Source organism: Bubalus bubalis, chromosome 20 (genome assembly GCF_019923935.1).
Source record: "Bubalus bubalis isolate 160015118507 breed Murrah chromosome 20, NDDB_SH_1, whole genome shotgun sequence".
Classification (NCBI taxonomy): domain Eukaryota; kingdom Metazoa; phylum Chordata; class Mammalia; order Artiodactyla; family Bovidae; genus Bubalus; species Bubalus bubalis.
In genome coordinates, this window is record NC_059176.1 from 61,587,122 (window position 1) to 61,645,766 (window position 58,645).

The window sequence follows — 58,645 nt, forward strand, 5'->3', positions numbered from 1 at the left end:
TTTCACAAGCAGGGTGGGGAAATGCCTCTGACCTCTCTCAGAATCACCACTAGCAGCTGTGAAATTTCAGGTGAGTCATCTGGTGTTTTGCAAATAAGTGTCGGTATCCCAAAGATACCTGCCTATAACTCCACCTCTGGTCTGTATATGCAAATCATTTCCACGTGCATTTGATGAGAACATGGATTTTTCCAGTCAACGCTTAAAGTGTGTTACTTCTCTGAAAATCATTGAGCAATAGATGTAAAGCTCAAGGGTATTGGCAATGAATGTGAGGCATTAATTGGCAGTCTTAAAAGTTCTACTTGGAAAAGTTCATTACTTCTAACGGCTTTTTTACAAAATAATTTGTTTCAAGGTTAGAATAGATGGTTGTCATATTGGTGGACGTGGTTCATCAGGCTTCACCTCTAGGATGTTCAAATCAGCCACTGCCTGATGGCAGAATCTGCCTGGATATGATATTATGAAAAAAAAAAAAAGTCTCATCAATAAGATTTCCTTCAATCAAATGTTCTTACACTGCGATCCACTGTGTCCAATTTCAAAGAATTTCTGACTCAGAATCAACATTTGTGATAATCAATCCATTTTATTAACAGTAATCGAAATGCCTCTTATGCCAGCCTACATTTGATGAATAAAAGAAAAGGATTATTTCTACTCTGATAGTTAGAATAGTGAACCCAAGCAACTGAGATGCCTTCACTGCCATCCCCACCTCCAAATAATCTATGATGGTGTGACTTGGACATGAAATCAAGCTGTAAGTTAGCATCACTATGTCTTCAAAAAGCAGCATCCTGTGTGGCTCAGGTCCAAGAAAGAAGTGAGACACAAGGCTCTGAGCAAATGGCTTGGATGATTACCTGGGATCCTTATTACACATCTTTATGGAAAATGGCCTGGGTGAGAATGTCTTTAAAACACCCACAACTCCAGACACCCAAAATCCTGAAATTCTTCATTGGTTACAGATAGTATTTGAAGCTTCCTTTAAATGTTCTAATTACAAATATGATTTTAATGTTAACTAGTAAAATATATTTCTCTTCTACATCTCAACAAGAGCATTTGTTTTTCTTGCCTTGAGAAGGAAGACTGTCAGAAGTGACATGACTACCAGCTACTGTCACATGAAATATTACAAAAAAATATTACAAAGTACTAACACATATGTGTTCTCACTGAATCCTTTAATTATGACCAGCCTGACTTTGAAGAAACTGAGGCTTAAAGAGTCCAAATGGCTTGTCCAAGGTCATGCCATGAGGAAGTGGCAGAGCCAGGGCTCAAAACCAGCCCTGTCAGACTCAAAGTCCGTCTCTACCTAGGATGGCAAAGGCCACCATTTGTTGGGCATTTATTGGATAGCAGGCATTTTTCAGGGCTTCCCTGGTGGCTCAGCTGGTTAAGAATCCTCCTGCAATGTGGGAGACCTGGGTTTGATCCCTGGGTTGGGAAGATCCCCTGGAGAAGGGAAAGGCTATCCACTCCAGTATTCTGGCCTGGAGAATTCCATGTCAGACACAACTGAGTGACTCTCACTTCACTTTCAGGCACTTTTCATTCAATAATGTGACCCACAGTGAGGAAGGTGTTAGCATTAGAAGCTCAGAGAGCTTAGTCCCTTCCTCAACTTTATGCAGCAAATGCTAGAAATAAGGTTTGGATCCTACTCTTTGACTGTTTCCACTGTTTCCCTATCTACTTGCCACGAAGTGATGGGACCGGATGCCATGACCTTAGTTTTCTGAATGTTGAGCTTGAAGCCAACTTTTTCACTCTCCTCTTTCACTTCATCATGAGGCTCTTTAGTTCTTCCTTGCTTTCTGCCATACGGGTGGTGTTATCTGCATTCTTATTATTCTTGAAAGAAAATGAAAGTCAGTCAGTCGTGTCCAACTCTTTGTGACCCCATGGACTATAGAGTCCATGCAATTCTCCAGGCCAGAATACTGGAGTGGATAGCCTTTCCCTTCTGCAGGGGATCTTCCCAACCCAGGGACTGAACCCAGGTCTCCTGCATTGCAGGAGGATTCTTTACCAGCTGAGCCACAGGGGAAGCCCATGCACTAGCAATAAGCAATCTGAAAATACATAGGAAGAAAACAATCCTATCACATCAAAACAGCAGAGAAAATTAAATTATAAACCTGACCAAAAATGTGCAAGACTCATATGAAGGAAAAGATACAGTTTTACTGAAGAACACATAAGTTCCTGGAAGGTGTTTAAAACTGCTCATTCACAACAATTTAACATAAATTCAATATTCTCCAATGCTATCCCTATTGAATATACAGTTGTTGTTGTAGTTTTTAATGAAAATCAGACAGGTTGGTTCTAAAATTTTTTTTTGGAAGAAAGAAGTATAAAAATAGCCAAAATAAAATGCTTAAAGAATAGAAAGGAAGTGATATTTGCTCTACCAGTTACTGAAGCATATACTGTAGAAAAACCTGAAATAAACAAAAATGTTGCTTTGGTGTAGGCACAGCCAACAGAGCAGTACAAGACAGAATTTTTCTTTTTAAACATACTGATGGACTTTGTCAATTCACTGTGTGATAGAAAGACATATTCTCATACTGAAGAATGGGGATAAACCAATAACAATAAATTATGTAGGAGGAATTAGCTATCTCTTGGGGGGAAAATAAGTATTTTCCCTGACAAGAGACTCAGATTATTTAAGAGTTTAAGATAAAAAATAATTAGAAAATTTTAGAAAAAAATATAGAGAAAGGCTTTATAGTTGCAAGTAAGGGAAGGTCTTTTTATGAGTAAAACAATTGATAACATAATGTAATGACTGATACATATGACCACAGCAAATGAATTTATATTCAGTTTAAATAAAAAGCATCTGTAATATTTATAAAAGACTAAAATGCACAAGATGAGAGAAAATGTTTGCAGTATATAACACCAAGTTTCAATATTCAAAATACATAAAAAATAACAACTCAATGAGAAAAAGGACAAGATGAATTGCCATCTCCCAGAACAACATGCCGTGTGAAAATATGCAGTTTCACTCATATTCATAAAAAAGGTAAATTTAACCCCTAATGAAATACCATTTTTCACCCATCTGACTGGAAAATATTTCAGACTGGTTATGTCTAGTGTTGACAAGATAAAAAATTGACTCATCCATCCACTCATTAAAAGGATATAATTTTTGGAGGACATTTTAGCAGCATCTATTTACATTTAAAATGACACATCCTTTGACCCAGCAACTACACTGTAAGGTTTCTATCCTAGGGGAAATACTTGTACACATATACAAGAGACTTACACAAGATGTTCAGCACTGTTATTACTAATAAGCCCAAATCTAAAGCTACCTAGATGCCTATTAGGGGTACTATGATTATACAGACAATGGTGCTGTTACAAAATGGAATTGTGCGTTGCATGAAGGCAGGCCTTTAGGTACTGATAAAAAAAGCTCCAGGATACTCCAACGTGAAGAAAAACAAGGTGGAGACCCATAACGATAAGACAATTTATGTATGTGAGTGTGTGCAAGACAAACACAAAAAACTAAATATACACACCATGCGTGCATGCTTAGTCACTCAATCGGTGTCTGATTCTCTGCAACTGCATGGACTGTAGCCAGCCAGGCTCCTCTGTCCATGGGATTCTCCAGGCAAGAATACTGGAGTGTGTAGTCATTCCCTTCTCCAGAGGGATCTTCCTGACCCAGGGATTGAAGCCAGGTCTCCTGCATTGCAGATGTATATTTTACCACCTGAGCTACCAGGGAAGCTTACAAATGTACACACTAAGCTGACAACAGTGGATATGGCTTCAGACCAGGGAGAAGGGCTCCAGTGGTGGAAGGGTCTGAATGGGACCAGAGCAGGGGAAGGGGACTGGCCCCTGTTCACATGTTCGCAGCACGAGTCCACCAGAAAACAGTCTTGATTCTCTGGACTCAGTTCATAAAGTGATTTTTAAATGTTATTACAATTTACATTGCTTTCATGATAATTTTATTACTTAATTTAATTAGAATTCTTCCTGAGCTTCAAATATTTGCAAGGAGGGGTTTTGTGAAATCAACAATAGAGTCTGTTACCGCGTGACCGTCTCCAAGGCAGAGTAGGGGGCAGTCATGTAAAACGAATGATGTTGGGTCACAATGAGCTTTTCCCATCGAGCCTGCACTCAATACAAATCTAATTATATTTACCTAAGATCGTTAATGGTTACTTATCTTACATGCCTTGCTTTCTGATCTGCCTGTTCAGTTTTCATAATGGAATTGTAATCTGCTATTAAGTTCATCCGCAGGAGACAACTTTCCTTGCTCTATTCAGCTGTCGTCACAACACACTACATTACCTGTGTGTAAACCATGCAAGAAGAAGGCAGGATCCTTATGCTGTTTAGAATAAGATAGCTTTAGCAAAACAGTCCTTCTGCCCTTATGTGAACTCCAGTCTCTCCACCAAAATGGAGAATCAAATAAAACTTGTCTGCAGTACTTCTTTTTAGAATTGTGTTTTATTTTCTCTTGTATCCCTGTCCTTAGTTGCCTTCTTCCCTCATATGCCTTCTCCGTCCCAACTTTCCTTGAAGCAAAAAAAAAAAAGTTCATTTCAGTTATTTCCTCTGCAGTTGCCACAAATCATTTTTGGAAGAAAGCAGAGGGTCAATTTAGGTCCATGGATGGACAGGGTGGGCTTCTTGGGTGGCTGCCAAGAGATCTGCCTGCGATGCAGAAGACACAGGGGACGCTGAAGGTTTGATCCCTGGGTCGGGAAGATCCCCTGGAGGAGGGCATGGCAACCCAGTCCAGTATTCTTGTCTTAGAGAATCCCATGGACAGAGGAGCCTGGCGGGCTACAGTCCATAGGATCACACAGGGCTGGACACGACTGAAGCGACTGAGTATGCAATTGCGGACAGGGTACTCCAGAACAGTGCTGGCCACGCCCAAAAGAGCATCACTAACTCAGAGAGGAGCACCGCACACTCAAGTGCGCATACACTGTGATAGTAGGGAATCCATGCTGGTAGTGGTCAATGTCTGATCTCATCCTTATTAAAGTAAGTTCATCTTCTGTACTTTCTCCTTTCTCTTCCATCCTTCTTCCCTTCCTTTCTTTCTTTTTCCCTTAGCTTACACTGAAGGCAGTTTAATGAAGATGGAAGGCCTTGGTTCTGACCTCAGCCCTGCACTTACTGGCTGTGGAATGAAGCAGGCTACTCCATCTTTCTGAACCTCAGGCACCAAGCCTGTAATCCTGGACCTCATTCCAAGGCGCCCCTTCACCAGGTTACTGTCAGGCTGAATGGGACTGCGTACATTGAGCATCCTGACTGGCATTCAATGGTGTGCAATCAAGGTTAGGTCCTTCTCCTACTTCCTAGGCATCTTTGCTTTGTGAACTCAATTTCCAGCTCCGAAACAGGAATTCAGACAGCAAACACATTTCAAATGTCAGCAACCTTGTCAGTGCCACCCCCAAATTAAGATCCAGGTATGGATGAGCATAAACTGAATATAACAGGCAAAAATAAGATGAATGTGTGCATGACACAAGAATGAATGGGAGCTGGTACTTATATAGTGATTTAATTACCTTTATAAGACCTGTGGCTCAGCGGTAAGGAATCCACCTGCAATGCAGGAGACCACCTGCATTGCAGGAGATTTGGGTTAGATCCCTGGGTCAGGAAGATTCCCTGTGACAACCCACTCCAATATGCTTGCCTGGAAAATCCCACAGACAGGAGCCTGGTGGGCTATAGTCCATGGGGTCACAAGAGTAGGACATGACTTAGGGACTAAACCAATGCCACCAAAAGACCTGAAGGATCAGGAAAGATACTGGGCAATTTGGAGTCAGCATACAATAACCTTTCTCACAGTGATGACAGCTAGAACTTTGATGATGGTTAAAATAACAATAATACTATAACAATAATATAATAACAATAATAATAACAGCAAGTATCTGAGCACCAATACCAGTTAGTAGCTTAGGGAGGGAAGTCAAAACTTAAAAAGCAAACCATATTAAAAGTGAGCTTTGTGGAGGGTTTCCTTTTATCTCCTGACTTGAAACCAAGGGTGGCCCCTGTGTGGAAGTACAAAGAAGACACAGGCCGCAAAAATTCAGAGAGAACGCTTCAGTTTTAGAGAACTAGGAAAAGGTGTTTCACAAGCCGGAGAGCATGGGGGAAATCCCTGTTGCTGTCATTGTTGTTTCCAGTAAACTTTTACTTTAGAATAACTTTAGGTTTTCAGAAAAACTGGAAAGATAGTATCAAGTCCCTGAGCCCCCCTCACTCTATTTAGCCCATCGTTAACATCTCATGTTAACATGTTCCATTTTTTAAAACCAAGAAAACAATGCTGGTGTGTTTAGCCTCTGATTAAACTCCAAACTTACTGTCCTTTTACTGCTGTGGGTGCCATTCTGCTGCTGCTGCTGCTGCTAAGTCGCTTCAGTCGTGTCTGACTCTGTGCGACCCCAGAGACGGCAGCCCACCAGGCTCCCCCGTCCCTGGGATTCTCCAGGCAAGAACACTGGAGTGGGTTGCCATTGCCTTCTCCAATGCATGAAAGTGCCATTCTAGGACACCACATTTCATTGTCATCATGTCTCCATGGTTCTCTGGGGGTTTCTTGGTCTTCTCTTGCTTTCTTGGCCTTGAGTCTTGAGGCACACTCATCAGGTGCTTTGTAGAATGTCCTTCAGATTGGGTTTGCTGGATGTTTTGCTCATGTTTAGACTGGAGTTATGGGTTTTAGCAAAGAACATTAAAGAAGTGAAGAGTCTTTTTCATGTTCTCACATCAAGGGTAACTTCTGTCAACATAACTAATCACTGGTGGTGTTAACCTAACATGTGTTCGCCGGTTGGAGACAAGAGACTAAATCCAGCGCGCGCTTAAGGGGAGGGAAGAGAATCTACGTCAAAGGTTGAGAATTCTTCTGTAAGGAAGATTTGTCTCTTCTCCATACTTTAGTTTACATAACCGTTGTGATCAGTATAAAGTCACATAGATTTGGGATTTTTTTTTCTCTCTCTTTTTTTTTTCTCCTGGCCCTGCCCTGAGGAGGCCATGGTGGCTCAGGAACCTAAACCCAAGGAGAAAACCTGTCCATCCGGATGGAGGACCCTACAGCCTGGAGTGTGAAGACCGCATTTTCTTCTCTCCTTTCCCTCACTGTTTGGCCTTGATAGTAACTCCAACCGCAGCAGTTCATGTAGCTAAAACTCCTAGAAGAACACCAGATTTCTACCCAGAGGGCTGGATGAAGGGGCCCCTGAGAGTCACAGGAAATGGGGAAAATAATAAAGGGGAAAGAAATAGGGAAAAGTAGCCCCTAATTCTGTGTATGAACTGATAAGAGTCCTAGGCTCACTCTGAGCTGCTTGCGTAGGGTAAAGACCCACAGCAGGAGAACAAAGTCTTTAAGAACTGAACTGATGTAGGAACTTCTGCCCACAGAAGGAGAGCTCAGGACAGTCTGAACATACACAGGTTCACTACCTGTCAACAGAAAATAGCTGGCATTCTCCAGAGGATTTTAACAGGACTCAGAATCGTATAAGATTCAAAATGTTTATGGTATAATCTAAAATTACTCAACATACAAAATACACGGAAATGTGACTAACTGTCAAAGGAAAAGACAATCAGAGGTCAAGCTCAAGATTATCCTGATATAGAAACTTTTTCAGACCTTTAAACAACTATTATCATCATGTTCAATGAGACAAAGGTAAATACTCTTGAAATAAACAAAAAGATTGATATTCTTAGCAGGGAAATAAAAACTATTTTTTAAAGTGAGTATTTTAGAACTAAAAAATACAATATTTTAAACAAAGAAATTCGTGGGATGATCTCAATAACACAGTGAAGGTGACAGAAGAAAAAGTCAGAGAACTTGCAAACAGATCAACAGAATTTATCCAATTTCTATAACAGAAGGGAAAAAAGATTGAAAAAAATCACCATCAAGGTACTGTGGGACAATATCAAAAGGTCTACTATTCATGATATTTAAGTCCTAACAGGAAATGGGAAAGAGAGAAATGCAGAAAAAAAGGTAGACATTATCAAAGAAAACATAAATTTGGTGAAAAACATAAATATACAGCTGTAAGACAAAATAACCTCAAAGGAAACCAAACCTATCCACATTATAATCAAACTGCTGACAACTAAGATAAAGACAAAATCTTGCAAATCTTCCCACCTTCTCCCTCTCCCACAGAGTCCATAAGACTGTTCTATACATCAGTGTCTATACATCAGAGGGAGAGGGTGGGAAGATTTGGGAGAATGGCATTGAAACATGTAAAATATCATGTATGAAATGAGTTGCCAGTCCAGGTTCGATGCACGATACTGGATGCTTGGGGCTGGTGCACTGGGACGACCCAGAGGGATGGAATGGGGAGGGAGGAGGGAGGAGGGTTCAGGATGGGGAACACATGTATACCTGTGGCGGATTCATTTTGATATTTGGCAAAACTAATACAGTTATGTAAAGTTTAAAAATAAAATAAAATTTAAATAAAGATTAAAAAAAAAAAGACAAAATCTTGAAAGTAGACAGAAAAACAATTCCCTTTATGTATGTCCATGGGAAGAACAACTGGAAGGACTGTTTGCTTCTTATTAGAAACCAAGGTTCTGAGAAGGCAATAGTATAAAATCTGTAAAATGCTAAAAGAAAGAACATTACACTGTACACCTGAAACCAACATAATGTTGTAAACCAACTATATTTCAATTTTAAAAATAAGGTATGTGGCAATGTAAAAAAAAGAAAGAAAGAAAGAAAGAAAGAAAAGAATTGCCAGCCCAGAATCCACATATCCTTCGGTAATGATGTCAACATAAAACTTTCTCAGACAAATTAAGGGAACTCATTGCAGCAGGTCTTCTCTAAAATACTAGAAGGAATCCTTCAACCTGAACTATTCCCTGCGGGAACTTGGAACTTCCGAATAAAGAAAGAGTAATAGATGATAATAGACAAATTTTCTCTTAGATTCTTTAAAATACATGTTATTACCTGAAGCAAAAATGTAAACACTGTCTGATGGAGTTGTCAATACATGTGGATGTAATATACATGCCAACTATCGCATCAAAGGGTTACTGACCCCTAAAAAAAGCAAAAACAAAAACACTAAAAAGAGATATAGTTCAAAATCAGTGGATACATTTAAATAGATTACTAAAAGATATAGGAATATTTGAAAAGACAGGAAAGGTGTAATAGAGATACAGCCACCACTGGCACAAACTAAGCAAATAATAAAATAATACACCTAAAACCCTAAAATCAACCATATTAATGATTGTGTTGGTCTAAACACACAGGGATGGAACAGGGGTATTCTGCATGGCAGACGGATTCTTTACTAGCTGAGGTACCAGGGAATACAAGGTTAGGTTAGGATATAAAGAAAAGTGGTAGAGTAAGAGCATGCTGTGGGTAAATCTAGATAAACTGGAAAAAAAGAGAAGAGCAGCTATTTCAGGAATTTATGCAGAGATGGATTTGGGGCCTTTTCCATGTTCTTTAGGAAGAGATAAAAGTTGTAAGCCTTGTAAAACCTTATTAAAGTTCCATGTTAACACGCTAAATTTAGAGCAGAAATCAACCTTTAGTTTGGGATTATTTTAAAAAACAAAAGAAACACCGATATCAGGGAAGATTTTTAAATCTCAGTATATGATTGGTCATTCCGTGATCGCTCACAACGTTGCTATTGTTTTAATAAGGGAAGAATTTATAAGGGTTAGAAAATCATGGCCAGATAGTGGCAGAGACGTTAGATAACAATAATAATAATAAAATTAGAATCGAGAAGGAAAGAAGAAAACGAAACTAAGGAGAGGCGACAGGAGCTGCGGACAATGAGAACAAGTCATCAAGGCAACGGGAAATTTTCGTGAATTATGACACGGAGGTCAGGAACTCCTTTAGGGTGGGGCAGAAACTTGGGTGGCAGACTTTGTTTAGAAACAGCCTGGTTGATGACCTTATTCAGAGCTGGAAGAACGACCATTCCTACCATTCTCGTTTAAAGAGGCTGAAAGAGGAGATGGGCAACTGAACTCCTTAGGGTCCTTTCAGGTTGAGAACCCCAGCCTTCAGTCTCCCTGTCTGCAGCTCTACCTTAGGCGGGCAATTCTGAAACGCGGGAGTGGCTGGGGCTCGGGAACCCAAATTCCGAAGTGGCCGGCCCCCATATATCACAAGGATATACTGTTGAGTTCGTTTTCCAGGACACATACATCCTCTTAATACAGATGTAATCAGAACCGCAAACCCCTTGCAGCCACCACCTCACGTTCCAGTGTGAATCCCCTTAAGCCCAGGCTGCTAGAAACCCCGCCTCCAACTGTAACCATGGGAACGGCTGACACGCCACAAGCCGGAGATTCCCGTTTCCGCCCCCTCCCTAACAAATATTGTTTCCCACTAGCTGTCCACATGGGCGCAACGCCTCTCTATTGGTCAGGGCCCCAAGACCGTGCCTTGCCCCAGCCAATAAGCGGCCTGTGCACGTGCACGCTCGCGTACTCTGATTGGTCACCACTCGTTGATCACGCACGGCCGTCCTGCTCCAGCCCGTGCGCGGGGGCGCCAATGAAATGACTCAGTAGCCCTTTACAACCAATCGGCACGCCGCGGGGCTCCCAGCCGGCCTATGGGAGTGCGCCGGGGGTGGGCTGTCCCGGCCCCTCGCCTTCGCCAGCTGGGTTTGTTAAAGCGACAGGCCCTACGGCGCGCCGGGGCTCCACCGGGCAGTGCACGGCGGGCACGGGGGCCCGCGGCGTGAGCCTGGCGCCCGTGACAGCGGTGCCGCTCGGCTCGCGACCCCGGCTCCGGGCCGTTGCTGACCGCCTCGGCGCGGCCGCGTCGCCCGGTAGGATGGGCGGCGAGGCGGGGTCCGCGGCAGCGGCGGCGGGCTCCGAGGGCCGCGTGAAGAGCCTGGGTCTGGTGTTCGAGGACGAGCGTAAGGGCTGCTACTCGAGTGGCGAGACCGTGGCTGGACACGTGCTGCTGGAGGCGGCCGAGCCGGTGGCCCTGCGCGCGCTGCGTCTGGAGGCCCAGGGCCGCGCCACCGCCGCCTGGGGCTCGAGCGCTGGTGCCACTGCCCCGGCGGCCGCCTCGGAGGTGGAGTACCTCAACGTGCGCCTCAGCTTGCGCGAGCCCCCGGCCGGTGAGCGCCGACCCCGGCCTGGGAGAGGGGCCAGGGGGGACGGGGAAGGAGCGCTCCGGGGGATGCCCGCCGGCCAGGGGGCTGGGGGAGGAGGTTTCCGGGGGTGGGGTCCGCTCGCAGGGTAGCCCAGCATCCCTTTGGGGGCTGTGGCGGGCGAGCAACAATGCCTGCGCACCCCCACCTCACAACCCCGGGGAGAAGGTTCTCCTCTCCACCTGGCGCCCCGCCCCTGCCTCGCTGGGCGCTGAGCTGCATCGGGGTCCCGGGACCGCCTAGGCAGGCTGTGGGAGTGAGCCGTTGCCATGGGAACCAAGATCTGGGGCTCTAGGTCCTGTTTCTTGTGGCCTAAGGAATGGAGGGCAGAACCAGTCTGTCCTGATGTGCCCGGTGTTTTACGGGCCTTCCCTTCACCAGCATTCCCCCCTGCCCCGCCATCAATCCCCAACTCGCATCCTTCTTGCTTCATGATGAGTTAGCAAAAAGCTCAAATCTTAGGAGGGAAGTCGTTCCCTGAGCATTAGGAGTTCAAAGGAAGTGCTTTTTGACTTGATCCATCATCCTGGGACTCCCCCCTTTTGGGGAGCGGGTTTAAGCGTTCTACCTTTGTCTTTATCCTTCGCTTCTTTTTGTTCTCTTTGCATCTTCTTCCTTCCTTACACCTCCCATAAACCTTGAGTTACAGTGGGTTCTGGCCACTGAAAGAGTTTGTGGAGGAATGATGACCCTGCTTCTGAAGTTGTTAATAGTGTAGGATTTTCCAGAAGTACCCCTGTGAAAATTCACAGCATGGATTCCGTTAATGTTCGGTGCAAAAATAGATTCCCTTAAAATACCAGGGACAGTGAGTCTTAGTCTTTTTTTAGTTGAGGAGCTCCTTTAAACTGTTTACCTTTTTGTCTCATCAGCTTCAGCATTTATCTGTAAAATGAAACAGTGATGTAGACTCCGCTGTTGAAGAGTAAAATGCAGTGTATCATCGTTTATCCTTTGCTATGTATTATACAAAAATCAATAGTAAATGCAGTTTTGCCTTGTCCTGCTATGGAACAGTAGACTGTTGACAGTTAAATCTTTATGTGAGCATCAACTAATTCCAAAAACTTCAGTGAGGAAAGCACATGTGAACCAAAGCCCTCTCTGGGATTAATAAATGCAGTATGTTAGGTGACAGTTCTTTCTTGCTTTATGCCCTTTCATCAGTATGGTTTCCAGAATCAGCCCACACAGGCCTTCCCCAAAGGTAACAGACAACACAAATTTTCAAGATGGCTGACTGGAGTCAAGGGCAATGGAAGAGGGAAGTAACTGGGTTTTGTCCAGGACTTCAGACTCTGTGTCCATAACTACTGAGTTTTTGTCCACGACTTTGAACTGCCTGTATGTCTGTGCCCATAACTACTGAATAAATAGATATAAGATTAATAGAAGTTAGACCTGGGATTTGCAATGGGAAAAACGCTTTGGTGAAATACAGACGATCAAATAGTGTTCTGGTTCACAAGTCAGATTTTTTGTCATTCTGATGAAGTAGAATGGCTCATTCTAGACAACCTGAAAAATCTTAGCTTCTTTTAGAACATACAGTAACAAACACTGGCAAAAAGTAAAATCATAAGTCTATTCTAGCTGACTTAATAGAGGGGGGGAAAAAAAAAACCTAATATCTATAGTCTGAGAGAAGTTAACAACATTATATAGCTGTAGATTCTTAGGTTTGTTTAATTTCAAAATCTAGCTGAATTTCAGTCACCTGAAGAGATTTTTTGAAATCTAGGCTATGAGATGTGTTTTCAAAAAATCTACTGGATAATTTGTTAGCCTTGTTAATCTAACTACTTGCTGTCTTGGTGGTTGATTTTCTTCATATTTTTATCAGTAATAATGGTAGAAAAACAAGACACATCAGAGAGTTGGTTTCACATGTTGGCGGCACACCAGGAGGATGACCTTGTGTACATTCCTCAAGCTTTGAGCTCCAGGCTCTGCCTCTGTGTTGGTCTGGTAGCTCAGGAGTCACCAGTGCCCTGAATTATGCGCTTGGGCTGAGGAACCATGAGTGAATGAAGCATCTTGTGACATTGTAGGTCTCATTGCATAAGGCAATAAACCTTGAGAGCAGAAATGGACACATGATTCAGTTTATGGACCTTCTTAATTAAAAGTTAATGAAGAAGAAGAAAGTAAGCAAAGATTTGATTCCAGTGCTGTGCTGTGCGCTTACTCAGTCATGTCCAACTCTTTGTGACCCCATGGAGACATGGGGTGTGTCCTGCCTAGCTCCTCTGTCCTTTGGAGATTCTCCAGGAAAGAATACTGAAATGGGTTGCCATGCCCTCCTCCAGGGGAATCTTCCCAACCCAGGCATTGAACCCAGGTCTCCTGCATTGCAGGCAGATTGTTTACCATCTGAGGCACCAGGGAAGCCCCAGAATACTGGAGTGGGTAGCCTATCCCTTCTTCCGTGGAACTTCCTGACCCAGATATCGAACCAGGGTCTCCTGCATTGCAGGTGGATTCTTTACCAGCTGAGCTACCCAACTTTCTGAACATTTTTTTTTTTCCTTTTTATGTTTTGAGGCAGTTCAAAGTCATTTTATTTTTTTAATACAAATTTACTTATTTTAATTGGAGGCTAATTATTTTACAATATTGTATTGGTTTTGCCATACATCGACATGAATCCGCCACGGGTGTACATCAGAGTCATTTTAAATGTTCTGGTTCCTATTTGTTTTTTTTCTGAAGAGAGAACTTCATCTCTCTTATTCTCTTCCAATGTCCTGCACAACTCTGTTCTTCATACTTGCCTGCCATGCCCTTGCCTTCACCTAACCCTTGTCTCCATGCCAACCCCTTACATCAACTGTGGAGATGGTTCCCTCCCCCACCCCCACCCCCACCCCCAGCAACAGACTGGGCATCCTAGGGTCATTCAGTTCAGCTCAGTTGCTCAGTTGTGTCCAACTGTTTGCAACCTCATGAATCGCAGCACGCCAGGCCTCCCTATCTATCCCCAACTCCTGGAGTTTACAGCCTAGGGTCATTGCATACAAGTGTCTGTAGCCATCTTTCCTCCCAAGGTTTATTTGGAGATTGAAGTTACTTAGCTTTGTATCAGTTTTGTACCTGACAATCACTGTAAATTTTGGACGTAATGAAATCCACATCTTTAAACATTTTAAGTACTTTATTGTGTTCAGTTATCTCATGATTACAATTTGGAACATTAGCCCAGGTCTCAGGAGTATCGGGATTCCTTGAGCCTAGTACTTGATAGTTACAGAGTGGAGAGGCTTTCCCGCCTTCTGGTGCTGGGGCTTGTAGAGTGGCCCCGGACACACTTGAGCCCTGGGACTCACTCTGTCACTATTATTTAACATTTTACATGTTAAATAATTACATGTAAATAACATTTACATGTGTCATTAACATTTAACATGTCCCTGTGACTTATCACTTTGCCTCCAAGTTAACCACCTTTTGAGTATTTCTATCTGAATGACTGTAAGTGGCAAATGCTGTTACGATATTTTTCACCTTATATATCACACATTGAAAATCAGAGATAGATTTAGGAGATTTAATGAGCCAATGACGCATTCCCTTTTTCTAAAAGTACAAGGTTGAAAGTGAGAAGGGCCTCCCTGGTGGCTCAGATAGTAAAGAATCTGCCTTCAGTACAGGAGTCCCAGGCTTGATCCCTGGGTCAGGAAGATCCCCTGGAGAAGGGGATGGCTATCCACTCCAGAATTCCTGCCTGAGAATCCCATGAACAGAAGAGCCTGGCAGGCCATAGTCCATTGGGTGGCAAAGAGTCAGATATGACCGAGTGACTAACACTTACAATTTTTCAAAAGTACGGGGTTGAACTATTAACTGAATTGATGAAGGACTTAGACTATTAAGTTCTAAGACCTATTAACTATTTAAGTGAAAAATTATCCCATTTCACTAGTGATTTCTCACCTTTAAAATTTTTTTAATGAGTGGCTACAATAGAAATCTCCATTTTAGTATCAACTGACCAGGCAAATCTCAGAGAAAGTGCTCAGTCTGTGCTGTACTTTTTTCATCTCAGTCACTCCACCCTTGGGAGATTTAGTTCTGTACTTGGATCTGCACACAGAATGAAGGGAACGTTTATAGGTCTCTCTGGGGAGCCACCCGACCAGCACTGACATCCCTGGCGTTGGCTTTGAAGCTGACCGAGAGTCTGCACTTAGTCGGCACTCCAGCAGTGCCTCTGACCGTGCTCAGTCCATCCACAGCCTGCCTCCCAGCTTTCTCATGGTCAGGGATAAGCTGTTTGAAACGAAATGGGGCCAGCTGACCCCAGAGCAGGAGGAAGGAGTTCTGGCCATCTGCACCTCTCTATCCCAAGTGAAACAACATTCTCTATTGATCAGTAGTGATTCCTGCCTAATAACTGGTCCTGTTGAATTGGCTGTTAAGTATTACACCCAACATTCATAACACAACAAAGAAATTTTTCACCTCCTTTTCCAGCTCTGCCCAAAGAGTAGTCTGATTTTTGTGGTATGCCTAAAATAAATAGATCTGTTTTTTTTTCTAAATTAGTTTTGGGTCCTATGTAATATTTGTATCTCAGGTTATACTCATGCTAGTATACAAGTGGGGAAAATAAATGTTTATTGTATATAGGTATGTATGGTTGTGTATACATACATATGTATGTGGGAGCTCTGGTACTTGATGGCAATTATGTAATTGGTCTATTTGCAGATAGCATATATATATATATACACATACATATGTAATTTGAAATTGAGCTTGGTAAAAGTTGACTCAAAATTTATCAATAATTCTCTAAATCTCAGGTTAACGTACTTTTTGAAGTATATTCAGTGGTACAGCCAGGAAGACCTCCCTTTAAAAAAATTATGATTTATACTGAAAGTTGTTGATCTAATATGAAACTTAAATAAAAATATATTGTCTTTTTTAGGGGAAGGCATCCTCTTACTACAGCCTGGAAAACATGAATTTCCATTTAGTTTTCAACTTCCATCTGAGTAAGTGAAACCGTGTAGCTTTGGGGGTTTTCTTTCCCTGGAACGTGTCTGTACATTGTATGGTTACTGAGTAGCTTCTAACACTCAGGTGTAAATATTTATCATAAGTAACCTCTGATAGATCCCACCCCTGTTACCTCTCTTTTTTTAAACAAAACTGACACTTAATTTAAGGGGTGTCCCCCATGAATCGGAGAAGGCAATGGCACCCCACTCCAGTACTCTTGCCTGGAAAATCCCATGGACGGAGGAGCCTGGTAGGCTGCAGTCCATGGGTCGCTAAGAGTTGGACACGACTGAGCGACTTCCCTTTCACTTTTCACTTTCATGCATTGGAGAAGGAAATGGCAACCCACTCCAGTGTTTTTGCCTGGAGAATCCCAGGTACGGGGGAGTCTGGTGGGCTGCCGTCTATGGGTCGCACAGAGTCGGACACAACTGAAATGACTTAGTAACAGCAGCCACATGGATCAGTGGTAAAGAATCTGCCTGCCAAGCAGAAAACACAGGTTTGATCCCTGGGTGCGGAAGATCCTCTGGGGAAGGAAATGGCAACCCACTCCAGAAAATCCCATGGACAGAGGAGCCTGGCAGGTTACAGTCCATGGGATCACAGAGTCACAACTGAGTGACTAAACCACCACTACAACACTTTGAAGAGCTTTTTCCTGTTTTGAACTGAAAAAGAAACTTTAAATATCACATCTTCGGTTTCTTGCAGACCTCTGGTAACCTCCTTCACTGGGAAATATGGAAGCATTCAGTACTGTGTGAGAGCGGTTTTGGAACGACCCCAGGCACCCGATCAGAGCGTTAAGCGGGAACTCCAGGTCGTCAGTCACATCGATGTCAACACGCCAGCGTTGCTAGTACGTTCTTCCGCCCGCCCTTCCCCTGCCCCTCTTTTTGCTTTCGGCCATCATCCCTGCATTTAGCAAGTCTAGTGGCCGCCTATCCTGTCACTTTTTGATGTAATCTTATAACCCATATGCGTTCACTATAAATATATGATTCTAAGTCGGGCAAATTACAAATTGTGTGCGGTAATACTCTTGATTGTGTCCCTGTTTTTCAGGGCTTCTTTTGCCAAAAAGTTACATGGGCTCGAAATGCATTAATAAGGCTTAATAATAATAATGCACACACACAGAGTAGTTACTTTTCCCAGAGCAGCCACAGTCACAGGGCTGTGGTATTCTAAACTCTTCCCTAATAGCAGGGTGAGGAACAGTAATTACGGAAGAGTACTAATCACGCTCAGCCTGTTATTGACGCTCAGGCCATTATGCTGTGTCTCCGTGCATTTTGCATGTCATTTTCTAACGCTAAGTGAGTATGTGCAGCTGCTCTGGACTTCCTTTCACTTCTCATTTCCTTATGACAGATTTGGCTGCATTAAAGCATTGAACTTCTAATAATCACCAGAAATACTGTAGGCTGATAAGAAAGATCAGGCTGTAAGTAACAACAGAATAGGCAAGATGGGAGCTAATGAGGTAGATTCTTTTATCTAGACCCATATTATCAAAATAATATAAAATTATACCTTGTACTTTCATGATAGCTAGTAAGGACCTAATGGTTCTTCATTTAAATATGAATGAATGATTTTTTTTTTACTTAATAATTTAAACTTTCCATCATGATACTGATGTTACAAAGATATATTTTTAGTACTGGAGGTTTTCTCTTTCTAGCCAGTGTTTTTAAAGATTAGAGGAAAAAAAAAACAGGAGTTAAAAGTTGTTTAACTCTATTTTCATACAAAAGTAAAATAGAATTTACTCTTGTTATGAAATTATTATGAAAATGTAACAGATAAGCCCTAGCTGCATGATCCCTTGCAGCCAAAATCATGCAATAGCCTGACCCAGCTTTTAGCTGTGACTTATCACCTGTTCAACACCTATTTTGAAAATTGATAATGCTAATAACTGCCTTGTGTTTTTAAAAACTACTTAGAATTGGGTGGTTAACTAATTCTAATTCTAATTTATTTATGGGGCCATTGTGGCAAATAATTTAAATTTTTTTTTTTTTTTTTTTGCAAAAAGAGATGCTAATTATCCTTTACTATCCTTCAACAATTAAAAAGCTATATATTGCAACTTTGGGTTTTACAGTGAATTTTGGCTTGTGCCTCTTGTAAACTGAGTATTTTAAACCTTGTGTTTTTGGTTTTTTTTTTTTTTTGCTGATGTAGAATAGAAAGTGGGGTGGTGAGTTCAATAATCCTTTAGATCCATTACATTGGTGTGTTGTTGTACTGCCATAACACAGAAGCCCCAAATTATTCTAAGTACCCTTGAAATTTCTGCCTAATAATGCATTTGAAGTAAGGACAAAAGCTGTTTGCTTATTCAACATTTTAAACGCCAAGACAAATAGAACATTCTGACTATTGATTTGTATGCCATTTCTCCTCCTAATCTACACCTAAACTCTTTTTTTTAGAAAAGGTAGTTCTGTCATGTGAATAGGGACTGCTACAGTTAGTTCTGATTGCTTTTTTGAAGGATGATGTTCATCTCCCAGAAGCACAATGAAAATATAGAACGAAATAGCGTGCTGTCACCCTAATTTGAATCGGAAAGTTCACTTAGTTTTCCTGAAAAGGGAATGATTTTTTAATGCTTTCTTTCAGTATGTTGCATAAAATGTCACAGGAAGATAAAAAAGGTTGATTTGTTTTTTGGAAGACATTTCTCTACAGCTATTTTATTTTAAAAAATGACATAAGTTGTATGAATTTTCTAGATCAATTTAAGTAATTTTATTATTTGAACTTTTAAAGACCCCTGTATTGAAAACTCAAGAGAAAATGGTTGGCTGTTGGTTTTTCACTTCTGGTCCAGTCTCACTGAGTGCCAAAATTGAAAGAAAGGGATACTGCAATGGTAAGCAAACTGTCTAAAATTCCAAACGCAAGATTCGTTAATTAGCTAATTGAAAATAATTTTGAATAATATGTTTGGTGATTAATGAAGTATATATTATTTTAAAACATGAGTAATATGATTCTAGTATAAATCGTGATATTTAAATATTTATAAATAGATGAGTAGATCCCAGTGATCCTAATATTTCTGACTTCAGTCCTGGTAAGTTCATAACTAAGACTAACACCAAAATGAGAAGATGCCAGCATTTATTTTAATGTTGCAGAAGACTATTCCAAGCAATGTTGCTTGGAAGAGAGCTGTTCTATGAAAATGCTGTTAGGCATTCTGACTCCGTGCTGGGAATTGTACACACAGGGCTAAAATGTAGAACGTTGACACTCTTTAACAGTCAGATTGATATCAGAACAACCATCTGTGAAAGGCCCATTTCCATCCAGTGGATATGGCCCTGCTCCAGGGTTCTGGCTGGTTGGAGACGCGGGTGGTACGGGATAGTATGACAGTGGGTGTGTAATGTGGGTGTGAAACTTGTTTACGCCATCCAGTGCTTAACATCCATTCCTAAAGTGCAAACTTTGTTCTTTTTTTGGGCAGATTTTGTTAAGCATTGATGAGTTTGGTACTTAAGATAGTACTAAATCATTTATTTGTATATCTTCTCTCAATTTTTATAGATCATGGTCATTTATAGATCTTTAGAACTGGTAGCCTAATATTGCTACCTTAGAAAAGTGAATCATGGAATAATTAGAAAACATTATCTGCACAAGCTGCAGTGAATTTTCTTTTCTCTGACTCAGATTTGCAGGGTAAATTTTTCCATGAGGCCTCTCAATTTCTTAAAGTCACATTGCTACATTTCAGCTTGCGTCAGAGACGGCTCTGTTCACTGTGGTGAGAACTTCCTGAAGAGTCTCTGAAGATGTTTCTGTTTTCTTTTTAGGAGAAGCTATTCCGATCTATGCAGAAATAGAGAATTGTTCCTCTCGTCTGATTGTTCCCAAAGCTGCCATTTTCCAGACTCAGACGTACCTGGCCAGCGGGAAGACGAAGACCGTGCGGCTCATGGTAGCCAACGTGCGCGGGAACCACATCGCCTCCGGAAGCACTGACACCTGGAATGGGAAGACCCTCAAGATCCCGCCCGTGACCCCGTCCATCCTAGACTGCTGCATCATCCGCGTGCACTACTCCTTAGCTGTGAGTGCGAAGCCCGGGGGGCGTAGGACACGGGGCGTGGAGCCAGGCCGGTGCTGTGCCCCCGAGAGATGTCCTTTTATGTCAGTGTCACAACAGATGGTGAAATAGAGGATCGCCTCTGTTTTTTCATCAAAAACTAGCCCCCTGAGGGGTTTAATTAAGGTGGGAGAACGAAGGTGCTGTCAGGGCTGCTCGTTATGGTGAAGATGCGTCCTTAACTTCCTGTGGTTTTGTGTGAGCCATGCTCACTGACAGTTAAGCGTGTTCAGGACACAGTTCTCCAGCACAGAGCATTCTTGTATTTTGTGGGCTCTTCATTCGGTTTGCTCGTTTTATTCTGTCAGGACAGTTTGCGATCGTGTTGGGGATAGTAGCAGACAAAAGAAGCTTTTTTTATGAAAAAATAATTGGGTTACTCACTATGAGGTTTAACTTATATTTGTGCCTCTCTCTCTCTTGTTGTTGTTTTGGTTTTTGGCGTATTAGGTGTACATTCACATTCCTGGTGCTAAAAAGTTGATGCTTGAGCTGCCGTTAGTGATTGGCACAGTTCCATACAATGGTTTTGGCAGCAGAAACTCCAGCGTTGCCAGCCAGTTCATTATGGATATGAGCTGGTTGACACTGACTCTGCCGGAACAGCCCGAAGGTAAGATGTTTTGAGGTTCTTTCATGATGAAGTCACACATACAGAATATGTAAGAGCAGCACATATGAGATAGGAAGTGCTCAGATGATAATCGCTATTGCCACTGTGACTGTCCTCACTCTCCTTATTACTAAAAATCAGCAAACATTATTCTAGGCAGGGACTTGAGAGTTTAGCCTAGCCAAGACACAGAATTCCCAATGGCACGTCCAGAAATACCATCCACATCTCCCGACTGCTGTTTATAATAGGTAAATAATGGGCTGCAGTCCATGGGGTCGCTAAAAGCCAGACATGACTGAGCGACTTCACTTTCACTTTTCACTTTCATGCATTGGAGAAGGAAATGGCAACCCACTCCAGTGTTCTTGCCTGGAGAATCCCTGGGACCGGGGAGCCTGGTGGGCTACTGTCTCGGGTCACACAGAGTCAGACACGACTGAAGCAACCTAGCAGCAGCAGCAATGAAAAATAATCAGAGTATGGTTTGTTATGTACGTATTTTTTGTAGCCACATTTCATGACTTTTTTTTTTTTTACCTAGACTGTAATGTATGCAACTCAAGAAAGTAGAATAGAATCAGTGTTCAGTTCAGTTGAGTCGCTCAGTCATGTCCAACTGTGTGTAGTACTTAATAAAAGCAGAATCCATTGAATATTTTTTGTTGTAATGGGCATAAAAGCTTCCTGACTAGAGGGAAGAATACCATTTGTTTTATTTTCAAATTAAGCTAAATTTCTTATTTTTATCAGAGTTCAGTAGACATTAATGTAATTAGTTTCTGCCTGGATTTCTTAGATCCAACTGTTTTTGTTTTTTTTTTTTTTCCAGCACCACCAAATTACGCAGACGTGGTATCGGAGGAAGAATTCTCTCAACACGTTCCTCCTTACCCTCAGCCCCCTAACTGTGAGGGAGAGTCATGCTGTCCGATGTTTGCCTGCATCCAGGAATTCCGATTTCAGCCTCCGCCACTTTATTCAGAGGTAAACACATTACAAGAAAACTAGGCTTGTGCTGTTCTGTTTGTAAATAATCCTGTATCCGTTGTTGATTCCCAGTTATTAAAAGATACATATGAGAATTTTCTATCATGATGATGATAAATTATCACTGGTCCATTTATCACATTTTGCAGTATTTTCTTGGTACTTTTTAGCATGCATGTAGAGTACCATGAATTGCCTTTAAGGACCTGGAATACAGAGAACTTAATAGTATTCTTAGAACTTAGAAGTCTTTGGGACTTCTTCATAGTAGCTTTAAGCAGCTTGGCTTAGCTATCATCATGTAATTAGCAATAGATTCTATAGTTGTGTTAAAGAACATTGCAGTATTAATCTTGGTCTGCTCATTTTTGCAGGTTGATCCACATCCTAGTGATGTAGAAGAGACCCAGCCTGTTTCCTTCATTCTTTGAACATGTTTCAGAAATCACTGTGTTCATCATCAATTTAGAATGTTGGTTCTTTCCCCCTGCCTTTTTGGGGAATAGGGAGGGAAGATTAGCTTAAGAACATAACGTCAAGACCGAAGGTGGAAGAAGTTAAAAAAATGCAACGAAAACTTTCCAGCTGGCCAGCAGGATTGTTGCACAAGTTTGTGATGTGGTCTTGTGTTCCCTTTGAACGGTGGGATGAATATGTGATGTGAAAAGTCTCAGAATGTACTGGAAGTCCAGATGGTGATAGGGTAAGTTGAAGGGGTGCCTGTGCCAACCCAGGAGAAAGAAAGGTGCCTGTGAAGAGGGGAAGCACTGTGAGCATGTCTTTAGAGGGTTTCTCAAAGTGGAGCAGCTGTATCCTAAGCTTTGAGGCAACGTGGACATATTGGGAGGAGACTTGATTTTAGAGAATGTAGCAGCACAAGAATGTGCGTGAGCAGGAAAGGGGCCCACTCTAAATATGAAGCGAGACCCTCTGGTGTCAGGATCATCATGATTTCTTACCATAGTTGATAGGACTGAACGCCCTTAAAAGAATCCTTTTCTGAGGTCATGATCTTAGGAGGTACTAATGAAGTACAGTTTTCACTCTTTTAGTGATAGTCTAAGAAGTAGTTTATAAATTGGCTCTACAGTATTATGAAACCAAGAATGAGTTCCTTAAAAGGCTTGTTAGTTGAAAGGGGAAAGGTGAATTTCAACTTGAGAACACATTTTGTTGAAGTTGCCACTTCCTAACCCCCTTTAAATACTTTAGCAGGGTATATGTTTGATTTTCCTCATGTCTTAATTACCTAGGAGCATATTTTAAAAAGGGTTAAAAAAACAAAAAAGCTTGCATCCTTAGGATGCGTTGATAACTGCACAGTCGGGGGGAAAAGGCCTTTTCTTACCTACCTCTAACGGTGTTATCAGAATCAGATTCGGTTTAAAGCTCCAGGCCTGAGAAGTCTTCTCTGGAGTTTCTGCTCATTTGTCTATAGCAGTCTTATCTCTCCTATCCCCAAACCTGAAACTGGACTAAGGGCAAAACTTGTAAGGTTAGCATTAGATGAAGGTTAGTATGTGTACACCAAAGGGTATTTGAAGTTAATGTAAAATCAAGAAGGCAGAAATACCATTTTTTTTAAAGTCACAAAGTTAATTCCTCTCAAGAGACATAAGTGTACTGATACGATGGCAGTCACTGTGTTGTCCATTGTTATTCCACTTCTTTAGTAATTCTGTTTAAACTGTGATTTTTTTTTTTTTTTTTATCATTTTGGTGCAATATTTTACTATCCTTGAACCTCAGGATATTCAGACCAAGATTGTGTTGCTGCTAAAAGTCTGAGCAGTGTTTTCATGTCCCTCTGTCACCTCCTAGTCAGAGTCAAACGTTCACTTGTTTTTACTTTAATCTCTTGGTTTCCTGAGCTGAGAGTATTTCTGGATGCTGAGTGGAAGGGGAGGTAGGGATCCGCATGACAGAGATTTTGGACCAGCCCAGTACTTTGGTTTTCTCCACGTCCTAAGGGTTCGCTCTAGAAACCCTGGTGCTTCCCATGCCAAATACTGTACTTCACTCAACTGAATGATTAGCTTTTCTTTCAATCAGTATACTCAGTTAGAAAAGTCCTAAGGTTAAATTTTGTATGTAAAAATTAGATGGACATTTGATCAGGGATTTTTATACAAACATAGGTAAATGTACACTTGTAATCCTCTGGGCATACCTCGCTCCTCTGTAATCACGTAAGCATCGTACGCCGTTCTTCCGCCGTAAGCCTCTGTTGAAAATCACAGTGCAAACTGTTCTCCCAATAACTGCGGTACTGAAACTGTCATGAATCGTTACTCCTTCCTTTGGTTTTTTGGTGATCTTTTATTTTGCTTTGTTTTTGTGTGTAAGAAGCTATGTGTTGTCTGAACAGTTTTATTTGTACTTTAAAAAAAAGATCAGCTATTTCTTGACCTCTGAATTACAGTTTACATGTTTTGTCAAGACATTGTCCATCTCCATGATACCAAAACACAGTGAAAGAAACAACAAAATTATACGGAGGAAGAGCAAGTTTAATTATCTGACTGCAGGTAGAAAGGCAGCTGCTTACTAGGGTCTTCACTTGGATTATCTTGCCACCTTTTTTAAAGAAATCATAAAGTGCACCCATTGAAGTAAAACAGAGCTGATTTTCTAGCACTTAACAAGAGTAGCTAAAAGGTATGATTTGCCTTATTGAATTGATATTGGTATGTCTGACCTTAAGCAGTAGGTTGAAACTGCATACCTTTTTATAATCAAGAAGTTATTTGATGAATGTAGAAGATTCTACATTGGAATAGAGAATACTTGGGAATGACGATAAAAATTTAGCTGCTATTTGCTTGTTTATTCTCCTCTTGTTTCATTTGCAAAGAAACCGTGGCCTTAGAATTTTCTTTTTGATGCAAAATTTTTGAAATTGAGAATGTGCATCTTTTGGCTCACACAATTCTTCCATGGGCAGAACTTTCATGTTTTTGTTTTGCACAATAAGAAACTCAATAGGCAGGGGTTATGTTTTTGATAAGTTAACTATCAAAGCTTTTTATTTTTATTATAAAAATGTAACAATTTAACCCACAAGGAAAAAAAAAATAATTGTATTTTGTACTCTTGTCTGAACCCCATGGGTTCCTTTTGTTAATAAAATGATTCCACTGATGCTGTGAGTTACTAGTCTTGTTTTGTTTTTGTTAAGACTGTGACTCAGGCTGTGACAGACTTAAGGGAAATCAACCCCATGACAGAGTTACGCTGAGATCCTTCTGCAGGTGTGTGCTGCCATCAGGCCGGACACCACCCTGGTGCATTCTGAGCCTGTTTCTGTGATGGCCTCAGTTTCCCCAAAGGGTAATCAGTTATTAGCATTCCAGGAAAAAGGGTAGTTGATGTGAAAGATTAAGCTTAAGCTCTATTGGTCATTGAGAGAACATATCTCCGTTTATTCTCAAATGATAGTGACTACTTCCTAAAGTTTCCTGAGTTGTCGTGTTTGTTTGGCCAGAATCTTTCCAGGATTAATTTAGTAGGTCTGGTGGCAGACCTGCTAGGTAGGTCTAAGTAGCCTCCTCTCTCCACATACGTACTCAAATGGGCAGAAGTCATACATTTTGTACAGGGAATATGTAACAATATGTCATCTCAGAAAACTGCCTTGACCCTCTGTCCTGGAAAATTATAAACCTTAGCTAAGTGGTAAACATAAACCCAGATAATTTACTCTCCAAGTGTTTATAATGTGTGAGATGATGTTAAATGAGTCTCTTCTGCATCCACATTTGCATTCAGCCATAAATTGAAAAGTTTGTCTCATGCACTAAATATCGAGGAAAAATTTATAAGATCACCATTAAAGTTTGTGTCATTTATTTTGTAAAGTTGTGGGTTATAAGATTTAGAACTAGGCAGGGCATTGCAGTCCAAGACATAACCTTCAGATTAAAAATGGGGATACCAAAACCCAAAGGTGTAACCTGAAAATTTGGCCTACATTCTCTGTAAGATTCCTGCTCACTCTTAAAATTTCCTGATTCTACAAATTTAATAGAAGTTATGGAAACAGCAATTGCTTTGAATTACACAGTTGAAGATTTACAGACCTGGGTACTACTAAGCATATACTAAATGAGGAGTCTGGCATTTATAGCTAAAAACCCGTGTCCTGAAATGATACCAGTCTTTGACTAAATCGCTTCTGAAGTACTTTTGATTAGTAGCTGGAATCCTTTCTTCAGCAGAGGCATTTGAGTCTAACAAAAAGTTGCATTACCACTATAGAGAGATCCTGTGTGCCCATCACCCAGGCTCCCCCACCCATAACTATAATCTTATCAGGAAATTAACATTGACAGTAATTGAGGATTAATTAGAGTTGGTGCCTTCTTAGGATTTTACCAGTTTTTGAATGCACTCATTGTTCTCATGCATGTATGTATGCATATATATTCTTGGTTTTGTATATAATTCTATGCCGGGGTTTATATTACCACTACAAATCAAGATAAAGAGCTTCATCACCACAAGGAAACTCCTTGGGCTGCCCTAAGGCACTCACACCCTTTGCTTCCCTAATCTCTGACTGTTCTTCATCTCTGTAATCTTACCATTTTGAGAATGCTTAGCTTAGATATGTACCTTTTGCAACTGCCTTTTCCACTCAGCATAACACCCTGAAGATCCATACAAGTTGTACATACTCACATGGAGAGTTTTTTCCTTTGCGTTTCAGCTACCTACAAAATTTCAGAAGAAATTGGCTATTACTTAAAATGTCATCTTGCAATTTTCAAAGAAAATATGTAACACATGTGCACAGGCTACCTTTGTAAATATTTTGGTTTAACATTTGAAAATACCTTTTATGCAGAAAATACGTAAGTGCAGCTTTCCACAGCCTTTGGGACTCAGCTTGCCAAAATCCATGAAGTCTGTGAACATAAATACAAAAACACAAGGGCATCAACTGCCCTTGATTTATTCATTTAACAACATTTCCCCAGAACTGCTCTTGGTGCTTCCCAGGAGGCACTAATGATAAAAAACCTGCCTGCCAATGCAGGAGGCTCAAGAGATGTAGGTTCAATCCCTGGGTCAGGAAGAGGCCTGAAGAGGAAACGGCGACCCACTCCAAGATTCTTGTCCAGAAAATGCTGTGGACAGAGGAGCTCAGCAGGTTACACAGCCCATGGGTCCACAGAGGGTCAGACACGATGAGCACACAACATCTCTTGGGGCTTCCCTGATGGCTTAGTGGTAAAGAATCCGCCTGCCAATGCAGGAGACACAGGTTCGATCCCTGGGTCGGGAAGATCCCCTGGAGAAGGAAATGGCAACCCACTCTAGTGTTCATGCCTGGGAAATCCCATGGACAGAGGATCCTGGTGGGTTACAGGGTCAGACACAACTTAGCAACTGAACAACATCAAATACCTCTGTACTAGTCTTGTACTATCTAGGGGAAGACTTCTTTAAAAATTTACTTCCTGATACTAGAGCCATTTCCCCACTGGGACCCCAGCCCCATATCTATTTGATGATTAAAGGATATAAACTGTTCTAAAAATGCTAGCTTTACATATAGACACTCCTTATCATAACATAAAAATGTCCATTGTTTTTTTATTTGGTCTTTTAGATACCAGAATCCATCTGAGTCCACATGATAAGCATTTGGTATATGATAGCTTATTTGTAGTATCTTTTACTGCAAATATTCAGTCTTGACTGGCTTATTGAGTTGATGCACATAACATGTAAAGGTTTATGGTCTATAGTTGCTGTGCTTAGTCTCTCAGTCATGTCTGACTCGTTGTGACCCCATGGACTGTAGCCCACCCGGCTCCTCTGTCCATGGGATTCTCTAGGCAAGAATACTGGTGTGGGTTGCCATACCCTCCTCCAGGGAATCTCCCAACCCAAAGATCGAACCCAGGTCTCCTGCACTGCAGGCAGATTCTTTACCTTCTCAGCCACCATGGAAGCCCATATACAAAAAGTGTAAACGTTTATGGTATATAGTTAGCTTACTTCAAAGTATATTGTGTGTGTGTGTGCACACGTGCACACACACACACATTTTCTTACCTGGAAACTTCCCTCTGCAGGCAAGATAGCTATCAAGAATTATATTGTTTATGTATCTGGGAACACAAGAAAGGACACATTACCGTCACCAAGTATCCCTCTACTAGAAGACAAAGGATTAGGCTTATTTTTGGTAGCTGATACACGGGTGGGCAGTAAACAGATAAGAGTGAAGGAAGCTTTCGACTAAACAATTCCATATTTCATACACATATTTCACTACAGTTCGGAAAGTTGAAAGCAAAACCCTAATACTGAGCCATAATAATCTCTGGTATAATTCAGAAGGATCCAGGAGCCCACGTGAGAATATGTAAGAAACTGTACACTGAATATTCACTATCTGAGAGCCTTATGCAGATTTGTTTAAATAGTTTCAAGAGACCTGAGATCATGGAAAAACAGCTGAGGAACTAAATACTTTTACAATTGTTTCTCTTTCCTAAATTAAAACACAAGTACATGTATGTGTATATATAGCAGGAATACAATACCGAGCAAAAATCTAGTTTATCTTCTTTAGGAAAGGATGAACTCTAAGATTCCCTGTACATCCCTTAAGAGAGCCTACTTCTACAATTGTGGCTTTAAAAGCAAATCACAATGTTTGTTATTCCATCCTCAAATCAACATATGGAACTTTTAGATTTCAATAAATGCAGAATTCTAGGTACTAAGGGAAACGGTAGCAACAAACACCTTTTATCCTATCTGACATAACAAAAAACCTCAGTAATGCTGTCAAAAGATAGCTTATCTCAAACACAGAGAGATGCAAATCCAACAGCTGTTCCTCTAAGAGAGTTGCAGGATCACATCCGATAAATGTGATGTTTTTAAGAAAATTAGTTGCGTTGTACTTGAAACCATCTTAAAACAACCAGCTTCAGAATTGTCCTCCTGGAAATAAAAATGATCCCTGCTGCCAACGGGAAGATGTTTAAATGATATCTTCATTGATCAGAGGGATTTCTGATGGGCTCAGATTTGTTTCGGATGGCAATACAAAAGTCTCACGGGGAAAACTGAGCCAGTGGTAGCTGGGCAATCTACATGTTAACCTTCTTTTGCAGTCTCACCCAGTCATACATACTTTGACCTTTGACTTTTCAGCCTTGCCCGGCTGGTTCCAAGATAAACTGTCCCTCGGCAGGCTCCGAGGCAGATACTGGGGTGGGATGTCTCTCGCGGTCCAAAGTCAGCCTTGAGCATGGTTTATCCCCTGACTCTTCAATCGCCTCTTGCTGACCGTGTGGCTCACATAAAGGACTGGATTCATGCTGGGAGGCAGGGCTTCCCCGGCCTGCAGAGCTGAGACCTAGAACCTCAATCCCAACACCAGGGAGAGGAAGGTACAAGAAATTCCTTCAACCCAGGGATAAATCAGAAGTGGTTGCCATCAGCAGAATTGAGGGCTCCCTGTATCAGATGAGTTCGCTGACAGGAAATTGTCCCTTTGGGTGGTGGTTTTGGTTTGGGGTATGAGATTTGTCCCCAAATTTGGTGAAGGAAGGTTATATCTCAGATGCTGCCCCTCCCGCCTGCCAGAGCCTCAGTACCCTGCCCCGTGGTTGCTCGTTCTTGTCCAGGGAGACCAACTTGTCCTGTTGGCCCAGGACTTTCCCCACGTGCCAGGACCCCTTCAATCACAGACACAAGGGCCCAATGGGTCACCTAGCCTTGCCTGGCTATCGGGGGGTGAACCCCGAGGTCCTGGACACACCACAGCACCCCCTTGTGACTCACTGCCTGTGCACCTCCAGCACCAGAACCTTCCAACTGTCATCCAGCAGCTCCCTGCAGCAGAGGGCCCTCCGCAGACAGGGCGAAGCAGCTCATGACCCTTAAGCCTTAGGGTTTGTGACTGGGACCCCCCATGGAGGCCAGCCCAACAGCTGGTCCAGACTGCACCTCCCCCATCTCCTCCTTGCTCTGCCGCAGAGGCCCCGGCCCTCCCCAGGCCTGCTCTGGGCTCCCTGGGACCAGGGTCTGGACCTTGGGTCACATCTCTGCAAGCCACTTCCTCCCAGGCTGTGATCTTATGCACAGACACACATGGTCAGAGGCCAGTGGTGCTCTTTAGGCTCACTTCTCCTTTTCTGTCTCTCTCTTTTCCAAGAAAGGAGAGCCTGATTTCCCAAGAGCTTTGAGGTCCCTTTTTTCCTCTTGCAGCAATCCCAGCAGAGACCTGGGTCCGGGGTAAGCTGGGCCTTCTCACTGAGTAGCCACCATGCTGGGTAATTACTGGGATGAGCTGGGAAGCTGCTGCACAGGAGGACCCATCATTAAGTGCCATGGCATCGCTGTCCCCACAGGATGTCTGGATGTCTTCTCTGCAACTTGCCCCCCCAGAGCCTATGGCACAGTCTTCTCAATATCTCCCTGATGAAAAGTCTTTATCTTCTGAGATTGGAATTTGTGTTGAGAGACTGTCCAAAGACCATCCAGAAACTAGCCTGAAGTGTAAAGCTGAGGGATGGACTCAGGGGGCACTGATTAAACTGGCCAGAGCAGAGGTGGGGGACAGCAGTCAGCAGGGTGCCCTCCTGGGTGTTGACCAGCTGGCTCTGAAGAAAATGTTCAAATGTGGTACCTTACTCATGCCTCCCATACCCCAATGAGGGCGGGTCCAGCTAAAAACGGCCGCTAAGGGAGACCACAGGGCCACATGCTGACAGGTGGTCAGCAGGAGTGAGCCAGGCACAGATGGGCCCGGGGGCCTGCTTCACACTTCATCCCAGTCCTCACTGCCGCTTCCACAGTGCTCTGGGCTCACAGGGAGCCCCCGACTCCCCGCTTGGACAGAGCCGTGAGAGTGTGGTGCTTGTAGCGAATCTTGCTGATGCAGCTTCCACCCTGTCTCCTTTTCACCTGTTTTGTTGGGGTTGCAGGCCTCAATTTCTCCAACGAGCATCTCTTATAAAAGGCCTCCATTTGTGCTCAGCACAGGCTCAGAAGCCCAGGGAAATTTCATATTTATTACAGAGAGAAGCAAGCATCCATTCTGCCTGCTTCCATTAACAAACACTGGCAATTAATGTGTTTGGTTCAAAAGCCTTCAAACATTTGTACTTCCATTTGCACGTTTAAATGGCTCTGTATAACAGTTAAGCAGGTGGTTAACTATATGTATATTAAATTCATAGAGAAACTGGTAATTTTCAATTATAATTGTCAGTTCACAGTTTACATGATAAGAATTTTTTGAATAGACCCATTAGCTGATTTAGTTAGCCAGGGTTTTTATAAATCATGGTTTATTTGCTTATTCTACTTATAAAGGAGGGATTTTCAGTGTTCTCCCATGAATCAATAAATATTTACTTTGGTCTTTATTCTGCCCAAATGCCAAGTTTGACAATGGATGAAATATCATTGGGGTTTCTTAAACAGCTGTTTGAATGCGGCTGTTTTATTAGTTGTTTTGTTTAGTATTATTACCCAGAGAATGGTTTAAAAGTTTTATTCATTTGCTATTAATCTGTTTTTTATAAATAAAGTCGAAACAGGACTGGATTGTGGCTCTTTGTAATTTTACAATGTATTGTACTTCCCTGGTAATATGTTTTGACAATAGAAACTTCCAAGCCCATGAAAAGCTGTGCCATTTTTCTAAATGATATCCTTTAAAGCAAAACTCTGAAATATATAGCACTGGTTTGCACATAATAAAATTTGATGATTTTGTCACCAGGGATAATATTTCTCTTTTCTAGGCAACAGAAATAATTTAAAAGCCTCTCATTTGGGTTTTACAGCACAAAAGGAGGCAATAAGACACCAGATCTGGTGGGGGTGGGCAGACACGGAGCTAGAGTTGCGATGCTGAAGTCCACACTGAGAAATACCTTCAAAGCTATCCAGCCTCATGATTCCCTCATGTCATCCCTGGTTCTCTCCTTTGAAAGCATGATTGGGCAGGAACTTCTCATCCCTGAAACATGTAAAGAGGGCTACTGGAGGAGTTTCCAAAAACTTGGAACCCCAATTCCATAAACTGCCATGAAACCCCATGAACCTCTTAAACAATGTCAGAAACAGGAAACCCTCAACTTGCTTCCTGTGGGTCCAACCCCAGAAGACACAGAAGGACTCTGCAACTGGACATAGCTTGTCTCAACTCTGATGACTAATGCCTTCAAGAGACAAGACTTGGAGAAGAAGTTACTTAGCTATAAATGAACAGATAGTGAAAGAAAACATTAAAAAGAAGTATTTTCTCTGAGACCCTGGCGAAAAATCACAAACCATTTTGCAAGCCATCACAAGCTGCCACACCCTTTAAAGAAAGATAAACTTGTTATTCTCCTTTAAAGTTACCTTCTAAAGGCTCTCTTCTGTTAGCCCTTGAATAAGCACTCACTGAAGGTAACATCAACCTCAACTCTGACTTAGGGTACGTTACAAAGGTTTGCGAAGTTAACAAAAGAGATTCTCTCTATGTTTGTATCCAGGGAGGTTATCAAGTGGGATACTGCAGGAAAAAGTGTGATGCTTTTCTTGAAATGTATGTTTACAGGTGGCTGAAGAACACTTCCTGGTTGTCCCAGAAAGACAGATAAGAGATCATGCTTTCAGAGAGGAAAACAGGCAAGAGACTGAACCAGATCGTCAGAGGGTTATCTAAGAGAGAGACAGCAGGCTTTAACTTCTGGTTCCATAAGCGTGCACCCTCAGGCAAGTCACTCGGTTTCTGTGGGCCTCAGTCTCCTCATCTGAAGATGAGGAAATCATAATATAACCTCAGTGATCATTTAGAGAAATAACAGGGTAACATCTGCAAAGCATAGATTCCATCAAATATCAAGTCAAAATGGATGTTAAAGAAATGGGCCATGAATCCAGAAAAGTTAACAGTTTTCATTCACTTCATTGATGTGCTCTGTCACTCAGTCGTGTCTGACTCTGTGCGACCCCATGGACTGTAGCCCACCAGGCTCCTCTGTCCATGGGATTCTCCAGGCAAGAATACTGGAGCGGGTTGCCATGCCCTCCTCCAGGGGATCTTGCCAACCCAGGGATTGAATCCAGGTTCAATGATGAGATGAGTTAAATTTGATTCCAAGGAGACTGAACATCTAGGCTCCTCCTCTGCCCCTCCCTGAACTATACCCCCTACCTTGTAATTCTAAAACAAACGCTCCTCCCCTCTCCTACAGCAGTTCTGGGGTGGCCAATGTAGCCACCACTTAGGACCCTGGTGGTCAACTTCTACCAAGCTCCCTTGGCTGTGCCATTCAGGCAGAAGAAGGTGGTTATGGGACCTTGGGGAGATTTTTTTTTTTTTAATGTCCGTTTTAAAAAAAGACATAAAAAAAAAAAAAAAAAAGACATGAAAGGCAAAGGAGAAAAGGAAAGATGTACCCATATGAATGCAGATTTCCAAAGAATAGAAAGGAGAGACAAGAAAGTCTTCCTCAGTGATCAATGCAAAGAAATAGAGGAAAACAATAGAATGGAAAAGACTAGAGATCTCTTCAAGAAAATGAGAGATACCAAGGGAATATTTCATGCAAAGATGGGCACAATAAAGGACAGAAATGGTATGGACCTAACAGAAGCAGAAGATATTAGGAAGAGGTAGCAAGAATACACAGAAGAACTGTACCAAAAAGATCTTCATGACCCAGATAACCACGATGGTGTGATCACTCACCTAGAGCCAGACATCCTGGAACGTGAAGTCAAGTGGGCCTTAGGAGGCATCACTACAAATAAGCTAGTGGAGGTGATGGAATTCCAGTTGAGCTATTTCAAGTCCTAAAAGATGATGGTGTGAACGTGCTGTGCCTAATATGCCAGTAAATTTTGAAAACTCAGCGGTGGCCACAGGACCGGAAAAGGTCAGTTTTCATTCCAATCCCAAAAAAAAGCAATGCCAAAGAATGTTCAAACTACCACATTATTGCACTCATCTCACACGCTAGCAAAATAATGCTCAAATTTTTTAAGCCCGGCTTTCAACAGTACGTGAACTGTGAACTTCCAGATGTTCAAGCTGGATTTAGAAAGGCAGAGGAACCAGAGATCTAATAGCCAACATATGTTAGATCATCAAAAAATCAAGAGAGTTCCTAAAAAACATCTGCTGCTGCTAAGTCACTTCAGTCATGTCTGACTCTATACGACCCCATAGACGGCAGCCCACCAGGCTCCGCTGTCCCTGGGATTCTCCAAGTAAGAACACTGGAGTGGGTTGCCATTTGCTTCTCCAATGCATGAAAGTGAAAAGTTAAAGTGAAGTCGTTCAGTCATGTCTGACTCTTAGCAACCCCATGGACTATAGCCCACCAGGCTCCTCCATCCATGGGATTTTCCAGGCAAGAGTAATGGAGTGGGATGCCATTGCCTTCTCCTACTTCTGCTTTATTGACTACGCCATAGACTTTGACTGTGTGGATCACAACAAACTGTGGAAAAATCTTCAAGAGATGGGAATACCAGACCACTTTACCTACCTCCTGAGAAATCTGTATGCAGGTCAAGAAGCAACAGTTAGAACTGGACATGGAACAACAGACTGGTTGCAAATGGGGAAAGGAGTACATCAAGGCTGTATATTGTCACCCTGCTTGTTTAACTCATATGCAGAGTACATCATGAGAAATGCTAGGCTAGATGAAGCACAAGCTGGAATCAAGATTGCCGGGAGAATATCAATAACCTCAGATATGCAGATGACACAAGTCTTATGGCAGAAAGCAAAGCAGAACTAAAGAGCCTCTTGATGAAAGTGAAAGAAGAGAGTGAAAAAGTTGGCTTAAAACTCCACATTCAGAAAACTAAGCTATGGCATCTGGTCCCATGACTTCATGGGAAATAGATGGGGAAACAATGGAAACAGTGACAGACTATGGGGGGGCTCCAAAATCACTGTAGATGGTGACTGCAGCCATGAAATTAGAAAAGCTATGACCAACCTAGACAGCATATTAAAAAGCAGAGACATTACTTTGCCAACAAAGGTCTGTCTAGTCAAAGCTATGGCTTTTCCAGTAGTCATGTATGGAAGTGAGAGTTGAACTATAAAGAAAGCTGAGCACTGAAGAACTGATGCTTTTGAACTGTGGTGTTGGAGAAAACTCTTGAGAGTACCTTGAACTGCAAAGAGATACAACCAGTCCATCCTAAAGGAAATCAGTCCTGAATATTCATTGGAAGGACTGATGCTGAAGCTGAAACTCCAATACTTTGGCCACCTGATGTGAAGAACTGATTCATTGGGAAATATCCTGATGCTGGGAAAGATTGAAGGCAGGAGAAGGGGATGACAGAGATGAGATGGTTGGATGGCATCCCAGACTCAATGGACATGAGTTTGAGTAAACTCTGGGAGTTGGTAATGGACAGGGAAGCCTGGTGTGCTGTGGTCCATGGCGTTACAGAGAGTCAGACATGACTGAACAACTGAACTGAACTGAAATGTCTATATCAAACTCAGCATTCAGCACTGAATTATCAGTAGTTGCCATGCTATCAGCCCTGGTCAGAAAGAAGAAAAAGAATAACACAATGGTCATCTTATAGGAGAAGCTATTTCTGCAGCAAAAATTGAAGCTTTTTTATTTCATTTTTGTTGTTGTTGGGGCAGACCCTAATTGTCCGGTCCATTCCATCATCCCCTTATCCTGCCAGAAGGGTCTTCAAGTGGCAGGTGTCCTAGTGGATTTTAAGCGTCACACGATTGTAAATGCCCTGGTCCTCAGCCCAAGGAAGTAAGGGGAAAGGAGAGCCCTCACCTGCTTGGGTGGCAGCTACTGGGGCGCAGTAGGCTGCGTGGCCTTTTGGAACATGCTAGAGAGTAACCCTGGCCAGAGTTCCTCAGTTGCTTCCACAGCTATTCACTGTTTGCAGGGGGATGAAAAATAAATGAGAGAATTAGGGAGGAGAAAACCCCTGAGAATCCCCGTATGGGCCACCAAAATGTCGCAGTCTGTGTGTGAGTTGGAAAAGAATTTCCAGACAGGAGGCAGAATGAGAAGAGATTGAAGTTTATCAGAGTGGGAGACAGCGGGCCAGCGCAAGGGAGAGCTGAGCCTAAATAATGTTTTTAATAATGTATCTGGATTTTCAGAATCACGTTAGCTGCGATTCTGTATAGGCCAATAAAACCCTTGATTGTTTCTTTTGAGCTTATTGCTGGAACATTCTGGAAATAAACATTTGGGAGTAAGCCAGTCCTTGAGACAGGTTGGTGCTTGGTAAACCTGAATTTCACTGAGTAACCCATTGTATCCCCCAAAGTTATATACTACATTTCATATTTTCAACTATTAGGACTTTCTAGTTGAGAAAACAAGACTAAAATAAAATCGCTCTTAGTCACCACCCAGTTTTTCTCCACCCTTATTTTGCTTATAAAGATCCCGGTGTAGGTCTCCTGATGACTTCCTCCCTCCCTCTATCCTAGAGTCAACCAGGCCACCAGTATTGTGTGACTATCTTGCCTGTATTTTCATAATCTTACTAAGTCTCCCCCTCCAAAAATAACACAGGGAATTTCTGTGTATGTGTACATGTGTGTGGACGTTATATATAATTGTGGTCATACTATTCCAGACCTCTGCAAGTAGCGTTTGTCAGTCTTTATCATTGTCTCTTCTGTTTTCAGTGTCTATGCTTGATGACACATGAGTTCCAGGCTCATTGTTTTCTGTATTTCACTGTAGGAATATGCCATGATCAAGTTGAAACGCGCATTTTTTTAAAAAATTATTGCAGTAGATGTGATTTATAGTGTTGTGTTAGTTTCAGGTGCTCAGCAAAGTGATTCAGTTATACTCAATGTACATATATTCTTTTAAGGAATCTTTTTCATTATAGATTATTGCAAGGTACTCAGTATAGTTCCCTGTGTTATACAGTAGATCCTTGTTGTTATTTATTTTATATATAGTAGAGTATACATTTTAATCACAAGCTCCTAATTTATCCCTCTCTCCAATCTTTCCCCTTTGATAACCATAAGCTTGTTTTCTATGTCTGTAAGTCTATTTTTATTTTGTAAATGAGTTCATTTATATTATTCATTTCAGATTTCATATATAAGTGACATCATATGATATTTGTCTTTGTCTGATTTACTTCACTTATTATGATAATCTTTAGGTCCATCCCATGTTGCTACAAATAGCATTATTTCATTTTTTTGTGTGTGGCTAATACATATGTGTGTGTGTGTGTGTGTGAGCTTCCCAGGCGGCACTAGTGGTAAAGAACCTGCCTGCCAATGCAGGAGACGCTAGAGACCTGGATTCAATCCCTGAGTCGGGAACATCCCATGGAGGGGGACATGGCAACCCACTCGAGTATTCTTACCTGGAGAATCCCATGGACAGAGGAGCCTGGGCTTGCCAAGAGTTAGACTTGACTGAGGTAACTTAGCATATATATATATATGCTATCTATATGTGTATATATATATTATGTATATATATATATTATCTGTTGATGGACATTTAGGTAGCATCTGTGTCTTGGCTATTATAAATAGTACTGCTATGAACATTGAGATAAAATGTGCATTTTTTGAGCTGTTTCCTCAGCTTCATTAATATTTAGTACTCCCAAAGCTTCCACTTTATGAAATGGCCCCTTATTATTTTAATTTTCATTTTTATAATTACTCATAATGTCCAACAACATTTCATATGTCTATTGCCCATCCGGTATTTAATCTTCTCTGACATCTTCTGTTCCTACTCTTTGCCCAATTTTATAATTAGTTCTTCTTTCTTACTGAATCATAGGATTCTTTATGTATTTTATACCCTAAACTTCTTATCAGTTATATGGGCCCAAATATCTTACTGAAAGATCATTTTCAAAACCCTTTGAGCTCTTACAGGTAGAAATTTCTCTTCCTACCCTATTCAGGTAATAATTCATTGCATGTTCACTCATTAATTCATTTTACAAGTGTTTTTGAGTACTATATCTCATGGGCAATCAACTGTGCCAGCTTTGGGGCAAAATAAGGACAAATAAGATGTTTACTTTCTAGTTGGGGATATGATAACAGCACAAATACCTAAAATGCATGGTAAAACGTAATTTGGGCCATAAGAGAACCCAGCTGAAAGTGAAGGTACTTCTGGATATTTCACAGTAAAATTGGCAAAAGAATTTGACTGTGAAAGTTGGGTAGAAATTGACCATGCAAGGACAGGGTTTAGGACATGGAGCTGGAAGAGATTTCATGAGTAAATATCAATCCATTCTTTGAACAATTTTTATATCTTAGCTCATTTTAGCTTTAAGGCAATTCTGTAAAGTAGTTATGATTGTTGTCTTTTCACGTATGAGAAGCCTGAGTTTCAGAGAGCTTGGGGAGGAAATTTGGCAAAGTCCTCAAAACCAGACATTTTGGAATTTCATGCAAAACCCAGGTTTCCTTGACTTCACAGCCTTTACTCTTGCCACCCAACTACACTCGAGGGGCAGCAAGCCAGCTTGTAGAGTCCAGGGGTCACTTGCTGCCTGGGCACTGGCCAGGGGCACTAGGCCGGATAGCAAAGGGCTCCCACCATCCCAGACATATGGACTGATGGCCTCCAAGGAGCTGTTCTCCAGCCTCCTGGAGAGCAAAGGCTGGGCAGGGCCATAGCGCCTGAGAGAGTGGCACAGTCAGTCCTTGTGAAACGCCAAGCAGAGAAACCAGAACACCGGCTCTTTCAACTGAGAAAATGAAAACTTCGCAACAGGAAAACACAAAGCCTGAGTCCATGATTGCACAGATAAGAGAGCCAATAAGATTCTACTTTCTCAATCAATGTTTTTTGAATGAGGGTATAACAAAGAGTGTATAAACTAAAGGCTTCCCTGGTACCTCAGCTGGTAAAGAATCTGCCTGCAATGTGGGAGACATGGGTTGGGAAGATCCCCTGGAGGAGGGCATGGCAACCCACTCCAAGATTCTCCCTGGAGAATCCCATGGACAGAGGAGCCTGGTGGGCTTCAGTCCATAGGGTTGCAAAGAGATGGACACAGCTGAGCGACTAAGCACACAGCACATAAACAAAAGAGGAAAAGAATAAAAATGCACACACAACTTGGGGAAGCAGCCGAGGAAGCGCACTTCAGCAAAGAGGAGAAACAGATCAGGCCACTGCTGTTTCTTTCAAAATGTGCGTTTCTGTCTCAGGAATACTTACCTTTCCATATTTGCACTGTGGAAGGGGTCGTAACCTTCATTTTCCTTCTATTATTATTACATATATGAGCCTCTTCCCATGTATCCTCGGAGCATGGAACGACCCTTCAGCTCCTGGCAGGGGGCTTCCCCGCCGACACAGAAGGGACTGCATAGATGCAAGAAACAGTTACTCAGTCTATACGGGAGGGTACTAAGGCCCAAAGAGAATTTGTTACAGAGCACATCCTCAGCTCTGGCCATCCTCTACTTCTAATACTGGAGTTTACCTTTAGTTTTATAGACTTGAGATATATTGACTGTTCATATGCTGAGAAAAAGAAGCAAATATGTACCAGTGTCTCCCAGATCTTGGGTACTGACTCTTTCTAAAGATCCTCCTCTGGAAGATGAAACTAAGGGATGATGATGGTGTCACGAAGAGCAGAGAACTGGAAGTATTTGAGCAGATGAAACACATGATAATCCTTCACATGGGTGGTGACAAAGCCCTTTGAGTCCACTGTCTCCGCTGGCCCCACCCAGAGTCCTGGAGACTGTCCTCCCCTTTATCTATAAAGCTCAGGAAGCCCACAGATAGTGAATGTCTGCCCTACAGATGATGGACTAGGAGCCAAAGTTTTCTCTCGACTCTTGCGAGTCCAGCTAAGATCTTCCCAGTATCACACAGAGGGGAAGACAAAGATATATAGAAGGAAGAAAGGAGCTCGGCCACAGTCACATTCATAGAGTGCATTCATGGGTTCACTCATTCATTCACTGACCCATTTGTTGTTTTATTGAGAGCTTCTTGTGTGCCAGACACCATAGGAAGCATGTAGTTGTCTCCTCGCTCATAAAGCCAATTATTTTGATGTGTTTCAGGCAGTCTTTTTATGCAAAAAAGGGACAAAACCCTTGAACATAAATCTCTCCCTTTCTACCTTCCATGACTAAATTGCCACCCATGAAAACACATGCTCATATTTCCAACGCCAGAAGATGCTTCATAAGAATTAGTTGAAGCTGGGATATGTCCGCATCCAGGCCCCTTTCCCAACTTTCTGTGCACAGCGTTTCTTATTGCTCCATTAGAGCCACCCCGTGCTGGTCAGATCATTTATACAGTCAGTCATTCAGCAATACAGATGCTGCTAGGATAAAATAAAGATGTACCTGAAGAAGTAAACATATTATCAACTCTTATCATTCCAAAAAGAAGTCAAGCTGTGTCTCAAACTTGCTTGACCATGACTCCCCTACAGAACATGTTAAAGTACAGATTTCTGGACAGTCACGCATCATATCATTTAGACCTGCCACAGCAGGGAATCTCCTCCACACCTTTCCTTCCACAAGTCCAGAAATTTGGGAAAACTCTGCTGTCAACTACCTCTGCCATTTTAGAAAGCAGAAAAAAGAACTCTGGGCAGGGCACTTGGGCTTTGCGGTTTTGAAGAATATTTGGAAGCTGGAACACTAAAAGGCATTCAAAATCCATCACTCAGGGGACTAGATGAGTTGTCTACTCCAGGTGAGGCAGGTAAGAGATGGGCACAGAGGATCAGGAGGCGGACAGGGAAAGGGGAGCTCAGACGAGGACCCAGGGTGTAGGAAGGTCAAGAGGTCGACAGCTCTGTGGATAAGCGGCTCAGCTTGGCCAAGGATATGATTGCACAAAGTAAGCCAGTTAGACCCAAGCCACCTCAGTCTGAGCTGCTCATACACAGAAGGACTTGCTTAATGCCTACTTCTGGCAGCACTGGGAACTGAGTCTGGCCTGGATGATTCCTGGGTGGGGAGGCATTCAGTGCCCAATAGCGAACCTAAGCGCCTCTGTGGCTCTCGAGCCTGTTTCTGGTTTGACAGGAGTGAGGAAATTGGTTGAAATGTTTGGTTCCTAATCCTGAAGCTCCGTTGCTTCCTGCTTTCTTTTTGCAAGAATGAAGTTACCAAAATTCCCCATTGTCTTGGCCCCCAAATGGAGTTTTAGATTAGAGTAATGCTAACTGCTTATCAACCAAGAGCTGTAACTCACATAAGAATTCCTAAGCTTGGCAACCCTGAGAAATTAATAAAAATTGGAGTTTGTATCATTTTAGGAACAGAAGTGGGAGATAGTTTTAAAGTAAAATTTTGGAACACGAAAGGCAGAGGGAAAACTGTTCATCAAGCTAAAAAATGCACCCACTTTATTCCCTGTCCTTTATACTCAGTCATGCAACTGACTTTCCCATAAAGAATTTACCTTAATTCTCTGGATGATACAATGAGGTAGGAATGATTATTCCCAATTCACAGAACTGAGGTTCAGAATGGTTATGTAGCTAGAGTGGGAGATGAAGCTCTGATTTGAACCCAGGTTTGATATTTTGATTCCAAAGAAAGAGCTACATACACCGTGCAATATCATTTGTATTTCCCAGGAAAATTAGGGGAGTGTTCTGATGAGCAGTATCTCCCAACTAGATCATGAATCTAGGGAGTTTCTCTTACTCATCTCTGCCTCGCTAGAGCCCCACACAAAACTCAGAAAATGTTTGATGACTAAATGAGTAATTTAGCTTATGTTTGAACTTTTCATGAATTCAGCCCTTGCAGACTTCTAAAGGAGATCCCTTTTGTTTTAAGCCATCCCCCAGTTTTAAAACTTTATTTTTCTAGAGAACCAATTCTTGGGGTTTGTTTCCCATCTAATCATTTGTCACCAGTGCTGGGATTCAGGGAACCCTTCCTCAAATGCTGCCCACTTCAACACCACCTAATCCCTCAAAACACCTTACATTGCATCTCAGAGACGTGTCCCTGAGACATGAACAGACAGCTAAGAATGCCCAAAGACTAGGGCATAGACTGGTAGACAATTAGATGAGTCCTGGGCCATACGGGGTGCTGTCTGAGCATCTTTGTCAGAACACCAAATCCTAGGTGAGTGGTGGGTCTGTATAACTGACAGTCAGCTGTAAGGTTAGGCCTCAGCTTGCCTGCGAGAACCCCATCCTGGGGAATGGATCTATGAGGTCGCTTCTTCACGTGAAAACTGGAGAGAGAGCCATAGCCTTAGACCCCCACACACACAGCTCACAGAGACCGTTCCTGGGGCAGGTATCTACTCCTAGGAGGCTCCCTCCTTAGGACTCAGCAGCTGCAGCCCAGCACCTGGGTTTGAGCCTTATTTCTGCCAATTTCCAGCTTTAACACTTCTGGCTGGTGGTATCACTTTTCTCAGCCTCAGTTTCCATGGATGTGGGAAAATAGATCATAATGCTACTTTTGCCACTGCGTTGTCATGAAATTTAAAGAAAGGCTCAATATGGAAAAGCTTAAAGCCTAGTGTCTGGCACATTTAAAACTTTTGACAAATGTCCGTTATTATTAGTGTGCTATTTTCTTACTCTTACAACCATTTCTTTAAAAAATCAAATGAATTGTCTGGCAAATATCTGCTACTCATCACCTTGTTGTTGTGGTTCAGTCACTAAGTCATGTCCAACTCTGTGACTCCGTGGGCTGCAGCATGCCATGCTTCCCTGTCCTTCACTTTCTCCCTGAGCTTGCTCAGACTCATGTCCACTGAGTCAGTGATCCCATCCAACTGTTTTATCCTCTGTTGCCCCCTTCTCCTCCTATCCTCAGTCTTTCCCAGAATCAGGGTCTTTTCCAATGAGTTGTCTCTTTGCATTAGATGGCTGAAGAATTGGAGCTTCGGCTTCACTATCAGTCCTTCCAATGAATTTTCAAGGTTGATTTCCTTTAGGTCCTAGACAACATCAAATAGTGTGTGATAGACATTTTTGTCCTTCACGGGCTCACAGAACCTGGTGATCTCAGAGGACCCCCATATGATACCTCTCACTCTAGACTAGGCAGAGGCTGGGAGAGGTGGGCCATCCAAACTCATGTCAGAGCTCAGGCTTTCTCTTGTCTCCTCTGTGTTGGCTCTGCTGTGTTGTTTTCTCCTCTCACAGTCACACTGTCTTCAGTGTTCAAATAAATATCTTTCTGAAGCCTAAAAATGTTTTTGCTAGCAAAGGAAACTGCCAAAGAACTATTTCTATGGCTCTTCAGACTTTGCATTTAAAAAAATCTCTTACACTTATAACCTAAGACATAAACTCTTTAAAAGTTCAGCTTAAATTTCAAGTAGATGAGTCATGTGTGTGTGTGTTAGTTGCTCAGTCGTGTCCTACTTTTTGCCACCCCATGGATGGCTCCTCTGTCCGTGGGATTCCCCAGGCAAGAATACTCGAGTGGGCAGCTATTCCCTTCTCCAGGGGATCTTCCAGGGAATCAACTCGGGTCTTGTGCATTGCAGGTGGATTTTTACTTTACTATTTCAGCCACCAGGGAAACCCAACAAATCATAAAACAGAGGCAGTTTCAGGAAGGTTTGAAGCTAGAGAATGTTCCCATGTCTTGTAAGTCTATTGAGAGATCTTGTTTCCGGATTCTTTTTGAATATTAATTAATTCATTTATTTGGCGCATCAGGTCTTAGCTTCGGCATATGAGATTTTCATTGGCGGGCATGAACTCTCTACGTGTGGCTCCCAGGAGTTGCGGCACTCAGGCTCAGTTGCTACACAGCTTGTGAGGTCTTAGTTCCCCAGCTAGGGATTGAACCCCCATCTCCTGCATTGCAAGGTGTATTCTTAACCCCTGGACCACCAGGGAGGTTCCACTTACTGGGATTGTAATCCAGTATTTTTAGACCAAAAAGTGTCATGACTTGAAGCCATTATGGCAGTGAAGGCAGAGGGAGGGTAATGAGAGGGTGGGGAGTGAAATTCCCCGGTCGGGCCTTTACTGAGGTCAGCGTGAGCACTGGCGCTGTCCGCAGGTAGGCTCTCTTTTCTCACGTTGCCTTGTAATCAGAAGCACTGCTGTCCTCAGTTTACAGGCCTCGGAATTGGAGGTCCTCTGTGCTCGTATGGAAGTGGTGTCTCCATGGGGACAGAACGAGGTCTGGCTCCCACTGCTGCACTTTCACAGCCTAGAGCAGTGTCTATCAGATGGTGTCTGGCCAAAAATACTTGTGGCTGATGCTGTTGCTTACAGGCGAGTTTTAGAATAAAAGATATTAATTTTGATCTCTCCATAGAGCTGACCCCATAGAGTTAACACGATCAAGAGTAACAACAGAACCAATAGAAAAAATTCACTCTGCCAAGACGCAACGCTGTCCTCTGCTCGCCAAGCCACAGGGTTTGTTCCCCCGGCCTTTGCGGATCTCTGGGAAGCGGTCGCTTAAGTGTGGTACTCCCGCCCGGCTCGGGGATCCACGCTGTCTTCCAGGAATTCACACAATAAACAGGTTTTGGAGAAACGCCAGCTCATTACTCAGATTTCCTTTTCAGAATTCAGGTCACTTTCTACCCCCAGACCTTTCTGTCATCAGTTACTGAATTTCAGCTTTGGCTTTCTCCATGGGACACAGAACAAACAATTGGGTAATTGGGTCACCTTCTGACTTATATCACTTCTCGTCCCATTATCTGAGGTGATCCGCTTGACTTTCGCAGTAGACGAGATTGGTGCCCTCAGGAAACCTGAGAAACCTTCCCGAAGATCTGATCCCGGGGAAGAGGTTAAGTCTTCAATGAGGAAAACAACGAAATAGGATCCAATGGCAGGCAGGTAGAACAATTTTTACATGAGAAATGAATTCCAATATAAAAAAATCTATTGATGCCACTGTGTTCAGAGGGAAAAAAAATAATCCTCTGGTCAAAGTGGCTGAGAGAAGCCTCTTATAGATCTCAGGTGGGAAGGAAGAAAAGATGTGGAAGGAATGAACGGGAATATCTAGATATTTAAAAGATGACCTCGTTTCCCAACGTTTTTTTTTTTTTCAGATTTATTTATTTGTTTATTTCTGCCTGCTTTCTTCTGGGCCTTTGTTGCTGCCCACAGACTTCCTCCAGTTGCCATAAGCAGGAGTCACTCTTCATTGCGGCACAGGCCTTCATCGCGGTGGCTTCTCTTGCTGCGGTGTGGGTTCTAGGCATGTGGCCTTCAGCGGTTGCTGCAGGCGGGCTCAATATTTGTGGCGCAGCTTTTTGATGTGTTTTCTGGCCTCCTTGTCTCTCACGTGCCTGCACTCACCCCACTTTCTCTCCCTGGAGGCGATGTGTCCTGGCACGGAGTCATTCCCGCCAGCCTCCCGAGTCCAGTTTGGAAGCCTTCCCGCGGGCTTCCAGAGGGAAGGCCTTTGGGAAAGAATAGTGTGAGAGCAACATGGGAGTGATGATGAGAAGTCAGCCCCTGGGGGCCAGCCTGGAGAGTGCTCCTGACCAGAAGAGCCGGTGCAAAGTTCGGAGCTGCGGAAGCGCTTGGTGATTCCCGGAGAGCGGAAGAAATCAAGGAGAGGAGCCTGGAGAGAAGCAGGAAGGCAGCTGATGAGCTGGCTGTGCCTCTGGACATAAGCAGGACCCCGTGTCCCTGTAAGTCAGATCAGCTTATGGAATTTCTGAGGGAAAATAATCTCCAGCATTTTATGGAATGTGACTGGCTGGTGAGGTCTAATGAAAGAGGAAATTTGAAAAATAAAGTATAGGAATTTCTTAGTTCTATTTTGTTGCCTATGGGAATTAAAAACTGAATCAAGAATGGTAACAATCCTCTTTAAATCTGAGGACTCAAAATTCTGGAGAGTTCTTATGTCTGGATGTCTTACTAAAGCTGCTGCTGCTAAGTCACTTTAGTCGTGTCCGACCCTGTGCGACCCCATAGGCGGCAGCCCATCAGGCTCCCCTATCCCTGGAATTCTCCAGGCAAGAATACTGGAGTGGGCTGTCATTTCCTTCTCCAGTGCATGAAAGTGAAAAGTCAAAGTGAAGTTGCTCAGTCGTGTCTGACTCTTCGTGACCCCATGGACTGCAGCCTACCAGGCTCCTCCATCCCTGGGATTTTCCAGGCAAGAGTACTGGAGTGGGGTGCCATTGCTAATGGAATACAAACCTGGGTCTGGAATAAAGGAACTGGAACTGTTTTACACTTCTTCAAAGTGTCAGGATAATGCCTTAAGAAAAGCAAGAATGTGGCCATGCTGGTCTCCTCAATTGCTGTGTGACTTTTACAAATTGCTTAGCCTCTCTGAGCTTGTTTCCCCTTCTATAAAATCCTCACGTGGTTATTAAGAGGACTAAAGGAGATAATAGTGGAGGCTCAGCTGGTATTAGTTTTATCTCCTTCCTCCTCCCTCCCCAACCATGTAGACTACGGGAAAGTGAACCTCAAAGAGGAGATAGCTGCTATTCAGTAGAGGGGGAAAAAGGTGAAAATTAGGGCAAGTATATTGTCCGTGCTCAGAGCCGTGTCTGGAATATAGCACTTTCTCAACAAATATTTGTGGGATGAGTGTTCTTAAAGGGCCCAGGCCCTCTATGAAGGAGCTAGGAAGAGACACCTGAAGGACACCAGATGGTTGATGTGGGTTCATTTTTAGTCGGTTTGGTTTGCGGCTTGTGGATCTTTTTCTGATTCATGATCTAGCCAGGAAGTGATGAGAATGTAGTGGGGGGAAGGAGGGAAGACACAAATTTTGGGGAAATCTAATCTCCAGAGGTCATCTGCAAGATCAGAGCATTCTTTGGTACTTGGTTTGGAGGATTTGTTAATCTTCAAAAAATTGAATAACTTCTATTGTCTATGTCAACTCAGATCGTACAGAGAAAGTAAAACAAAGTCAATAAATCCCACATTCAGATAAATTAATACCTTTGTATTTGGTTCATTTAAATTATGAGCTTAGATGTAATTGAGATCTCATTGGGAACTCAATTGTAAAACCTGCTTTTTCAGTCACTATGCTGAAATAATAGTCCAGACTTAGACTGTGCAGTAATTAACCAGTATGCTACTGTTGGGCATTCAAACTGTTTCCAATTTTCCTACCGTACTCTCTTAGCTTCTTTCACTTCACCTTATGACCATAGGAGGAAGGTATGAAACAGAGCAGATACAAGTGTTATCTAAGCCTCACCGAGCCCCAGGCCCCTCTTGGCCCTGATGCCTCCCCCTGAGAGCTGCCTTCACTGGGCACTCAGCTGTCTGCCTTTCCTTCTCTGAGACAGAGCTCAGGACCATGTCCTGACGGCACTGGGGTTCTCAGACTCCTAGCAGGACAAAGGGCTGGAGGGTGGATAAAAGGGTCTGGGGTAAGACTGGCTCGTTCAGGGTCTGCACAGTGGAGTTGGGTGCTGAGACTGAGGTCTCCTCCCTCCCAGACTGGATTCTGCAACTGACCCATCTCTTCTTGGGCTGGACAGTCCGGACACTTAGCTTTCACCTGAATGCACTCAGCCTTTGTTCTAAGGACATGGAGTCTCACAAGAGCTAAAAAAATAAAATTTATATAGAAAGGCTATTATCATTATAGGGTCAACAGTTGGGCTGGTGGAGGGTGTGTGTGTTAGTCGCTCAGTCGTGTCTGACTCTTTGCAACCCTATAGACTGTAGCCCACCAGGCCCCTCCACCCATGGAATTTTCCAGGCAAGAGTACTGGAGTGGGTTGCCATTTTCTTCTCCAGAATGAAGTATAGAAAGAAAGAAAGAAAGTGAAGTCACTCAGTCGTGTCCAACTCTTTGCGACCCCATGGACTGTAGTCTACCAGGCTCCTCCATCCATGGAATTTTCCAGGCAAGAGTACTGGAGTGAGTTGCCATTGCCTTCTCCGGGCTGGTAGAGTAGTGATCTTTATTCCCATCCACTTCTGCGCTGCTCTCCTCTCTAGAGGAAGAAGCTGAACTATAACTCCCTTGCCCACTCCCCCATCCCCAAAGAGGACACTCCTCGGGTACAGTGTTGACCGCACTGTGTACACACGAGTGCGTTCTTGTGTCTGCTGCTTGAGACAGTGACTGCTGAATTCTTCTTTACTTTTCCAGTGCTTACCCCATTTCTAGGCTCAGAGCAGGTACTCAAGAAAGGTCTGTCGTTACGGCCAAAAAGCACACGAAAAGATGCTCATCATCACTAATTATTAGAAAAATGTAAACTGAAACTACAATGAGGTATCACCTCACAGAGGTCAGAATGGTCATCATTAAAAAGCCTACAAATAATAAATGCTGGAGGGACACTGGAGAAAAGGGAACCCTCCTACACGTGGTGGGAATGTAAACTGATGCAGCCATTATGGAGAACAGTGTGGTGGTTCTTCAGAAAACTAAACACAGAGTTACCATATGATCCGGCAGCGCCACTCCTGGGCATACACCCAGACAAACTATAACTTGAAAAGATGCATGCATATGAATGTTAATAAGAGCTCTATTTACAATAGCCAGGACATGGAAAAACCTAGATGTCCATCGACGGATGGATAAAGAAGATGTGGTATACATAGACAATGGAATATTACTCAGACATAAAAAATAAAATAAAATACTGCCATTTGCAGCAACATGAATGGACCTAGAGATGATCATACTAGGCTAAGTAAATCAGAAATACAAAAACAGATATCACATAATACCACCTATATGTAGAATCTAAAATATGATGCAAATGAACCTGTCTATGAAACAGAACAAGACTCACAAACATAGAGACAGCCTTGTGGTTGCCAAGAGGGAGGGGGCCAGGGGAGGGAGAGACTGTGAGCTCAGGATTGGTGGATGCAAACTCTTGTGTATTGGATGGGTAAACAACAAAGTCCTGCTCGAACCTGCATCTCCTGCGGCTCCTGCATTGCAGTGGATTCTTCACTGCTGAGCCACCAGGGAAGCCCGAAAATCAACCATACTTCAGTAAAAATGTAATAAAAGTTTTGTTGCTCTTGATTGATTAAAAGGAAAAAGAATTAAAGCTGATTTTTTTTGGAAAAATGAACACTGCATAAATACAGTGAAGGCTGTGAGCTTCAGAGTTGCTGCAGGCCCACTCACATTGCTCACACACGGTTTTGCAACCTCTCTTTCCGAATCGTCTTCAGAGCCAGATCATCAAATCTGTGCTGACTCTCTCAGCAGCACGTCTTTTCCAGCTGCTGCAGTGTGCCTCTGTGAGGCCCCTCACTCTTCACCCAGTTTGGCTCTGCACAAGGGCTGGAATTTCTCAGAGCTAAAGTTGAAGAATCTGCAGTCACACAAGTCATTCTGCTTCAAAACTTTCTGGGAATTCCCCAGATGCTCGGAGCAGGGACCGAGGATGAATGGGAGCTTTCCCAGCAATGTGCTGGGAAGGAGGCCAGGTCCATGGGTCTGGAACAGGTTGGAAGAATTGTTGGTCGCTTTGGCCCTGCAACACGTACAGTTTTCCTGTAACTTAAAACCAACCACCCCACCCCCAACAATTCCTACAGATTTCCACGAAGCCTGTTCTCTCTCTGAAGGACAACAGAATTAAAAGGGCGATTGCTCTTTGTTGGGCTAAATCAGACAGCACCATTACGCTTTGCCCAGGGCTGCACTGGGAAAAGGTAGATACACAGACTTCTGGCTCTTAATAAAAACCCAAGGGAGGCGTCTGGGAAATTCCCTAGGAAAGATGACTCTAACAGGAAGTGGCTTCTTAGTATTTTGTTGTGACAGAGGACCCTCCCTGATTTAAATCTCCTTTGTTTGTGAGGAAAACAAAGTCTTTAGCAAAATCATGGGAAAGCAAAAAAAATTCAGCATTGGCTACTCTAAATGGTAAGTTTGGGTGATAAGAATCAAGAAGTCCTTTCTTCCACAAAGGAGGCTCCAGTGAATGAAAACCACCAATGGTCTGTGCTGGATGGAGCCTGATTCAGCCCCTCGTTTTCAAGAGAACTTCTTGGTGCACAGATAAACTGTGAACAGAGATAAACAGAGCAAGACCCCATGGAGGGGAGTGTATTGGCACTGCTAGGGCCGCGTTCCAAAGAGTCTTTGATGCCTGGGGTTGTGGATTTTAAAATCCACATGGGGCCCGGTCCTCCACTGGGATGGAAGAGAAGCAAAGCAGTGCTTCAGCTTTCCCCGGGAATATCCAGCGTGAGCATGAAGAACTGCTGAGAACAAATGATCCAAACCAATAATGTAGTGGTTTATGCTAACCAATTTCCCTATTGTCCAGCATAAGAAAATTAACTGGACTCTTTCTGGAACTTCACAAAGTGGTAAAATCACTAAGAGGCTTCACTTTTGCTGACAATATTCATCACGCCCTCCTTCCCACCTGCCCCTCTTCTCCAAGATTATCATTCTTTTATTCAAAGAGATAAGAAACTTCAAGATGTGTCAGGGTTGCATGAACCTCCTGGCCTAAGAGCCACTTTGGAAATCAATCTCGAGCCCAGTTCTCCCTGACTCAGTTTTCACCTCCTTCTTACAGACTGGAGCCGACAAAGATGAAAATAATTCTCATATTTGTCTAAGGGGGTTACCATGAAAAGGGGTCATCCCATCATTTGTCTCTAAGGACAGATCTTGCTTAGGAGTGAGGTTACCAAAGAATTAAAAATGTGTGTGTATATGTGTGTGCACATGTGTTCTTGTGCATTTGTGCATGAGGGTCTTGAGACCACAGGTGTGCTTTCCTTGCTACTTTCCAGGGCATCCTTTGGGGGTGCTCAGCAGGGGGCTGCTACTCACACCTACAAAGTATCCATGTCCCCTTCCTAAGGAGCTGCTCTGGGCAGCTCCCTCACTTACCATCTGCCAGGAGGCATAAGGAGAAAGGGGAAAGTGGTAACAATCAGAGACCAAGGATGTCTATTTCCACTTCCGTCACTCAGGCACAGTCTCGGAAAGACTCCTGCCACTGTCCTAGGAGCCTCCGAAAGGCTCTGGGTGGTGCGTGTTGGATGAGTGCAATGAATGCACATCAATTGCCCCACGTGGCCAGGAGGCACAGCAGACCACAGAGCACATGAACCGAGGAACAGAAAGCACATCAATTGCCCCACGTGGCCAGGAGGCACAGCAGACCACAGAGCACATGAACCGAGGAACAGAAAGCACATCAATTGCCCCACGTGGCCAGGAGGCACAGCAGACCACAGAGCACATGAACCGAGGAACAGAAAGCACATCAATTGCCCCACGTGGCCAGGAGGCACAGCAGACCACAGAGCACATGAACCGAGGAACAGAAAGCCACCCATCAGTGGCCAGACAGCTAGAGGAAACGCAGGGCGAATGTTTTGCTCATGCTCTCAAAAGACCAGAAGGTTCGTCTCCCTTTGTTGTGCTCAAAACAGGCTCTGTGTTCCAGAAAGAAGTTATTTATCATCTTAAACTTAGACTCCAGGCCCTGTTCCACTTGACCTCATTGTAAGATCAAGGGCTGTGGAAGCTGAAGATGAAGAGAAAAAGTTAAAATTTTACATAACCTCCTGCTCATTCTGCCTCTGTAACTCAGCTTGCCCCTTGCAAAGTCTAGATCATGTAGGTCACACAGTCTTAGAAAGTGGGGACTTGCGATACTAGGAACTGGAGTTTATCTCACTCACCCTTGTTCTGCTCTTTGCAATTGCCCAGCCCCTGCAAACCTGCTTAATAATGCCTGTCCGTGTAAAGGTCAGGCATCCCCCTCCCCATCTTGACTGCTGTTCCTGCACGTGCAAAACTCCTTAGTTTAAACCAGGCAGCGAGTGTTGCCCACTACAGTCTGTCTATAAAAACTCTGTAACCTCTTTGTTCCTGGCTTAGAGCTTGGAGTGTTATCTCTTCTGGGCTGGCCAGCATAATAAGCCTGAGTTCTCCAACTCTCCGAGTATGGTGCTTCGTTTCTCAAGTACTGGTTTCTGTGACAAAGAGAGAGACATATTGATGAGAATCTGATCCGAACATCTGAGCAGAGACATGGGAGTTGGGAACCAGGTCAGTTCGACAGACATTTGCTGAATGTCTATGAACACATCCTGTGTCAGGTGCTAGATCTTCACAGAATCAGATAAGACCAGGGCCATGCCTGAAGGGATTTCACTGCGTCTTCCGGGAGATGGGCACATAATCTTGAGATTAGTGCTGACATAGAGCCATGCCCACGTGTCAGGGAAGGAATCCAGGTGTTTAAGGAAGGCTTCCTGGAGAGTGTCATGCCTGAGTACATACCTGAAAGATGAGTGCGACTTGGCCTGATGGTGATGAGTGAGGGAAGCATTCCAGGAAGAGGCAGGATTGTAAATAAAGGATGAAAACGAGAACCTCAGGCAGCCTGCGGGAGCACAGCACCTAAGGTGGAGAAATCCTGGCCTGGGGAGGTGACAGACAGGTCAGAGCAGGAGGCAAGGCCACATTTGAATTTAGAGTGCTGTGGAGTCTGTACTGAAGCAGGTATTAATAGTTTCAGCAGAGGCAAAAGGGAAAGAAACCTAGACAGGGCACTAAGGGGACATTCTAGGTGACTAAGGTGGCCAGTCCCCTCAAGTTCATCTGGATACCAATCATTGTCCACGGGGTTCTAGGCTGCAGGAACTGAGTCATACATTTGGATGTTTCTAAAGCAAAGGATCAAGTGAGTGGGTGTGCCCACTGTCATGGGAAAGAAACTCCCTGAGTGGCATAACGCACTGTACTCAGTAACCTATAATTGTGCAGAATCCAGCCACCTCCATTACTCATCCAAAAAGGCTGGTTCAACTCGTGTGTAGGCTAGTGTGTAGGCGAGGATGACCTGCTCATAAGGCCTGTTGCTAAATAGGCATCGTCCACCTTCAGGATAAACAAGGAGGAGTCCACCTTAGATCCAGGAGAAAGGCTGACACAGGCAGAGAAGTAATTGGGTTTCACAAACATAATGATATTTCCAGAAAGTGAGGACTTAAAAAACTCTTTGATTTGGTTATTTTCCATTACCTGAACCATCCTTTTGGAGAAATTAAACTGTTAGGTAGGTAGAATAGGGAAAAGGAGTCCAAAATGGCAGTGACTAGAAGACAAGGAAGGTCAAAGAAGGTCCAAGGACCAGAGTGAAGACTTCAGGCAGAACAAACAGCACTCCTGGCTAAGCCCAATTTGCATATGGCAGGCCCAGGTGGAGGAAAAAACATATAAAAGGAGGAGCCAAAGCTCTTTCTCAGGGACTCTCTATCCCGTGTGCGTGCGCTCTTTTCTTTCTCTCTCTCTCTCTCACTCTCTCTCTCCTGCTAGCTTCTAAATAAGCTAGAGCTGTAACACTGATTTGCCTAAGAGCTGTAGCACGGTTTGTCCAAGACCCGAGAGCTGTGACGCGCCGAGGGCTTTAATGTCCGTCGCCCAGGTGGAGGAAAAAACATATAAAAGGAGGAGCCAAAGCGCTTTCTCAGGGACTCTCTCTCCCAGGTGCGTGCGCTCTTTTCTTTCTCTCTCTCTCACTTTCCTGCTATCTTCTAAATAAAATGGAGCTGTAACACTGATTTGTCTAAGAGCTGTAACACGGTTTGTCCAAGACCCGAGAGCTGTGATGCACCGAGGGCTTTAATGTCCGTTGCTCCAAATCTTTGTTGTGACGAGACAAAGAACCGAGGAACATACACTGAGTGACAAAACTATGAAGTTTCCTCCTTTATTCCTCCATCTACTCACCTGCCTCTCCATTTTAGATGTCCGAGTATTGGCCCTGATGCTCAGAGCCATAGTGATGAGGCTTGCCATTGAGCCAATGTGATGCTATTGCTCTGAACTCTTCTTTATCATTGGTTTTCTCTTTTATACTCATGAAACTACTCTGAAACCTGTATTGGAAAACTTGCCTGTGTGTTTCTCCTTTATTTTCATACTACTATCACGCTTAGAACATGTCACCTAGTGTACATTGGTTTTTTCACACTTTAAGCAACACCAGCTGGGTGTCCTACAATTCAATTCAGTTTTGCTGCCTATAAATGCTGGAGAAAACTCTTGAGAGTCCTTCGGACTGCGAAAAGATCAAACCAGTCAATCCTAAAGGAAATCAACCCTGAATATTCACTGGAAGGACTGATGCTGAAGCTCTAATACTTTGGCCACCTTATGTGAAGAGCTGATTCATTGGAAAAGACCCTGATGCTGGGAAAGATTGAACGCAGCAGGAGAAGAGGCGGACAGAAGATGAGACGGTTGGATGGTCTCACTGACTCAGTGGATGTGAGTTTGAGCAAACTCCAGGAGATAATGAAGGATGGGGAAGCCTGGCGTACTCCAGTTCATAGGGTCCCAAAGAGTCAGACATTGCTTAGCGACTGAACAACAACAACCTGTAAATAGCATCAGATCCTCAGGTTGAGGACCCAGTCCCACAATACTGCCTCTACTTCAAATGCCAATTGCCAATCCCAAGCTGCCACCTGTACTCAAGACTAACTGGCTACACAGATTAGTGCTCCCAAGACCCTCTTCTTGAGTCCAATAATTTGCTAGAATGGCTCACACAACTCACAGGAACACATTTACTGGTTTATTATAAAGGATGTAATAACAGAAACAAATGAACTTCCAGGTTGAAACTGAGCAGAACCCTCCTGTGAGGCCTTCCCAGGGATAGACTGATCCCCATCCCACGTCCCTCACCTGCCTCTTGTTCATAGGAAATCTTTAGCTTCTGAGGTCTTCCTCAAGTTCCAAAGAACACATTTCATTGGAAAATTGATAGAAAACAAAAACAATGAAAAAGGGTCAAACATGACAAAATAATAACAGTTAAACCTTAAAACAAAGTCAAGGACTTCTAGTTCCTCCTCAAAGGCTATAGATAATGTCTTGAACCATACCCTTGAGGTTTTTTTGTCAGATACTAAACTCCTACCAAACAGAAAGTTGACAGCATGCTGACCACAGGCACATAGATCCCAGACTGATTTGAGCCAGAGAATTGATAATTGAGATTCCCGAAACACCATCCTATTACATCACCACCAATCAATCAAAAAGATCACTATGAACTGATCACGTACCGCATTACCCTCTCCTTCACCTTGGTTTAAAAACCCTACCCCGAAAGCCTTGGGGAATTTGGGGCTTTAGAGCATTAGTTACCCATACTCTTTGCTTGGTGCCTGGCAATAAATGCTGTAATCTTTTTTTCACCACAGCCTGATGGTTGATGGTACTGGCAGTAGATGGGCTTCGCTGCTGATCAGATGAGCATACTCAAGTTTGGTTTAGTACCAAGATGAAGGGATACATAGGGCAAGATCTGGAAGGGTCCCAAGCACAGAAGCTCTGTCCCAGGAAGTTGGAATCCATCACTCTCCTGGCATGTCTGTTAGGGGAAGCACACTGATTGAAACCACCCACCCTGGCCAGACACCATAGTAACCATTTGCATGAGTTATTTTATGACAGGAGATCCTGGTAAGGAATATGGAACTAATAAGCCACCACCAACAGGAAGAGTTCGGGAAAGGTCTAAAGGAGACATCGCATGTCTGTCCACTTCCCAGAATCCCTCTCGCTAGCATCCATCTTGGCTGAGCGATGCGTGTGCCACCAGGAAAGACTCTGAATTAGAATGATTGGCCAAAGATAACCCGGAAACTAATCCCATCACCATAAAACCTGAGACTGCGAGCCATGCGGCAGAGCGGTTCTCCTGGGTTCCCTTACCCTACAGCTCTCCACCTGGGTGCCCTTCCCAATAAAATCTCTTGCTTTGTCAGCACATGTGTCTCCTCGGACAATTCATTTCTGAGTGTTAGACAAGAGCCCAGTTTCGGGCCCTGGAAGGGGTCCGCCTTCCTGCAACATGTCCATCAACCTTGAAATTTTCCAAAGTCCGTACTTTTGGTATCTTTACAGAGTCTTCAACAAGTAGGAAGGATAGATCATTAACTTAAGTTCCAGCCCTTTCCCCTTCCCAGAAGAGAACAGGAAGGGCTGAAAGTTCCAAGCTTTTAATCATGGCTCAGACTTTATGGTGATCACCTTGTGGCCGTCCAGGAGTCCACCAAGAAAAATGGTCCTTAGGAAAAATGACACTCCTATTACCCAAGGGATTTAGGCACTCCATACCAGAAACTGAGGGGCAGAGGCCAATATAGATATTTTCTATTATTTCACAAACCCCTTATAATTTTTGGCTTTGGAATATTGACTTCATTGTTCAGCTTCCGTTTTTACCACTAAGTCAAAAGGAGGTCAGTTTTCTTCCCCAAAGTTGATTTCTGTAGAAAATTAGCATGTAACGAGGGATTAGTATTTATGGTTATATCAACCAGGTCAGTGAGACACAGGAACACTTCCAGCATTTGGTCAGGTAAAGAAGTGGGGACATCAACACAAGGAGGAGTATAAGGCACTTTATCTAAAACACTCCTGTTTTATTCATGAAAACAACAAAAACAACCATCAGAGAAGTTGTCTACCTGAACAAAACATCACCTGAGTCATCGGTTTAGCTCCATCAAGAGGTGTCAGATGCACAGGGCCTACACCTCCCAGCTTAGTGAGAATGTTCCTGTTTGTCATAATTCCTTAGCGACCTTCAACAGAAGACAACTAGCACAGCAGAGAAGTGGGGAGGGACCAACTTAGTCACCATGCAGGCTGCCATCAGAGATCCTCTAGGAGTCTCCCTTCATTGCAGACAAGTTGCCATTTCCTGCTTGCAAGCCACACCCTTACTCTGAGCTTTGCCATTCATCATTTGGATGTTGGAATCAGAGACTCGTGGGAAGTTTTTCTGGTTATGGAATCTTGAATTAAGGGCCTTGTGTAATCTTCAAAACCAGTATTTAATTTGAAAACTCAATCAGATTTTCTTTTCTTTGATCATCCACTGTCTTCTAGCTGCTCTGTGGAGTATAAAAGAAGGACAGCATAACACGATTATAATCACAATAACTACAGCTGGTATTTTGGGGGCTTGTGCAGTGCATCATCTGGGGGGTTATATTTATTAACTCACTTGAAGATTCCTTGGATGAGAAAAAAGCAACCCACTCCACTATTCTTGCCTGGAAAATTTCATGGACACGGGAGCCTGGCAAGTTATATAGTCCATGGGGTTTCAAAGAGTTGGACATGACTAAGCCTGCATGCACACACCCCTTCACACTTATTACAGCCCTGCCACGATGATACTATTATGTTGCCCATTTTAGGAACAAGGAAACTGATTGATAGAAAAGTTAAGGCCATTGCTAAGATTGCACATTTAGACACTGGTGGAGCAGGGACTTAAAATTTTATGGCTAAGAGCATAGAGGACATCTTCAGGCAGATTTTGGTCGGTCTGCTGCCTCTTCTTTTACAGATGTCACCTTGGGAAAAGTGACCCATTGTTTAAAGCCTCTGGTTTCTCACCAGGATAACTAGATAATTATATTTACTTCGTTGGCCAGGTGTCAGAATGGGAGGGGTCTATGCATATATGGAATAGGGAGAGGAATCCCAAGGTTGACCCCTCAGTGTATGAGCTGTTACTATTATTGTTTCCAGCCAGCCTCCCCAGGGTGCCCAGTTCCATCATTAAGGAGCTAAATCCCTGCCAGGCCACCACCACCGCCTGCTTTCTGTGGGGTCTGCCCTTGTGACTTCCCATCTAGGCTTGTATGTGAAACCATCGTTCTTTTCCTCTGTGCAAGGACAAGGTGGGCCAGTCAGCAGTCACAGCAGCCCTTTTACTATCCCTTGGTTAGGTTCGGTTCAGTCGCTCAGTCGTGCCTGACTCTTTGTGACCTCATGGACTGCAGCACACCAGGCCTCCCTGTCCATCACCAACTCCCGGAGCTTACTCAAACTCATGTCCATGGAGTCAGTGATGCCATCCAACCATCTCATTCTCTGTTGTCCCCTTCTTCTCCCACCTTCAATTTTACTATCCCTTGGACTATAACCCGCCAGGCTCCTCTGTCCATGGGATTTTCCAAGCAAGAATCCTGGAGTGGGTTGCCATTTCCTTCTCCAGAGGAACTTCTCGACCCAGGAGTCGAACCTGGGTCTCCTGCATTGCAGGCAGATTCTTTACTAACCGAGCTACAAGGGAAGCTGTAGTGTCAGCCTACCTAGAGGACAAACCAGTCCTTTGGAGGAGTTCCTTAAAAAAAAAAAAAAAAAAAAAAACTGAAAGAATTTTTTTCTATTCCAGAGGCTATATTTTAAGTTGTCTCAAAACTCAAACTACAAATTTGATAAACTTTCTTCTGTCTCAGCTGCTCTGAAATGAGTTCCACACCCCGCCCGCCACCCGCCCCCCCCCCCACAATAAATGTCATTTCCTGCTCACTAGATAGCCTGTATTTTGAGTAAATGTATACTCCCAAATTTTTTGATTATCTATCCAGCCACTTTCATATGATGAAAGTATTTCATTGATATGTGTATTGTTTGTATAAATATGTATAAGGCTAGTAAACACATATTACAGATCTTTCTGATGAAAGTCACTGATGTTTTAAAATCAAGAGGCATATACAGGACATATTAAGTGATAGTTTTCAACCAGGTCATCCTGCTGAGACCCCAAGACTTGGCCTAAGGCCTGACCTTTGACCACCCTCATCCCCAGATTCCTCATCCGTCAAGTGGAAGTGACGGTAAGGGTGCAGATTTACTGAAGGCACACAGTGTGGCAACTC

The 58,645-nt window shown here is 43.1% G+C and overlaps 1 protein-coding gene and 1 long non-coding RNA gene across 2 annotated transcripts; both read left to right on the forward strand.

The window, feature by feature from the left end:
• Nucleotides 1–10,801: 10,801 nt before the first annotated feature.
• On the forward strand, nt 10,802–25,152 carry ARRDC4 (arrestin domain containing 4). Its single transcript, XM_006075341.4, has 8 exons — nt 10,802–11,228; nt 16,195–16,261; nt 16,983–17,130; nt 19,056–19,158; nt 20,108–20,364; nt 20,851–21,013; nt 21,846–22,000; nt 22,378–25,152. Exons 1-8 carry the CDS (start codon nt 10,937–10,939, stop codon nt 22,432–22,434), a joined length of 1,242 nt encoding a protein of 413 aa, XP_006075403.1. The 5' UTR covers nt 10,802–10,936; the 3' UTR covers nt 22,435–25,152.
• A 12,190-nt stretch (nt 25,153–37,342) lies between these two features.
• LOC112580919 lies at nt 37,343–45,951 on the forward strand. The gene is made up of 3 exons (XR_003105267.3): nt 37,343–37,441; nt 44,298–44,833; nt 45,052–45,951. It is a non-coding gene; the product is annotated as an uncharacterized LOC112580919 (long non-coding RNA).
• Nucleotides 45,952–58,645: the final 12,694 nt, after the last annotated feature.

Bases quoted from the DNA above. Each gene is read 5' to 3' on its own strand.
- ARRDC4 (XM_006075341.4), top strand. From the start codon at position 10,937: ATGGGCGGCGAGGCGGGGTCCGCGGCAGCGGCGGCGGGCTCCGAGGGC. The intron at 20,365-20,850 runs GTGAGTGCGAAG...TTGGCGTATTAG, and splicing joins GCGTGCACTACTCCTTAGCT to GTGTACATTCACATTCCTGG. The intron at 22,001-22,377 runs GTAAACACATTA...TCATTTTTGCAG, and splicing joins CTCCGCCACTTTATTCAGAG to GTTGATCCACATCCTAGTGA.